The following is a 72,089-nucleotide window of genomic DNA, read 5'->3' on the forward strand; positions in this document are numbered from 1 at the left end:
GTTGTATGTATATTATGTAGAATAGTATATATATTATATTGTACGTATATATATGCATATATTTCCTATAGAATATAAACTAGTATCTATTTAAATTATACATGCGTATATGTTTTCTAAAGTAGTACTCCCTTTGTTTAAAAAAGAATAACCTACTTTAACTTGGCACAAGGATTAAGAAAATAAAGAAGACTTTTGAATCTTGTGGCCTTAAATTAAAGTTGTGTCAAATGTACGAAAATTCCCTTTAATCTTGTGGTCCTAAACATGCCATGTGGGAAGTTGAAATTAAAGTATAGCCAAAAAAAGAAAGGGGTCATTCTTTTTTAAACAGATTAAAAAGGAAAGAAAGTCATTCTTTTTTAAACGAAGGGAGTATATATTTAGTGCATATACGTTGTATGTATATTATGTAGAATAGTGTATATATATATATATTGTATTTTACGTATATATGTGCATATATTTCCTATAGAATCTAAACTAGTATCTATTTAAAGTATACACACGTATATGTTTTCTAAAGTACTCCCTCCGTTTCATAATAAGTGAATTGCTGGAGTATTTTTTATGTTTCAAAATAAGTGAATGGTTCACAATTCAAGGTAGATGTTGAAATTTTTTTCCAAATTTATCCTCCATTAAATGTGCATTGGGAGCGATGTATCATGTGTCTTTGCTTTTTGAAGAGGGTAAAAATGAAAAAACATGATAAATTTATGTCTTTGCTTTTTTTTTCTTAACATGTGTGCCAAAATCCAACAATTAACTTATTGTGAAACGGAAGGAGTAGTATATATTTAGTGTATATGTGTTGTATATATATTATGTAGAATAGTTTATAGATTGTATTGTACATATATATGTGCATATATTCTCTATAGAATCTAAACTAGTATCTATTTAAGGTATACACGTGTATATGTTTTCTAAAGTAGTATATATTTAATGTATATATGTTGTATGTATATTATTTAACGTTTTAAAAATGTATATAGTTGTGTATATATTGAAAAAAATATGAAAATATGATTGAAAATTCCTAAGTGGACCGGTTCTGATCCATTTGAACACATTTTACTATTTGGGCCCGAACCAAATCGGTCAGTTTACAATGACCTGGTATTGGAACTGGCCCAAAATTGATAAATTTTTACGGGCCGGTGCCGATTTTACTCGGACCGGCCCACTTAACAGGTTTATCCGGGGGCATCTCAGAACCATGATCTAGAGATGGGTTGATAGGTGACGAAGTATTAATATGAAACATATTGTAAAATGAGTATTATATCTCTTTTGGGGATAGTTATTTAGTAAATTTTTGTAAAGTATTGCAAATGTTCGATCATAGTTTAAACTTTTAAGTTATTACAAATATTAGATCACAATTTAAAATTGAATTGAGGGTCAAAAACATATTTAAACTATTTTTTTTTTAATTTCATATCTAAACTATTGAGAGTGTGATTTTCTACTTGAAAATGATCAAATAGTTAGTGAAAAACACCTCCATAAATATTTGATGGTATGAGTATTACACTCTCTTTTATTTTAAAATTGCGATGTGACACTTCATGTTGAAAAATAATTCCGCTATGACAAAGTTAAGTAAATTGATATTAGGTTAGAGTTATGATTAAAGATTGAAAATTAACACTGTATAAATTAATTTGTTCTCCATTGTGATATGCAACATCTTTTTCTCCACCTTCTCGGTTGTGGCATTTGTATCTCCGACCTAAAAGGTGGAGTTCAAGATCTTTAAAATAAATAAAATAATGTACTAGCTAATAAAACTATTATATATGTTAGATGGATGAATATTTTATGGTCAAACAGGACTAGAAGTATTTGTAGACAAACATTTGGTCTATTAAAGTCTAAGTATGTTTCGCTAAACATTAGATGATAAGTTAGGTGTAAACTCACACTTTTAATGATTCAGATATGAAACTAAATAAATTAAAAAAAAATTATGTGTTTTTTTTAGCCTTTAACTCTTTAAGATTTTATAGGTCATACACATATTAAATAAATAGCCAAATATTTTATCTATAAAGTTGATTATTATATACATAAATATTTGATCAGATTAACTTGTATGATGAGTAATTTTTCGAAAGCTATATTTGCAAGATGCTTAACAATAGAACTAGAATATTAGGACTCATCTTATTGTTGAACAAGTTATTCTGAAATTATTATTCTGTTCTCAATGTGTAATAAAAATAAAAATATAATTTTGAGATAACTAATCCTAAAATAAGTTATCTCACAATTTTATCTCATCCTAAAATTAATCATAAAATTAATTACCACTTATATCTCATCCATCACACCAAATAATGAGCCCTTAATGATATCCTAAAAAGGTAACGCTATTATCATTTCACTTGGAGGAGGAGCGTGACCACGGTGCTTAATCAGAACTTAACCTCCGTTTTTTGACCCTTTAAATCAAAATCGGAGCGTCAATTTTAGCCGTTTAAGATCCAACGGCCACGATGGAGCGGACAATCCAACGTTTGATTTCTTCATCTCCAACGGTCAAAAAATTCAAAATACAAAAAGGCTGAAAGAAATTTCCCTAATTCACAACCAACTTTCTCTTCACCTTTTTTCCATATTCATCAAGAAATCTTCAAGATTCATATTCTTTTCACTTCTTTTGCGAAAATTTTCGATACCCATTTGAGAAAAATGAGTGTTCTACAATACCCAGAAGGGATTAATCCAGCAGATGTACAGATATGGAATAATGCTGCCTTTGATAATGGTGATTCTGCGGATTTTTCTTCGTTGAAACGTTCTTGGTTATCGGATTCCTTTGAATCTGATTTATCTACTAAGGAGAATCAGACTCCTTCGTTCAATAATTCATCGGTTAATCTGTCATCGTCTTCGATACCCTTCAAGCCACTTCACCCCAATGGGGCTCTGGAGAATTCAAGAATCAAGACTAAGAAGGCGATTTCGAAGAGTGGGAAGGATAATGATTTACGCGATGAGAAGAAGATTGATGAGGAGATTGAAGAAATTGAAAGGGAGATTAGTAGATTGAATTCGAAATTAGAGGCATTGAGAATTGAAAAGGCAGAAAAAAGTTTCAAGATTGTTGAGAAGAAGGGGAGGGTTGTGGCAGCGAAGTTTATGGAGCCAAAAATGAGTGTTGTTAAGATTGCGGAGAGTTCATCAATGAGCGCGAAAACGAAGGTGCAGAGTAGAAGGGGTGTTAGTTTAGGACCATCTGAGATTTTCGTTGGAACGCGACGAGGGTTGAGTATGGGGCCATCAGAGATTTTTGCAGGGACAAAGGGAGGGAAATTGGGGAAACAAGAGATGATTACGCCTATTCAGCCAATACAAAATAGGCGAAAGTCTTGTTTTTGGAAGCTTCAAGAGATTGAAGAAGAAAGGGGGAAAAGTTCTTCAAGCCTTAGTCCGAAATCAAGAAAAGCTGCAGCAAAAACTATAGCTTCATCAAGGCAGGCAGTAACTACAATTGCATCAAAGAAGAATTTGAAGAAGGATGATGCATTTCTAAATTCAGTTCAACCAAAGAAACTATTCAAAGATGGCGAAAAGTCTGTTCCTGCTAGTAAGAAGCCTCAGAGGCCGGGGAGGGTTGTGGCTAGTCGGTACAATCAGAGTACAAATCAGTCATCAGTAGTGAGAAAGAGGTCTTTACCGGAGAATGACAAGGATGAGATTAAGAGAAATGAAAAGAAACGGTCTTTATCTGTAGGGAAAGCGCGTGTATCTCAAACAGAAAACAAGAATTTAGGTACTGAAAGCAGGGTGAAAAAGAGATGGGAAATTCCTAGTGAGATAGTAGTTCTTGCAAGTACAGAGAGCGAGAAATCTCCACTGAGCATTACTGTGAAGCCTGATTTGCTCCCTAGAATTAGGATTGCTCGGTGCACCGCTAATGAGACTCCGAGGGATTCTGGACCTGCCAAAAGAGTGATGGATTTGATAGGCAAGAAATCCTTTTTTAGCAATGATGAAGATAAGGAACCATCAGTCTGTCAAGTTCTCAGTTTTGCCGAGGACGATGTTGAAGAGGAATAATGTGAAATAACTCAAATAAGGGGGAGAGCTCACCCCTTTCAATTTTCAGTCCTGCCTTTTATTTTTTGTTCATTCTTATATGAGGCTTCACGATAACATGTTTGGTACAATATGAGGAAGCGTTCTTTGGGCTTCCTCATACTAGTATTCTAGCTTCTGTGATTACATGTTTGGTACAATATGAATAAGGTTCTATGTTGCAGTATATGGCCAAGTTACTGTTTTACTAGTAAGGAAAATGGTGGACTACTATTACTTCTTGTTATGTACTATATTAGGTTGTGTCAGCTGCATTTTATTGCTGAGAGTTTACAATGGAAGAAGCTTTCTTCTTTGCTTCACAATTGTCTTTTGATGATAATATGTGATCTCATGCTTGATGGGGGAATTAATGAAATTTGAGATTTCTATTACTATTGTGACAGATTTCTAAATTCATAGAGTATGCCTTATTTTCAGAATTCATATTCTACCTGGCGCATTCCCATTTTGTGGGATATCTTAAGAATGTGTAGTGAGGCTTTTAAATAACTGAGTATGAAATAGCTTCTTCTCCAAATGGAGGACATTCAGTGACTATGTTTCTAGTTAAATGATGCTGCACTCCTATTGTTGGAGAAATCTTTCTGTATTTATCGACCTTATGGTCCTAAAGTGTCACATGATTTATCGAAAGTTATGTAAGTTAAGAAAATGGCTCCAAAAGGAAGTTACATTTTCCACCTCTTAAGAAGCTGCTAACCTTTTTGTTCTACAAAGAGAGGCATCTTATAGTGACTTTTAGACCCTTGAAGTTCTTAGCTACTTTCTTTTTTTAGTCAGCTCCTACATCCTTGTACTAATGTCATTTAATTTACAAGGGACTGAAACATATTACTATATTGGTTGAAGTCAATGCAACGCTCATATCAGTGTTTCATGCTTTAGTTGTGTCTATCCTTCTCATGGAGACTTACCTACATTATTAGTGGAAACGACCTTTTTTATTATATCATGGAAAGTAACTCCTGTGGAACTTATTATAAAAAGCATGTTCAGTTCTTCATAGCTGAGCCGGGGGTCTATCGGAAACAACCTCTCTGCTCCACTGGAGGTACTGGTACGGACTGTGTACATTGGGTATATTGTTGTTGTTGTTGTTCAGTTCTTCATAGGAACTCACAAAACTTGGCTAGGAAATGGATTTGCTAAGCAGCATTTTCCTTGTATCAACACATACTTCCCTTACAGTAAGCATTTTCGTCATATTATGCAAATGCACTAATAATAAAGCTAAGGAAATAAGAGAAACCCCTTCTGTTGTTGCTTCATCCTCTGGCCATTTCAATGTCTACAGTGGCAGTTGGAACGAGCCGACTGCCGCTGCTAAGGTGATAGAGTTCAGGAGATAAGAGGCGTATTGCACTGTAGCTAGGCACATGCAAACATTCCTTGAAAGTAGCATGCTTATCATGTCTTTGGATTGCAATTGGGATAATCCTTCTATTTGCATCAGCAGAAGCTTGCTTTGACCTGGATTTTGGAGTAGGATGACGATTCTCATATGTTGTTCTCTTGCAAGGAACAATTTTCCACAGCTCTCTAACTTAAGGATGAAGCCATATAATTCAGTTTATTGCACTTCTTATCTGTCTAATTTCTGCCTCTTCATTTGCACTTGAAACTACTAAACTCAAGGTTACATCAAATGGACAGAATGCACTATTGGATTTTATAGAGATACGTTCAAAACTACTACTATCGATCTTCGTGGGTTCAAGCCTTGGAAACAGCCTCTGGCAGAATGGAAGGTAAGGCTGTGTATAATACACCCTTGAAGTGGGGCCCTTTTCCGGACCTTGCGAGTAGCGGGAGCTGAGTTTTAATTCTTTAATGCCTCTGTAGCTATTACACCTTGGTTTCTCCTTTACTACCCATTGATGTGGCAATGTCATGTTTGAAAGTTCTTGATTCTTCTTCCTTCTTTTGTCAACTCATGTAACTATAGGAATTCCATATTTCCATATGCTTATAGGCAAATGAGTCATCTTGGTCATTTGCTAAGATCCATGTTCAAGGAAGAGTTTTTGACCCTATATTTTGTCCATGGTGAAGCAATTCTATTAAATGCTTCTGGAGATTCATGAATTGTAAGACAGTAGGAATCCCATCTGCTATAGGTTGATAATTTTTTTGCAGTAACTAGATGTCACAAGGAACAAAGCATTTGTAATCCATGACTAAGCAAGAGCTTTTGATCCTACATTTTGTCCTTGAAATATCGACTTGAAGAAATGTAATTCAACACCCCTCCTATACGTGTAATCTTAACCGCATTTGATCCTATATTTTGTCCATGAAATATCTATTTGAAGATATGTAACTCAACACCCTCCTATACGTTATATAACTCGACGAACTCATACAACAACAACTACGTCTCAGGCCACAGTCTCCAACAAGTAATGGAACTCGACAAGATCTTATACCTAATGTTTTTCCTTTGAGATTTGCACATCTTGAATCCAAATTTAGCAGAGTTAGAAAGCACATGTAACCAAAGCTTTAGTTATCCAAGCATCTTGAATAGGAACTTATGATAGTGATAATAAACTTATCAAACGTTGATTTTGATTCATATGAAATAATTTGAGCATTCAACTCAAAACAAACAATAGGCGGTATAACTTAAAGAACTTTATGTAGGGATGGGCATGCTATGGTATATATCGAACACCAGATCGAAATTGAATTTTTTATACCGCGGTATAGATGTTATGGTATTTGGTAGGAATTTTAAATTATTTTGGTATTAGGTATTTATGCAATAAATACCGAAATACCGTATACCGCACCGAAGTTTTTTAATAACATATAAAACCCATATATATATATATATATATTATATTTAGGATTATTAAATATATTTATACATCATTCATTAGCCAACTGAACACACAAGTAGCTTTTATTCAGAAATAAATTTTTTGGGAAGCTTATTATTTAAGGTGTGGCGACAGACCCTTGAGTCTAAAGGGTTCAGGTTGAGTAGGACCAAGACAGAGTATTTGGAATGCAAGTTTCATGACTTGCGGGCAGGAGGACGACGTGGTAGTAAGGTTGGATTCCCAGGTGGTGTGCAAGAGGGGTAGTTTCAAGTATCTCGGGTTCATGATTCAGAGAAATGGTGAGATTGACGAGGATGTCTCCCACCGTATTGGGGCGGGATGGATGAAGTGGAAGCTCGCCTCAAGGGTGTTGTGTGATAGGAAGGTGCCATCCAAGTTTAAAGAAAAATTCTATAGGGTGGCAGTTCGTCCGGCCATGTTGCATGGAGTGGAGTGTTGGTCAGTCAAAACTCTCACATCCAAAAATTGAAGGTGACAGAAATGCGGATGTTGCGTTGGATGTGTGGGCTTACTAGGGGTGATAGAGTTCAGAATGAAACCATTCGGGAAAAAATTGGAGTGGCTTCGGTGGAGGACAAAATTCAGGAAGTTCGATTGAGATAGTTCGGGTACGTGATGAGGATGGGCACGGATGCCTCGGTTCGTAGGTGTAAGCGGCTAGCATTGGATGGATTCAGGCGGGGTAGGGGTAGGCCGAAGAAATACTAGAAAGAGGTGATTAGGCTGGACATAGAGCAGTTGCAACTCACTGAGGACATGACCCTAGATAGGAAGATCTGGAGGACGCGAATTAGGATAGAAGGTTAGTGATAGTTTGGGTCGTTGGGGTAGGGCAATACTGGGTGGGTGGACTTTTCTTGTTATGCCACATTGTTGCATGCCTTATTACGTATTTATTTACTATTCTTTGTTTATTATCCTTGTGGGTGGATTAGTTATGCCTTTTCATCTTTTCCTATGCTTTATTTCAGATTTAATTAGTATCTCGTGTCGTGAGCTGGGGGTTTATCGGAAACAGCCTCTCTGCCTCATCGGAGGTAGTGGTATGAACTGCGTACATCTTAGCCTCCCTAGACCCCACTATGTGGGAATACACTGGGTTTGTTGTTGTTGTTGTTATTATTATTATTTAAGAGTACTATGATTAAGTTTAGGTACTGTTGTTCAGAGTTTGCATCTCGGACTATTCAATCGTGATTGAAATATTATTTTTGTGTAATTTAATAACAAAGATAGTTGTTAGCCTAATATGATTGAGATGTTTTTAAAATTTAAAGTTATAATTTTTTATATGAATATATGTAATTAGAAATCAAATAAAGTATGGTTACCGAGTTACCATACCGTAAAATATCGAAATTGAATTTAAAAATATCGAACCATACTGAACTAATTTTGTATGGTAATAACCGAAGTTACCATACCAAAGTTTAAAATTTCTTACCGTACCGTATCATATCCACCCCTTAACTTTATGAACCTTTTGAATATCCTTGCATACTCCCCTTGCGAAAAATGAACACATTGAATTTGGCCCATTTATATATTATTTCTAATGTCAATTTGAAATATGAAATTTGAAGTTAAGAGTTTTGTTAGAGGAACATTTCGCATGAAATAATATTTATTTAAAAATAATTTTTCATCTTCTTTTCCAAATGTCCATGTTCAAACTTCAAACACCACTTCAAAGTTTAAATCAATTTTTCAACTTCAGCCAAATAAATAGAGAAAATGGTCTCCTACATATGTATACTTTACACATTTACTTCGTCTCAAATAATTTGGCATGCTGCTATTTTACCTTGTCCATAAAAATATTGATTATCTTACTAAAACTTTTATTTTACCCATGCTGATAATATTCTTTGAAAGTGTAAAACAAGTTTGTAAGTTTCAAGAAAATATCTTAAAGGATAAATTAGAATAATTACCTTTTTTATTTATGATTTTTTAAGGAGCGTGCAAAAATGAAAGTAATCAACTAAATAAACGAAGAGAGTACTAGTTAGGAGGATCTTTTTTTCAAAAGAAAAAATAACTATTTTATCCTCATTTATATCATAAGATTTAATCTTTATTTATTAAATATTTACTCTAATGAAATGTTTGTAATCTGCGAAAAAAATTATTACTATTATCAACGGTAAAATGAAAAAAGTAATTAATTTTATCTTCAGCATAATTTGATACGTAACTATTCTTAAAAATCAGGAATAGGTGGAGAAGATGATAAACCATATTTTTTGTTTATTTATAGTAAAACTTAATTTATTTATTGAAGTATTCATAAACCATAATTTTTATTTATTTACTTAATTTATTTATTGAACTATTCATAAAACATAATTTTTATTTATTTATAGTTATTTATTTGAACTATCAGATATAGTAGGCAATGAATGACACACGTCGTCCCCCATCTTTTGGGTTTTTGCATTAGCTCACCATGAAAATTAGGGATTCTCACCTCTTCCACCAATCCACCTTCCCTTCTACACAGACGACATAGAATTTACAATTTTGCCAGTCAATGCTTAAACCCTAATTTGGGTTCGCTAAAACCCTAAAATGGTGGCAGCATGTTTGAGTGGCAGAGCAAAGCTTACCACTTTGACTTTTCTGTGCTGTTCTTGTTTTAATCGATTTAACTACACTGTATCTGTTGGTTTACACTTACACTCTTCTGCTAAAGGATTTCGGACATTCAACACATTGCATTTCTGTGGAAATTTCTTCCTTCACGTGAGTATTATACTATTCTTTTGGGTTCAGTTTCTCTTTGTTTCAATTTATTTCTCTGGTTTTGATTTGGCACGGAGATTAAGAAAGTAAATAACACTGTTTTGAGTTTTGTGGTGTGAAACTAAAGATATGTTGAAGGTACTAAAATGCCAAAAAGGAAAGAGGCATTCTAGTTTAAATGGACTAAAAAGGAAAGCAGGACAAACAAATTGAAATGAAGGAAGTAACACTTTCGAATCTTATGGTTTTAAGTAGAATGTACCAAAATGTTTAAATCTCGTGGTTGTAAATATGCTTGGAAAGTTTGAGTTAAAGGGTTTTCATTAAAGAAAAGTAAGACAAATAAATTGAAATGGATGGAATAATAAGTGCGTATTTTTGTTGATTGTTGGTGGAATAAGCAAGGAAAGGAAAGGGAACTTACATGATATGCTAAGGTCTTTTTATCCTTTATGTTTTGGAGTGGTTGTGTAGGCTATTGTTTATTTTCATCGAATGAAGCTTGAGAAATTTAGTTTTCTTTTTCGTATTTATTTATAAAGAGCTGTTATATAAGAATTTCTTTATAAGTGTGCTAAGAGTTCTCATTATTAGTACAACAACAACAACAACAAACCCAGTGAATTCCCACCAAGTGGGGTCTGGGGAGGGTAAAATGTACGCAGTCCATACCGCTACTTCCGAAAAAGTAGAGAGGTGGTTTCCGATAGACCCTCGGCTCAAGATCAAGAATAGTTAACATGGTCATAGTAATACCTGAAGCAGAATGGATGGCATAACCGAGATAAGAAATGAGAAATAATACAAATAAAGCTAAGAGAGCCATGAAAATAAGAGCAATACGAAAGTAAAAAACAGTAAATAAGAAATAATAAAATGCCACCCCCTCGTAGTAGCATATACACTAACGTCTCCTACCAGTGAGCACAGTCGTAAACTTACTAAGCCGGCTACACCAGAGCTCCCTAACTACTAGCTATAACCCACACACATATTAACCTTCTACCTTAATCCGCGACCTCCACACCTTCCTATCTAGAGTCATGTCCTCAGAAAGCTGTAACAGCCCCATGTCTGCCTAATCACTTCTTTCCGGTATTTCTTCGGCCTACCTCTACTCCTCCTGAAACCATCCAAAGCTAGCCTCTCACACCTACGAACTGGGGCATCCGTGCCCCTCCTCATCACATGCCCAAACCATCTCAGCCTTCCTTACCGCATCTTGTCTTCCACTGAAGCCACTCCCACCTTCTCTCGGATAATCGTATTCCTAACTCTATTTCCTCTAGTAAGTCCACACATCCAACACAACATTCTCATTTCTGCTACCTTCAATTTTTGGATATTGGAGTTCTTGACTAACCAACACTCCGCATCATACAGCATGACCGGACGAACTGCCACTCTGTAGAACTTGTCTTTAAGCTTTAAGGGCACCTTCTTATCACACAGCACTACTGAGGCGAGCCTCCACTTCATCCAACCTGCTCCAATACGTTTAGAGACATCCTCATCAATCTTAGAGACATCCTCATCAATCTCACATTCCCCTGAATCATAGACCCAAGATACTTAAAATTATCCCTCTTACAAACATCCTGGGAATCCAACCTCACCACCACTCCTTCCTCCTGCTTCGAGTCACTTAATTTGCATTCCAAATACTCTGTCTTGGAGCTACTCAACCTAAACCCCTTAGATTCGAGGGTTTGCCTCCAAACCTCCAATTTTTTATTCACACCCCCCGCATCTCATTAATTAGCACTACATCATCTGCAAATAACATACACCAAGGCACCTCATCTTGAATACTCCGTGTCAACACGTCCATCACCAGCGTAAACAAAAACGGGTTGAGAGTCGATCCCTGGTGCAACCCTGTCTCTATCGAGAAATGATTAGAGTCTCCTCCCGCCGTCCTCACCTGAGTCTTCCCTCCCTCGTACATGTCCTTGATCACTCTGATGTACGCCATCGGGACCCCTCTCACCTCCAAGCATCTCTAAAGAACCTCTCTCGAGACTTTGTCACAAGCCTTCTCCAGGTCGATGAACACCATGTGTAAATCCCTCTTCCTTTCCTATACTTCTCCGCCAATCTTCTCACCAGGTGGATTGCCTCTGTCATCGAGTGACCAGACATAAATTCAAACTGATTCTCCGTAATGGACACGATCCTCCTCAATCTCCTCTCAACCACCCTCTCCCAAATCTTGATAGTGTGACTCCACAACTTAATGCCCCTATAGTTGTTGCAACTCTGAATGTCACCCTTGTTTTTATACAACGGAATCATCGTATTCTATCTCCAAGCCTCAGGCATTTTTGCAGACTTGAAAATGCTGTTAAACAAATTAGTCAACCAGCTCAAACCAGCTCCACCAGTAAACTTTCAAAAATCTACCGGAATTTCGTCAGGCCTGTCGCCCTACCGTTCCGCATCCTATGAATAGCCTCTTTGACCTCCTCAACCGTAAAACTTCTATAGTAACCGAAATCCCTATTATCCTCCGAGTGCTCCAGCTTCCCTAGCTCAATGCTTCTGTCCCCCTCATCGTTCAATAAACCATGAAAATACTCCTGCCATCTCTTCTTAATGTGAACATCCTCCACCAAAACCCTCCCATCCACCCCCTTAATGCACTTCACTAGATCGAGGTCACGACCCTTTCGCTTCCTAGCTTTAGCCAGCCTATACAATCTCTTTTCCCCGCCTTTCTCCTCTAACCCCGCATACATGCTCTCAAACGTTGCTGTCTTAACCGCTGTAACTGCTAACTTGGCCTCCTTCCTCGCTACTTTGTACACTTCCCTATTCACCTGCTTCTCCTCCTCATCCTTACTCTCAATAAACTTAACATACGCCCCCTTCTAACTCTCCACTTTCTTTTTAACTTCTTCATTCCACCACTAGTCCCCCTTATGCCGTCCTGCCCGACCCCTCGAAACACCCAACACTTCTGTTGCAGTCTCTGTGATGCAACTGGCAGGCCTATCCCACATAACATCCACGTCCCCCCGCACTCCCATACCCCCCTTCCCGCCACCTTCGCCCTTATCTCCAGCGCACTAACTGGCGTCAAACCTCCCCACTTAATCCTAGGTCGGCCCTCCCCGGCCCTTCTGTTCTTGCTCTTCTTGATTATCAAGTCCATCACCAGAAGCCTGTGCTGGGTCGAAAGATGCTCACTCGGGATGACTTTACAGTCCCTACAAAAGGCCCTATCCCCTTTCCTAAGCAGTAAAAAGTCAATCTGAGTCTTGGCTATCGTGCTTCGGAAGGTAATCAAGTGATCCTCTTTCTTCGGAAAACTCGAGTTCACAACCACCAACCCAAAAGCCCTTGCAAACTCCAATTCAGTCAAAAGAAATGAACTTTGATTCAAGCTGTCGAAGGTTCAACAATCCCGTTTCTTTGATCTTTAGAAGAGACCTGATCTATGAAAAAGTTATTTGGTAATGGTTGTAGTTTTTACGGTTTTCTCTTTTCCTTGTATCTTTTTTTTTTGGGGTGGGTGGGGGGGGATTGGATAGGGATAAGGATGTAAGGTCTTTGTACATGTTACCCTCTCCAAACCCCACTTGTGGGATTACACTAGGTATGTTGTTGGCATAGGGCTGGTGTGTGCTTGTGAATCGGGAGTTGGTTACAGTGATCGAGTTATAAGGCTTTAGCAATGAAGTTTCTTGTATGATCTAGTTCGCAGAACTAGATTCCGAAATATCTCTTGCAGAGTTTGAACTAGAAAGCTATGAACTGTAATTTGTGCTACGAAGGCCTGTTTGAGTATATGGGTTGGTGGTTAAGACTCTTTTCACAATTAACACAGAGAACGTACTGTTGAGATAGAGAAACTCTTTTTGCAACACTGAATTTTGAGGTGTTTTTCTTTTACTCTAGTCCTGTAAACAATGCATTGAGGGGTCATTTGGTTGGGAAACAAGTAATCCCGGGATGACTGATCCCGGGATTAGTTATCCACCCTCAGGAAGGGATAAAAATAACATTACAATCCTGGGATAACTAATTCCGGGATGAGTTATCCCGTGAATTTTATCCCAACCAAACATGGGATAAGTTTGGGATAAGTTCATCTTAAACTTCAGGGATTAGGTATCCCTTATTTTTCCTACCAAACGACCCTGAATGGATAAAATGTTCTGAACCCAATCTTGAGTCACTTGCTTTAGATTTTTCTGTTAGGGAAGTAGATTCTTTTCTTTAGTCGTTTAATGTTGTGATTTACTGCTAATTTCTAATACAGAATTGTATTAAATCCATCCCAGTTGGAGTCCTCCTCAATTGGCCAACTTTTTTCCCTGGTATTTTTGGCTGCTGCCAATCATTCTCAACCCAGGCATCCCACACAGAAATTGTGAATGAAGTGTTGGCAGAAGTTCTCTCGGTTATGGCCATTTCTCAAAGTTCAGGAGAGGAACTCTGTGCTACATATATTGATAAGTTTTGCAATGACAGAAATCTATCAGGAGCCATTAGGCTAGTACGGACTTTGCATGATAAAAATATCCCCCTTCACCCGAGTTCACAGAATCGCCTTCTGAAAACTGTGGGCGAGGAAAATGATATTGGCCTTCTATGTGAGATTTTCAAGGATCTGTTAGTATCTTACAAAATTCTGAATTCATCTACATATCTTATCTTTGCTCAAGCATTTATCAAGGAAAATGATGTTTCCTGCTTACTAAGATTTGTCAGGGAAATTCCGGAATTGATCTTTCCTAGTACGATGGTTATGAATAGGATCATCTTTGCCTTTGCTGAATGTGGACAGGTTGATAAGGCCTTGCTGATTTTTGATCAGATGAAGAATTTGAAATCCAAGCCTGATGTGATCACGTATAACACCATTTTGCGGATCTTAGGCAAGTGTGGTAGAATAGATGAAATGCTTAATGAGTTTGTGGCAATGAAAGAGGGTGGTCTAATTCCTGATATTGTTTCTTATAATACCTTAATTACTGGATTGCGAAAGGTTGGCAGGCTTCAGTCATGCTTAGTATTTTTCAGAGAGATGTGTGAGAGAGAAATTGAACCAGATTTGCGGACTTATAGTGCTTTGATCGACAGCTTTGGAAAATCTGGTAACATTGAGGAATCGCTTAGACTTTTTAATGAGATGAAGCACAGAGGTATCTGCCCATCGATTCATGTTTACAGGTCACTGATCAGTACTTTAAAGAAGATGGGGAAGTTGGAGTTGGCTATTGCCTTTTCAAATGAGATGAAGGAATCGATCTCAAATCATCGTGGGCCAAACTATAATCAACAGAAAAACAGATAGTTTAGCAGTTCAAAATTGATTATTGACACCGGTTCGAGTAATGTTTACAAAAAGCATCTGTTTGCTCCATGCTGTTGCTGCTGCTATCTTGAACAAGAAGGCACCTGTTGCGGTATGTATTTTCATAGAATATATGATCTCTTAGACATTAAATGGATAGTATATGTTTCTGTTATCATGTTTGGAATCTTGCTGTGCATATTGAAGATTAAAAAGATTTTCTTTTGGTTACAGGCCAGCAAAGTTGAAGAACCATAAGCAGCTATCCGGTCCAATCATACACTGACTTCCCACATTTGATGGTTGGAATGACTACACACAACTGAATTTTTCATTGTGTGGGTCCTTAATATGCTCTTATCCTGTATGAAAGGGGAGACGATATGCATTTAGTTAATGTTCAATGGTGTAAATATCAAATTAATGTAGATGTTGTAACCTCATTTATAGTTTGGTGCATCATGTAAGTGGTGCAAAAGGGCTTCTCTGCTGATTGAGCTCTTCTTCTTTCTTTTTTCTTTTTTTTTGCACAATAAACTGAGAGATATTACAATTGTATGGTGTGTTTACCTCCTTTTTCCCCCTTTGTTCTGTATCCCAATGATGTACTATATATTGTCATAGTTCACTGGAGGGCATAAATGATGGATTATTATTAGAGAGAACTTAATTGATATTATTGTTACTAAGAGAAAAAGAAAAAATGGTCTCTTATCTTTGATATTAAGTGCAAGATATTCCGTTTAGTATCACTTGAGTAGCCATGACAGCTTTACTAGTTACTTCAAGGCTAGCCTTACCCAAACACCGTGAATATAGGTAAAATTGCTTTGATATTGTGTTGTTTGTTGAATCCCTGCTTGCAGGAAAAACAAAAGGACGAGTTTACGAGTAGATTTCTAAAAGAATAAATGGTGAAATATTACTTTGAAGGAGAAGAAGTTGGTTAAGGAAAATACAATCCGAACAAAATTTCTCAACTACACTAGTAAGAAGTCGATTACAGTATGTAAAAAAGCAATAAATCCAGAGTTCAGTATTGTCTAGTCTGATGTTGTTTCAGATTCTGCTAGAATCCCTCCCAAACGCCGAACGCCTTATCCAATCAGATACCACCAGCACCCTTGTACGCCAGCTGACTAGCTTGCTGAAATATGAAACCGAACAGATTAACATGATGAAAATAATCACAACATTTGATTGCACTCAATTTTTACATCAAACCAATTAAAGCAAGAATGTGTCGTATATAAACTTTCACAAGTTAACCGTGCTTATGTATTCTCGTCCTGATTTGATGTAAACACAGGGTACGGTAAGTGTTTTTTGTAATTTGACTAGACTTACCTTGCATATACTGAATACCAGAGCCACTGAGTACTGTGACCTATTGAAACCCAGTCTCCAGGGAGTTGAGCTGCAGTCTGTTCCCCACCCAAAGGTGCAAATTGCCCCAAATGCCTATACCTGTAAGAGAGGAAAAAAGAACCAACATGAAACATAACATCAGTAAAGGTCAGAGTTAAACACTGTCAAATCTAAGCAAGAAAAGGGCCGCCTGGTGCACAAAAGCTCTTGCTATGCGTGGGGCTGGGTCCAGGGAAGGGCGCAAGGGTCTGTTGTATGCAGTGTTACCCTGCATTTCTACAAGAGGCTGTTTCCACGGCTTGAACCCGTGAGACCTCCAAGGCACATGGAGGTAACTTCACCATTTACTCCAAGGCTCCCCTCAAATCTAAGCAAGAGTTGATAGGGTTTCCTATTTCAAATGTGAATGTCCATTTTCTTCATAAACAAGAGGTTCATGATTCAGAGTAATCATCTCTGGTGATTTTTCATGCCTACCTAAATGGATGGAAGCGATGACGCCCTGTTCCTCTGAATCTTAGTGGACCTTCTGGAGTTGCTTCACATACAGTCACGCGATTGAAACAGTCAGCGAGGTAGCTACCTTGTTGAGCTGCAACCTAGTGTAGGAAATAATAGCATAAGATGAGGAACAAAAGCCATATAAACAAGAGAAAATAATCTATATATTCACCTGTGCAGTAGCAGGAAGATTTTTCATCTGGGAGTCTACTTCGGCAAGTAGTTTCTTGAACTTTTCGATGTTAATTTCAGCATGGTCTTCCGAGTTCATTAGTAAAGCATTAAAATTTTTCAACTGCTTTTTCTTCAGATAAAGATCCACTTGAGGGTACCTCTCACATATGTCTTGGATTACTTCTTTAAAATCATCCATTCTTAGAGTACCGGAATTGTTCTTGTCTGCCTTGCTAAATATGATTGCAATATCTTCCTGAAATATAAATTTCAATAGATAAATAGAATTTCAACCCCATCACAAAAGTGGAAAGGGAAAAAGTCTAACAAACTAACTAAACAAAAATCGTAAGTGTGTGAGCATGATATCTTTTAATTCTTGATTTCAAAGCTGTACCTAGTTTCTTAACCAGTACAAAGATAAGGAAGTTTCATTTACTTTCATTCAATTGTATCATCAACCTTTTTAGAAACCATCAAAACTAGAAAGAAGAAAGTATACTACACAAACAAACGAATCAAATACCAGAAAGTGTGAGCATGATATTGTCAATTCATGATCTTGGTTTTCAAAATTCGTACCAATAAGAGGGAGAGCAAGGGTGGAACAGGAACATATGGTTAGGTTTGCTTAGTATATTTAGGATTAGTAAATGAGAATTGTTGCATTTCTTTAGCTATTCAATCAGGGAATTGAAGAAGAAAAGATCATTATACAAGTTGAGACTTCTTCAGTTTCCAAGAAATACTGCTAAATTGTTGAAATTCAGTATAAGAAATCAAAATCAAAAGTTTGAGTAACTTTACCATGACACTGCGTTGGTTTATTGTGGCACAATCACCAAGAGCATAAACCTCATTGCACCCTTCAACTCGGAGCCATTCATCTGTTGCTAATACTCGCCTGTTTGTCTGCAAACCATCAACAGAAACAGATTGGCACAAAACATCTCAAGGACGTGAGTTGGTGCTGAAATAAGTACTAAATATTAACAAGAAATGCAGACTAACAAAATTGAACATACCTGACCGATTTGTTTCATAAAATCCATAACAACAGGGCGAGATCCAATGCCAGTGGCCCAGACACACATTCCATATGGTATGGTAACAGTTTGGCCAGTGCTTCTCTCTTTGGTTGATATTTCACGGTCACTTACTTTCACCACCATTGATCCAGTTTTCAGGACAATACCATCTCTCCCAAATTTTTCCTCAGCAAACGCCGTAATTCTTTGGTCAAACCTGAAAAAAGTGAAAGTTGAAGTGATTTAAACGGACAGCTTATTGCAGATCTTCACAGATAGGTGGGCAAGCAAACAAGTTACAAGCTATAATATCGTATGAGTTGCACCAATTGATCTAAAAACACACTTCAATCTTTCTGTCATAAACTATGTGCTTGGACTCTTCAAAAATGTTGTATATGTGCTTGGCCTCTTCAAAAATGTTGTCGCATCTATGTCCACATGTTTTAAAGAGTCCGAGCAACATAGGTTCATGTAGTATGTGGAGAATGTTGCTTACATGTTCAGTATATGATCCCCAGCCTCAAGGAGTGTTATCTTGACATATTGTTTAAGTGCAGGATACAACTTGGCGAGATCCTCTTTCACAAAATCATGAAGCTCTGCAGCAAACTCCACACCTGCTGGACCACCTCCAACAACCACAAAATGAAGAATTCTCTTCCTCTCATCTTCACTTATGCTTGGAAGGCTTGCCCTCTCGAAACAATCTAACACGGTCCTACGAATTCTCTGAGCATCTTCAACTTCCTGCATTGAAATATCGTTGCTTGCTCTTCAAAAAACACTATAGCAGGCGTGTCTGCATTTATAGAAGCTTTCATTTTCATGCTTATATTAATTATTGGCTTGGTTTATGCATGGCGAAAGGGGGTATTGGAATGGTCTTAGCTCCTGAATATTCAGAACATAAAAAGGAAACCGAAAAAATAAGATTGAGGCAGTTATGAATTCCATTCAGTTTCCCTTTCTTGATTGAACAACTCAAAATTTAGTTATTTCGACCGCATTAAATGATCTATCAAATTGGTCAATGGATCTAGTTTTAGCTGCGTCTCTATGGTACCAGTTGTTGCTTCATTGAATTTGCTTCACCAATAGGCTCACGCGACATAAGATTCACATGGACCTTCGGAGACTATACTTCAGTTCAGTAAATACAGTTGCTTAGAAAAAACTACCTTTAGAAAGTGAGCATTCTCCACAACACCAGGGGTGTTGAAAGTATTTGCTCTAGCTCCCATAGCAATCACCAGGTAGTCATAATCTACGGTAAATTCTTCTATACCACCACCCAAATGACTTGGTTGGGTTGTTTTACAGTGAACTTTCTTGTTTACTGTGTCAATCCTGTAACACTCAGCTTCCTTGAAATCAGCATCGAAGTTTTTCTGTTAAACAGAAATCATAAATACTTCTTAACACCAAAATCTCAAATAGGGTGCAGATGAAAAAACAACAAACTATTGATGTGTATACCTTTTTGATAATGTTACGAATTGGTTCTACGATGCTCCTTGCTTCGATTGTGCCACAGGTAACACTAGGTAACAGAGGAGTGAAGGCAAAATAGTTACGAGGAGACACGACCTGGACAGAATATGAGGGGTCTTTCAAATTCTTAAGAAAACTTGTTCCTGCCCAGCCTGTTCCAAGCACTACCACTTTCTTCTTCTTAAGATCATCTTGACCTGCATCAGCAAATGCAGTGTGACATACAGTAGCTAGCCCTCCACCACTGCAAAGTCCAAAATCAATCAATCAATCAATCAATAATAAATTAGCGTCTGCAACATGGACCATCTATATATTCCAGTCTATTCAGGTATTCATTAGTGGAAATTCCAGGAAATTTATATAATTGTGTTAGAAGGCACAAAGATTAAACAGAAATTGTAGCTGCGGTCTCCCCTTCAAAGGAGTGCTGAAATTGTGTAAGCAATTGCACGTAGAGGAGTCAAATTACTCAACTTTGTGTCTATATGAATGCAAGTTTTTATATAGAAACCCAAAATTAGAAGTTGCTGAGTCTTTACCAACACAAATTATTGACACTAAAAGTGGCACTAGAGAAAATTGGTGACAAGTATTAAAGTGCACATTCAATTTCAAGCTATCTTAGTACACCCACTGGTTTTCTCCAGTTTTTGTTCTGAATGGTCATGCTAAAATAACCATACACATTGAAAAATCAGATCAAATTCTGTAGTTTATTTTCCGAGGCGATTAAAACAAAACTAACAGATTCCGGTTGCAATAAAATCCAAAGTATAAATAAATAACTTAACTGATGAGTAATGACTAATGACTAGTAACATATATTAGCTTTTGAGCAAAAACCTTAACAGAACAGACCATAAAAAAGCAGCAAGATCCTACGTCCATAGGTCTAGAACAATTTTGACCTTCCAGTCTAAAAGACTAGGACCATACTAGACAAAAGGCACTTCGTTGAAAACTATACTGTGCAAAATAGAAATAAAAACAACGAGTGGTACATGGTCTTTTTGAGTTTATGTAAGCCATTGAATAGATCTACTTGACAAAAGTAAAGTTCTAGTAAAGTGACAAAAGGAGATTCAAAAAATTTCTTTAGGTCATATATTGATTTAGAACTTATCAGGTGTGACATTTTTTATCCCTATAAACTTTTGGATCCAACTTGTTACATTTTAAAAAAACGAACAAAACATAAGTAAAAACAATCAACAAGCAAGTGCTAAAAATGAGAAAGAAATCGTAGATGGTAACACTACAACAAGCATGTGGTGCATGTGTTATACTAAACAAAATTAACAAAGCATATAGTAGTTTACATCATCCTAGTACTAAAATAAAAAAAAAAAAAAAAACAATAATAATAACATACTAATCCTACACAGCAAGATCGACCGAGAAAGCAAAGTATACTTTGACCTTACAATACAATAGAAAACAATAGTGTAACAAAATGAACATACCTAACAGTGAAAAGAACAAGTAATTTAGGAAGATGAGGATAGTCATTGAAAGCCCTGGAGGCTCTCTGGAAAGAACTATACCCACGCATTATTTCGTCAATACTAACCCTAATGAATATTCACTCACTTTTTGCTTCCCTCACTTTATATACTGACGGGAAATTTGTCTAAAAAAAGGGTAACACTTTCCATATATGAACGTAGTTACAGGGCAGCCACTTTTATTGTTTGTTTGTTTGTTTTGTTTTTTCAAGGGACTAACTAGTGGAGTAACTGTCAAGTAATTGGCAATTTTAACGCATTTTGACTTGTCAATAGCTAAAAAGTAGGAAAACGTGTCATTATGGATCTCCATGTTATTCGGACTTTGCAAGTACATTCGTACCTGTGAATATATTTTTCCTTTTTCTTTTGACGACATTAGAAAAACAAGAGGAATTTCCTTTTTCATTTTACTTATATTTTGAAATTTTAGTCCCCACGCACACTGCTCAAAATAACTTTTAGTCCTAATGCATTTTTTAATAAAAGAATTACGTCCTTTTGACTATAATTCTTCATTTTTAGATTGGAAAATGGCCAAAAAAATTTCCAACCTTTATCCCAAATCTCAACTATATACCTATACTTTGCGGGGGTTTTATGACCCCTCTGAACTATTTTAATGTGAAATATTTACACCCTTAAAAGCTTATTCCCAGACATTATTTCAGACAATGAGCTGCACTCGCTGTTACGTCATGCCACGTCATTTTTTTTCTTTTTTTTACTCTAAAAAATTAATTATTTAACTTTATTATTTTCTTTTCTCTTCCCCATTTCCCATTTTGCTTCATTTTCTTCTTCAACCACATTTTATTTTTGTTGTTAATTTTTGAAATTTAATTTTGTATTAAATTATATATGGCATTGGAGGTTATGTTGGAAATTATATATAGCATTTTGTGTTAAAAACTTTGAGCATTGTGGAAATTATATACGTCGGAGTTGGAGTTCAAAGCTTTGAGCTCGCCATTAATAGCGGATCTTGAACAAGAAGAGAGGAAATTGGAGAAACGGAATATGACATTGTGGGTTAAAAGTTTTGAGCATTGTGAAAATTATATACGTCGGAGTTGGAGTTCAAAGTTTTGAGTTTGCCATTAATGGCGGATCTTGAGCAAAAAGAGAGAAAATTGGAGATGAAAAAATTATATATGACATTGTGGGTTAAAAGCTTTGAGCATTGTGAAAATTATATACGTCGAGTTGGAGTTCAAAGCTTTGAGCTCGCCATTAATGGCGGATCTTGAACAAAAAGAGAGAAAATTGGAGAAATGAAATATGGCATTGTGGGTTAAAAGCTTTGAGCATTGTGGAAATTATATACATCGGAGTAGGAGTTCAAAGCTTTGAGCTCGCCATTAATGGCGGATCTTGAGCAAAAAGAGAGAAAATTGGAGAAATGGAAAAATTATATATGGCATTGTGGGTTAAAAGTTTTGAGCATGAAAATTTTATACGTCAAGTTGGGTTCAAAGTTTTGAGCTCGCCATTAATGACGGATCTTGAACAAAAAGAGAGAAATTGGATAAATTGTTTATGAAGCTTCGGCCAGACTTCACATACGAAAATGAATAAGAATCTAAACTTTGTTAAATCTTCTTGTCTTCTTAGTTCAAGTGTTTCTTGTTTCCGGTAAATAACCTTTTTCAAATTATCAAAAAACACCATTAATAAGTCCTCGCCATTAATGAGTTCAAGAAAGATAAGAAAATGAAATTGGAGAACAGGAAGATGAGAAAACTCCATTAATGAGTTCTAGAATTTTATGTTTTGAGAAAGAGAAGAAAAAGACAAAAAAATGAATAAGACAAAGTAATAATTAAAATTATTTATATAAAAAATATTTAAAATAAAATTTTAATAAATAATTTTGTTCTCACTCTCTTTAAAGAGAGTGATAATACTCTCTTGTCATGTCAACTTTCGGAGTGTAAATATTTCACTTTAAAATAATTCAGAGGGGTCATAGGACCCTCGCAAAGTATGAATGTGTAATTGAAATTTGGGGGTAAAGGTTAGGGGGGCTTTTGACCATTTTCTCTTTTTAGATATAAAAGATTTTTTATTTTTACGAAAAAGACTATTTTCTTTCTTATTCAATTTGTAAATGTTCAATAGATCTCATTTTCTCCTAAAAACATCTTGATTCACACAAATTTTGGGGAGAAAGAGTTTTCCATTCCTTTACGGTTTTTTAAATTTGTATGATCTTTTTATAAGAAATTTTTATTTTTACACGAGATTCAAAATATCATATTCTTTGCGGAAGAGGTACAAATATACCCCCGAACTTTAATAAATGATACAAATATCCCTTTGTCATACTTTGGGTACAAATATATTCTTACCATTAATGAAAAGGTACAAATATACCGTCGTTCTTTAATAAATGGTACAAATATATCCTCCATCATACTTTGGTTACAAATATATCCTTGTCGTTAATGAAAAGGTAAAAATATACCCTTCTCATTAACGACGAGACACGTGTCAGCATCGTATTGTTTGGCCCTTTTTAATTTATTTTATCTGTAAATAATTTAATTCATCTTAAATTATAACCCATATACCCGATCCAAATAACCCGACCCGATCCGACCTATGATACAATGAGGATCTTGGTTTTGCCGAGGAATGTCCAAGCTTTGCAAGTTTTTCTCATGTTTCTGTTCTTAAAATGTTGTCTTCTTGTTCACTTTTTGAAGTAGGTGAATAATGGTGTAACAATGAATTTAAAGCAGGCAACAACAACCATGAATTAGAAACAATTTCTGATTCATCGACACTCATGAATCAGTAAAAACAAACAACAGTCGTTAATGAGGAACATTAAACAGCATCAAAATATTAATTTAACATCAGAACATTAAACAATATCACTATATTAAACAAATCTCTACTCGATTCTAGATGGTAAATGGATCGAAATATGAATCGAACCGACATGTTTGTTAGAATTTTTTGGGTTAGTGAGAGCGTGTGAGTGTGAGAGAGTGGAAGAAAGAAACACGCGTGAATAGAGACGCGTGATATGTCTCTTGAAGCTTCCCTATTACACGGATCTGATCAGGTTATTTGGATCGGGTATGAGTTATAATTTAGGATAGATTAAATTATTCACAGATAAAATAAATAAAAAAGGACAAATCAATACGATGCTGAGACGTGTCTTGTCATTAATGAGAAGAGTATATTTTTACCTTTTCATTAACGACAAGGGTATATTTGCACCCAAAGTATGATGGAGGGTATACTTTTACCATTTATTAAAGTTCGAGGGTATATTTGTATATTTCATTAATGGCAAGAATATATTTGTATCTAAAGTATGACGGAGAGTATATTTGTATCATTTATTAAAGTTTGAGAGTATATTTGTATCTTTTCATTAATGGCAAGGATATATTTGTACCCAAAATATGACGGAGGATATATTTATACCATTTATTAAAGTTCGAGTGTATATTTGTACGTTTTCCTTTTTCCTTAATTCAAATTGTAATAGAAGAAGAGATGCTATCAAATTTTGAAGGCATTGATAATTGTAACTTATTTCATTGTCCAGATCCGTCTATTGACTCCTAATAATGCCAATACCTCCTCGGTAAAATTTTACATGCACCCAGTATATATATCAAATTAATATTTTTTATCATGATTATATAATTAAATTAAGTAAAATACATGTTAATTAATCATGGTTAAGTAACATTAACTTTAAATTCAAATATATGGCATGCATGTATTGGCTTAGTGTATACACCGGGTGCGTGTAAGTTTTTTCCCTCCCTACTTTCCTTGTAATAACATTTCATTATAGCGTTCTTGTTTATTTTTCATGTTATATTTTACTTTTTTTTTTTATAATAAGAGTTCAAAACTTTCTACTTATAGTAGCGATATTCATTAAAACACTCTTTATAAAATAACCTCAAGATAACACATACTCAAATATTGTGTGATAATATTTTATAAAAAATATATTATTTATAAGAAATATAGTATAAAATATTTATGGTAATATTTAGCCTTGCCCTGTCCTGTTTATTTGGCCTGCCTAGCTCCATTGCCAGTTCTATCCTCCATAGAGGAAAGGTAAAATAAACTTTGCAAAGGGTTGAATTACAAATACAACAATAACTTGAGCTCCTTGTCATAACCAAAAAAAAAAAAAAAGGAAAAGAACATTTAAATAGTATGTGCAGGAAAAATTATCTAACAATTAGAAGTGAGTTTCACAATACATAAACTAGGCACATGGTTGAAAATTAAGCATGCTACATACGTATAGACTATTTCCAGAAAGATATCCATAACCTTGACAATGTAAATTTGTCCTGTTTCTAGTAAGACTATTATCTAATTAAATAGTTTCTTTCATCCCATTTTAACTGTCGTTTTTGCTTAAAAGGACCGTCGACTTTACCAAATTATGAACACTAAAGAAGAATTGAGAAATCTGTTATGAAAGTTCCAAGCCAAACTCGGATTGAGTTATTATACCCCTAAACGATGCCAAATGATAATTAATTTATGTCCTTCGATTAAAATAATTTCTTGCTGTTTAATTTAAAGAGACACATGACCAGGGGCGGACCTACTTTGTTTTTTAGTACTCCGACACCCATTAATTAGAAGTAGAATAGATATAATTACATAAAAAATATATGAAAATAGTCATAAAAGATATAAAAGCACCTACTAAAACAAAATATTGGTTGGGTACACTGATATTTAGGTTGATCTTAAGGTTCTCCACTAGAAGGGCGCCTTGGGTTTGAACCTCGTTGAGGCAATTTTTTTTTTTTTTTAATTTTTCAATTTTTTAAGCATCCACGATTCTTAAATTCTGAATCCGCGCCACCGGACATGACAACTGTGGTGCTAAAATTTTTCTTTTAAGACACATGGAAATGATTTGTGGTGCTAAATCATTTCCTGTTTGGAATTACAGGGAAAATGTTGGCCAGTTTTGGTAACAACAGGGTAATTTTGACCTCAACGGAGAGCAATAAGTAAACTATTCTACGACAAATTTGAACATTTTCCCCATTATTAATTACAAGTTTACGCAAAAAATTATTGCATTTCCTAACCAAAAATTCCTCTCTCCGTCTTATATTAATTGACCAACTTACTATATATACATGCCTCAAATTACTTGTATACTCACTAAAACAGCACTAATAAAAAATTTCCCATTTTACCCATATAATTAATATTCTTTCGAAGCCTAAACAAATTAATTTGAGAATATTTTATCTTGATAAACATCATCAATATGAATGAAGGATAAATTAGTAGAATTAATCAATCATCTTATTATGATTTTTAAGTACCATGTAAAATGGAACCAAGGGAATAGCAAAGGGAGTCTTCAAAATGAAAGCATCATATTCGACTTGAATCTCTTCCAAAAATGTATCTTCTTGTCCAATCCCATACAACTAGGATCCTTGTACGCCAACTAACTTGCTTGCTGAAAAATTGAAATGTAATTAGTATATGATTAGAATAGATCTTCTAATAAACATACATTTTTTTGAAATCAAATAAGTAAACATACATAATTTATGTGATATTCATGAATTAAATACACATTTAATCACCTTGCATACACAGAATACCAAAGCCACTGTGTGCTACGACCCATTGATACCCAGTCTCCTGGAAGCTCTGCTGCTGCTTTGCTCCCACCTAATGGTGCAAATTGCCCTAAATGCCGATACCTGCAGTACAGCATTCGAGTAATCGAGAGGAAATCAGGCTGTTTTTTTTTTTTTTTTTCCATATAAGTTCTATGCAAGCATAATTCCTTCATTTATGTGACATAGTTTGACTCGGCATGAAGTTTAAGTAAAAAGGTACTAATATATTTTGGAAACTTGTATATGGTCTTGGACATACTACCATAATGTTTTGTGTTGCTATAAGACTTCTGAAACTTATGGTCTTAAACGTGTCATATCATTCGTGTCGCTATAAGATCAAGTGCAAAGCTAGATGTTTCTGGATATTAAAATGTGTCATCCTTATTTTGAACGAAATAATATTGAAATGGTAAAACGGAGGGAGTATCAAATACGTATTCTTTACTTTTTAGAAGAACAAGAAAGCAAACAAGTTTATATCTTAGTACAACAAAAATTGAAAAAGGATTAAGAAACTAAGGGAAGAACCAGAAGTACATGTCGAGTTGAGATGACTGTGTGACACTTAGATATGGCTTAAACCATGTTTGGCTAAGGTGAAAAAGTGATTGGCCATAATTTTCACTAAGACCATTCAAAACATAAAGAAGCAAATGCATGAAGAAGCCAAAGAATTCCAATATTTACTATATTTACATAAAGACATAATATGAACCTCGTATTTATAGTGTAATTTTTCAATAACGGGGATTCAAATGAACCCCCTTGATGAAAAACCTATTTTTCAATATTACCAGTAGAATGTAATACAAATGCCAGTGAATGAAAAGTTTGATCACACATTCATGTGTGACAGAGGAAGTGTAGAAATAAATAACAGAGTCATATCTATAATGGAAAACTAGACTAGCAGTAAGCTTTTTCAGATGCAACAGTAAAATATGAAAAAAATTCACTTTAGAAGAGGAAGCCATACGTGAAGGGTAGAAATGCATGACGCCCGGCACTTCCAAAGACGCGAGGGCCTTCAGGGTTAGTATTGCATTTTTCCCAACGGTTAAAGCAGCTAGCAAGATATGAACCTTGTTGAGCAGCAACCTACCAATGTGAAAAAGAATTTTAAAGAAAAAAATGAAACTGATATAAAAAAAAAATGAAGTAAAACAAAAGGAATAATCCCTGCACACGTTCCTTTCGACTATGGGAATACACTAGGATATCATAAATGAGCACAATCACGGGGGCATATATACCTGAGCAGTAGCAGGTAGACTCTTCATTTGCGAATCTACATGAGAAAGGGCTGACTTAAATCCTTCAATATCTACCTCCTCTCTTTCATTTCCCTCTGAATCCTTGAATAACTCCGTTACTTCAAACAAATGTTTGCTCTTCAGATACAATTCCACTTGAGGATAACGGATGATTATGTCTTCCAGAACATCTTGGAATTCTTCAATAGTTAAGGTTCCAGAATGATCCGTATCCGCAGCTTCAAAAATGGTTAAAATATCTTCCTGAACCACATTACAATGCACAAAAATGCAAATTGAAGGTGAAAAATGTATAGGCAATCTAGCAGATGTTAAATGTTGCGCTGGCAGAAGAAAGTCAAGGACACAAGTATCCACATAAACAATAGTATGTTTATCCTCTCTTTTCTTTTTCTTTATGTCCCGTCTATGTTGCTACTGTAGGTAAGCTATCAAATATTTTAACTTGAGAAGCAGCAGTACTTGCCCAGCAGACGACTTCTAATATTGCAAGATAAAATTCATTGAGTATTCAGTTTATCTGATATATAAGCATCGGTAATTGAGGAACAATTCTTTGTGATGGTGCATGATGGCGGTGCACTTTCCTAACTAAGATTTGTTGGGACTGAACTACATTGGAATTTTGGGACTTTGTTATACTTATCATGAAAGTCGAAGAAAGAAGAAAAGCAGAGTTGGGGAATACATATCCTGTAGATTAACAATTCCTGAAATACTTCTTGTATAGCTACTTGGCCAAAGGCTCGCGTACCATAATTTTACGTTGATCAACAGTGGCACAATCCCCAATAGCATACACATCAGGACAACCCTTTACTCGCAACCATTCATCAGTTGCTAGAATCCATCTCTTTCCCTGCCAAAGAAAAAATCGCATGGTCATGATAACTGAATTACTTGCACTTTTACCAATGGGAAACTTCAAATCTTAGAATACAGCAGAAAGGAATGAACTTCCAGATGAGATAGATCCAAGACTTAGACTAAGTGGATTCAGAATGAAATTTTCCTTATTATATGTTCTTAATTTTGTTGACCATTTGCATGAATAGTTCAAGTCAAAAGCAATGAGTTCAATTGAACACACATATATAACGCACTTGAGGCTCTGCCACAACTCAGAACGGCTTTATTGGTGCTTAATAACATAATAGACAAACAAGGGGGTTATACTGCAAACATACCTGGCCAATTTGTTCCATGAAATCCCTCACAAATGGGCGAGTGCCAACTCCAGTAGACCAAACGACCATACCATGGGGTACAATGACATATTCTCCCGTAGATTTTACCTTCATGTTAACTGAGTGCTCAGAAACACTAACAACACGGCAACCTGTCAAAACCTCAATTCCATCTCTTTGAAACTTGGATTCAGCAAAACAGCTGATTCTTTCATCAAACCTGAACACAGTAAACACATTATGATCTCTAATAAGTCTTCCACTATTGGAATCTCATTTTTTTTAAGGTGACACTTAAGTTCATGACTTATTACGTGTTCAGGATATGATCTCCGGACTGGATGACCGTTATCTTCACTAGATCCTTAACTGAAGGGTATAACTGTACCAAATCTTCATGAATAAAGTCATGTAGCTCAGCTGCAAATTCCACTCCGGTTGGACCCCCTCCAACTATAACAAAATGGAGATCGGTCCTTCGCTCTTCTTCACTTAAGCCCGGGAGGACAGCTTTTTCAAAACAATCAATTACAGTTCTCCGTATCTTCTGAGCATCTTCAACTTCCTGTATGATACATGATTCACTCTTTTGAGAAATTAAAATTTTAGAAAAGCTGAAGTCACTCAATAAATAGCAATTGTGCAAATAGTTACTTTTGTTTGTTTTTTAATAGAAAAAGTCATTCTGTTTTTTCATCTCACACACAAAGACACTCACTACACTCAAGTAATAATTTCCGCCACTTAGCTGACATGGCAACATTTTCCGTTACCGAACTCACCAATCGAGCTTTAATAAATTGAAAAAAGCATCCATCTGACTAATGAATCCAAAACTATCTTCTTATTGAGGTCCCAAAATACACGTAGTTCCATATTGTGTTAGAGAAAATGTGCTATCATCCGCCGTCCGAACTAATCAGGAAGGGCATAGAGACAGAGATGTCTACCTTCAGAAAGTGACAATGTTCCATGACACCTGGAGTGTCAAAAGTGTTCACTTGAGCTCCTACTGCTACAACCAGATGGTCATACTCTAGTGAAAAATCATTCTCTCCAACCAAATTTTCCACAATAGAACGGCAAATGACTTTATGGTTTTCAGGATCAATCTTGAGACACTCTGCTTCCCAAAATTGAATTTCTCCATTTCTCTGTAAGAATAAACGAGAATTGAGAAAAATACATATGTATCAATCAAGAGCAACACAATTAGAAATTGCGTGAGAAAAAAACTGGCTGGTTCAAGTATATACTCGTATTAACACCAAACTACATTGATTTACCATATTAGGTGATATATTGATTTGCAACAACAACAACATGCCCAATGTAATCACACAAATGAGGTCTAGGGAGGGTGGTTTGTACCGTGTACGCAGACCTTACCCCTACCTTGTGAAGGTAGAGATGTTGTTTCTGATATATCCTCGGCTCAAGTAAAACATATCAAAGTAGGTTTGAAAAGGAAATACAGTAATGAATGTCCCAAATAGTAGAGAAGAGAATAGTATCAGCAAGTAATACGATAACCGAAACAAAAGAGACAACAGGTAATAATAAAATCAAAAAATAAGGTACAAAGAGATTAATAATATTACTACTAATACTTATAAGGGAGCTCGACTATCCTAGACAATTATTAACCATGATTAACTGATGAAACTATATGTTAAAGATACATGTCATGTATTTATATTTTTAGAGCAAAACAATTGATGTGATCCTGCTACCTCCATGTTCTTATTATGAACACCCGAAACAAGTTGCGATGAGAACTCGTCTTACCTTCTTTATTATGTTCCTGACTGGCTCTACAACACTTCGTGCCTCAACAGTTCCACAAGTGACACTAGGTAACAACGGAGTAAATGCAAAGTAGTTACGCGGAGAAACCACTTCGACATCATAGGAAGAAATATCCATATCCTTTAGGAAGCTTGTGCCAGCCCATCCTGTTCCAAGTACCACTATTTTCTTCTTCTTTGAATGTGATTGACTCCTTTCAACAACTTTTTGGCTGTTATCTACATTTTCTGCATATACCATGAGACCCCCGCTACTATAACAACCAAGCGAAAAAAATAAGTCACAAGTCCACGGTAAAATCAAATAAGAGAAAAGCTCAGACTCTTAAGAAATATTACATGCATTCTACGCCTCACAAAGATGCAATTTTGGTGAACAGACATTTACTGATTTCATCTTTTATCGAATCGACCCTGTTTGTTTGTACAAGAACATGTGGAGCTTAGTAAGTCTGGAAGCACGGGAGAACCTCATTTGCTAATACTATTATCAGTATTCAATATTGGGTCATTCATTCATAGCATTACTATACCTTAATTACCTATTCATCGCGAGTTGGCTATTTTTCAGTGATGGTTTAGCTTGCAATGTGTTGGAAGCCCTCGTCAAACTAGTATTTTACAGAGAACTGGCAAGGGATTCTAGTTATTGACTGATCAATAGTTGGAACAAAAGAGCCCAACCATAAGCCCAAAGGTGACATGTTCAGAGCATATGAAGAAGGGGGTAAAAGAGAATTGGTAGAATTCAGGCTTGTACTTGAGGAACTTGTTGAAAATATAATTAACGAATAAAAAGAGATAATAATCAAAAATACATCTGAAGTTTCACATTTTGCGAGTTTCATAACTGAATTATTAGGTGGTTGCGCAACTATTTATCGTAACACATCTCAAAGCTGAATAACTGAATTATTAGGTGGTTGCGCAACTATTTATCGTAACACATCTCAAAGCTGACTAGACCAAGTGCTTGAACACAATTGCCAAAATGCGTGACAACTTAATTTGCCCATAAAGTTTCATCCATATGACGGCTGACTCAATAATTTCAAGGCCTTTTTTGTTAAATAATTGGTGACAGTTCAAATAAGAAACATAAACACCTGATAGTTAGCTAGAAAACTCACAAAGAAAACATCTAATATCTTATTTTAATTTTTTTAATTTTCAAATTAATTTATTTAATTATCCCCATGGTGTCATTTGGCACCATTTTTAGACCAAAAGAGAATGTACACCATGCACCATCATGGCATCATATACTAGTCGAGGTGTGTTTTGAGAAATATTTTTATGATAGTTCAGGTAAGAAAATCCAATCACCATAGTTCAAATAGATAACTCACAAAAATATGATAGTTCAGGTGTGTTCTACAAAAAATTAAGGGATCAAACATAACATAACCTTATACAAGAGACAACCAAAAGCCTGGAATAAGAAGAGCGGACATGAAGAGCTTTTTTCAAATATGAGAAACCCCTCATCTTCTTCAATTCTTCTTCTCAAATTCAAGAATTGACACTTTTTTTTTTTTTTTTTTTTGTATTTTCTGTTACATAATGTGCTTAATTATTATTGTATTACTGTTACATGATCTGCTTAATGGCTCTATGGAATTGATTGAACATTAGAGAGAGTGTGAAGTGTTGAACGTGGCAGCTTCTAATCCGAGTTTACACCGGACTAACAGATCTTAAAAGCGTTAATTATGTTTAATGACACTTGTAACTGCACTTGTCCAAACAAGAAAAAAATTGATTTTTTTTAATCAAGAAAAGAAAAAAAAAATTTAAGGAAAAAACAGGGGATAAAATTTTTCAAGACAATTGTAATTGTGATTTAATTAGACAACATATTATTCCAAGGAAGGGAAACAATGAGAACGGGCAGATGCAGTACTCAAGTACAGGTCAATCAATTTGAACCCTGGACTTTTATACGGATTATAAATTTATGTATAAAATTTTATTAAATTTATAATACCGGTTTGAACGAATAATTTAAAATTTGATAGCTTCAAAGCTAAGAAACTTAAATATTGAACCATAAGAAAATTTAAATTCCATTTTTTTTAAATCTCTATTTACAATAATTTCTGTGTTTAGTTTCTATGTATACGCTATTCGGATTTCAGATTCATCGCCTATTTAATCAAACAAGTGCTGCTTCTAAAAGTAGTTGTCAACAATGTGTTATTCTTGATCACAATATGTGTTTTTCAAGTGAGGTGTGCATTTTGGCCATTTGATCGTTAGTTAAATGACTTTTCTATGACATAATAAAAAGTAAATCTTTTACATTACAAGTCTTTGGGAAATGACCATGAATTAAATTTTTCCTAAAGCTTTATATCGAATAAAATAGCTCTCTGATATTGGATAGTAATTATCTCTAAAAAAATCATTGTTAAGACAAAACATTACACTATTGAAATATAGTGACCTGTAGTCTATGTTACATTTATTATGATTGTAAAGCTAGTGACAACGTGCATAAAACTATAGTAGAAGAAGAATTTGTACTTCGAAAAATGGATAACTAGGGTAAATAGCAAGATATACGATTGAACTTTTAATACTGACATCCATAAAATAGAGAACTAAATTATCCATGTTTATTCATAATGAGTCAATACGTATATGATATAATAATAATAATCAAAATCAATCATACAATGTGCATTGTTATTGCGTGTCATTATTCTGCTTAGCAAACTATCAAACATGTACAAGTGCTCTGATTAGGTCCAGCATCAGCACATCTGCACCTTTGAGGCATCTGACTTGCTGGCCATTTGAATAGAGCGAGATAGCCACATCGAATTTTACTACATGTTCCTTCAGCTTTGAAATTTGTTGGACAAAATTGAATATCATCACCTGCCACTAAAACATGAAAAGTATATATATATACATGTTAATTAGGACAAAAATTTATAAATAATAAAAGTAAAAGAAGGCCAATATAACTCGTATTTAGTAAAATAAATAATTGGATGTCTTTTACCTAGCGAAGGGTTGAAAAAAGTATGAAATATTGCCAAAACGAGGAAAGAAAACACAATGTAACTCTTCATCTTTTTTAACTCTTCACTTTTTTGTGAAGTTTCAAACTATCAATTATATTGTTTATGCTACACATGTAGGGCTCTTTTATAGGGCTCGAAAAGAATGTTCAAAATTATTGCTTTCGTTTAAATAAGGCAAGATATTAAATAAGATTTTTACTCCATAATTAACAGATTTTACATTACCATATTTGAAAGATTATATCGCTGTTTAAAAAATAAACTGATCCACAAATTAGGGGATTGAGTTCTCCTTTCCTCTGCACAATCTTTTCAAATTTTACGTTTCAGAATACTTTACCCCATTTACAAAAGAATTTCCTTTTCGATTTTTTTGGGTTTAACTTTTTTCGTAATCGTTTTGACATTTAGACCTGTAAGCATACTGTATGCATTTAAAAGATTTTAGGGAAAATTACGTGGTAATATGGTTTTCAAGACTTAATTATATAAATAATAATACTTTTGCAATATTACAAAAATAAAAGTTTTTTTTAAAAATTGATTATATAAATAGTATTTTTGCAATATTACAAAAATAAAAGTTTTTATCTTAAATTAAGAGATTCTTTTCCATCCTTAAATATAAATACCATAAAGAGAATACTAAATCTTTCTCTCTCTTGTTCAAAATATCTTAACCAATATTTAATGAGATTAACTAAATCTGTGGATAGATTTTTTTACACGGTCAAGGAATCTTAATGCTTTTTATGGTCTTAATTTTCAACTAATTTTATCTTTTAATATTTTAGAAAAAAAATAGTACTCCTATAAGATAACTTGTACTCTTAAGTTTATTTTATGGAGTTTATTTTCAAGTATGAGATGACTTTAATAAAATTTAAAAGGATTCCCTTTCTTGTCTTCATCATCATTAGTTGTAGGTATCGTTTGTGTCGGAAAAAATGCTACAATATTGATATGGACATGAAATTAATGATAGTAAAAGAGTTGTCACAAACATTGTGTCGTGGTAAGCCACTGCCTGAAAAGCGATTTCGGCCCGATTCCGGTGCAAATCCTTCTAACCGGTCGCTCCCCAAGGTTCCACAACTACTTCCAAACACGTACACTCGTGGCTAGAAGTTTGAAAGTTGTCCAAACCAATTGCCCAAAATTGTCAAAGAATAGGAAGCCAAGATTACGGTAGAGAATTGATGAAGGGGAAAGAATATTTTATTTCCTATGTTTTCTTCTACTTTATTTCTCAAATGATGTTCCTTAAATAGGTAATCATTTACATTTCATCCATCAAAAGAGCGAAAGAAGACACACAGAGTTAATGTACGTAATGTAACATTACTCTTGAATTAATGACAGTCATAAAGGCTATTAACTTTCAAAACTTCTAAATGTTTCTTCATTCACAAAGTTACATTTAATCGTCATTTGAATGAATGTACATTTATGAAGTAATAACTCTCACATCCTACAAACTCTTATGATTTACGGATGTTCACATAAATTTATTAGAGTTATGAGAGTTTTTAATCTTTGCATTAATTAAGAAGGAATTATCCTTCAATCCCCCACTAATGCAAAGATAGAGAATAGAATAATTTTGGGCAAAAGGAAGGAACATGTACTTAAGTGTCAATATCTTTCGATTTGAATTGACACGTAGTGATATGAGGCAACAACAAATATCCAAAAAGTGAAGTACTCTTGAACTAGATGGACATAAGTTGAGACCCCCACAACACATACCATATCCTTGATTTTAAGCAACCTCCGCGATAATTTAAAGTGCTTTTATGTTCATGCACACAAACCTTGGGTCTCATGAGTGCTTTAGAAAGACGGCCCAAGTCTTTCATAAAAAGGTGACCAATCTTTTACACCCACATAGGTGATCCATCAAGTCTATCTCATAGACCACCTTAAGGCTATGGATCATTAAGAGCAAAAATAAGCTCAATTTCATAATACACTGCCTCACGCCATAGGGATAGGATATGTAGTGTTTATTGAAGGCCTATATGGCTTTGTTTGACCTCAAATGGGTATCCACCATATTACCTCAATCTATGGGATTTAGCCCTATCCCCCTCGATGATTCAAGGATCATTTTCCTCGTCAAACCCTTGGTCCTAGAAACCGTCAATTTTTTTTTCCGGATCTTATATATTCCAAGGAAATAACACCATATTTCAATAATTGTTTTACTGCACCATGTCTGATGCGAATATGTCTCTTTTTATCATTTTATACACTATTTTTAGCAATCCCAATTGCCGCATGTGAGTCACAATGTAAAGAGACTAGTGACATTTGTCTTCCCCATAAAGGTACATCTGTCAAAAGATTTCCCAACCACTCAGCTTCTTGCCCTGCCAACTCAAGAGCAATGAATTCAGATTCCATGGTAGAACGTGCTATACAAGTTTGCTTTGAAGACTTCCACGAAATAGCACCTGCACCCAAAGTAAATACATAGCCACTGATAGAGCTAACTTTATCATTGTCAGTCACCTAGTTTGCATCACAAAAACCTTCTAAAACGGCAGGAAATTTATTAAAATGCAAACACCAATTCATAGTACCTCTCAGATACCTTAACAAGCGGTAAAAAGCATTTCAATGTTCATTATTAGAATTTTGAGTATATCTACTCAATCTACTAACAACATAAGCTATATCAGGTCGAGTATAATTCATGAGAAACATTACACTCCCAATTATTTTAGTATATTCAGTTTGAGAAACACTAAAATCTTTATTCCTTTTAAAGTGTATGCTAGGATCATAAGGAGTCCTCACTGAAACTACATCCAAACAATTAAACCTTTTCAACATTTTTTTTCAATATAATGAGACTGACTCCAAGAGAAATCATTAACCGTTCTTTTGATTTTTATCCCTAAAATCACATCAGCTTCTCCAGGGTCTTTCATTTCAAATTTAGAAAATAAAAATTTCTTAGTCTCACTTACAACATTCACATTAGGGCCAAAGATTAACATGTCATCTACATATAAACATATAATCACACAATCTGATCCTATCATTTTAGAATAAACACAGGTATCAGATGAATTAATAACAAAGTCATTATCCATTAATGTAAAATTAAATTTTTCATACCACTACTTAAGTGTTTACTTAAGTCCATAAAAGAACTTTTTTAATTTGCATACTTTATCCTCTTGTCTTGGGACCACAAAACCCTCAGGTTGAGTCATATAGATCTATTCCTCTAAATCACCATTTAAAAATGCATTTTTGACATTCATTTGGTGTATCACTAAACTATGAATAACGACTAGAGCAATAAGAGTCCTAATAGTTGCTATTTTAGCCACAGGAGAATAAGTATCAAAATAATCAACACTTTTCTTTTGGTTAAAATCCCTAATCACAAGTCTAGCCTTATATTTATCAATTTAACCATCAGGCCTCAATTTCTCCTTAAATATCCACTTGTTACTTATGAGTTTACAACCTTTAGGAAAATCATACAAGTCCCACATGTGATTAGAGACTATAGAGTCTAATTCATTTTTAATAGCCTCTTTTCAAAATATTGCATCTATTGAATTCATTGCTTCATCATAAGTTTTTGAGTCTTCTTCTATTAAGTAGATAGACACTAATTCATCATTTAAAGTATCAATATCAAATCCCTCAGTTAAGAAGGTGGTGATAAAATCAGGACCAAAATTAGTCTCAATTCTACGTCTTTTACTCCATCTAAGTTCATTTTCATGCTCATTAGCATAACATCCAAAGCAGGCATAACATGAGAGTTAACAGGCATAGATGCAGAAGTATTATTTTGCACATCACTAGGAACATCATTTTTCAAAGGAAAAACATGCTCAAAAAATTCTGCAACTCTAAATTCACAAATAGAATAATCATTTAACAACATAAATTTATATGCAGTATCATTTTGAGCATAGCCAATAAAGACAATGTCAAAAGTCTTGGAGCCTACATTTATCAGTCTAAAATCAGATAGACCATCCTTATCCAAATATCCCCACACTTTAAAAAATTTCACGTTAGGGACAAACCTTTTCCATAACTCGTATGAGGTCTTGTCTAACCTTTTATCAGAGTCTCTATTAAGAATACAACATGCAAACAAGACAACTTTCCTCCCACACATAGTCAGAAAAATTCAAGCTTAAAAGCATAAAATTCATCATTTTATTTGTCAACTTCAAAAATAAGTTTAAATCCTACTTTATTTAGAAGTGCTCCAGAAACTAAGTTTCTATGGAGAGAGAAAATATATAGAACATTGTTCAATATTAATGTTTTACCAGAAGTTAATTTAAGATAAATTTTTTCTTTACCCATAACTCCACAAATAGTGGAGTTACCCATGTAGACACACTCGTCATCAATGGACTGGACAAAGTCATGGAGCAACTCTTTATTAGCGCAGAAATGCTTTGAAGCCCACTGTGTCCAACACCCAGTTTTAGCCATCAAGTTTGTCTCGATGACTACAACAACAATCAATTTATCACCCTTAAAAAGATGAACTTGAACATCATTTTGTCCTCCCTGTTTTGAGTTTTACAAACTATCCCATATTTCTTTAGTAGATTTATAAATAGTAAATAAATCAATCAAAGTATTAATCACATGACTCAATAAATGTCCTCTGCCATTTTTGCTATCTCTTTTAACCTTTATTTTAGCAAATTCATCAACAATCATAATAGTGTTAGAATTGGTAATAATGTTTGAACCATCAATAAACAAAACATAATCAACTTCTAATTGTTCTAAGAAAATAATAAGTTTTTGTGACCAATTTTTAAATTATTTTCGTCCAATGGCTCAACTTTTGACAAATCAAAAAAAGTTTTATTCAAAGAAATAGTCATTTATCAATATTGTATGTAACAAAATTGCTTTCAAATTGTTGGAAAAAATGCTACAATATTGATATGGACATGAAATTAATGATTCACAAACACTGTGTCGTGGCAAGCCACTGCCTTGAAAGCCATTTCGGCCCGACTCCGGTGCAAATTCATCTAGCCTGTCGCTCTCCAAAGTTCCACAGCTACTTCCAAACACGTGCACTCGCGGTTGGAAGTTTGAAGGTTGCCCAAACCAGTTGCCCAAAATTGTCAAAGAATAGGAAGCCAAGATTACGGTAGAGAATTGATGAAGGGGGGAGAGTATTTTATTTTCTATGTTTTCTTCTACTTTAGTTCTCAAATGATGTTCCTTAAATATGTAATAATTTACGTTTCATCCATCAAAAGAGCGAAAGAAGACATACAGAGTTAATGTACGTAATGTAACATTACTCTTGAATTAATGAGAGTCATAAAGGCTATTAACTTTCAAGACTTCTAAATATTTCTTCATTCACAAAGTTACATTTAATCGTCATTTGAATGAATGTACATTTATGAAGTAATAACTCTCACATCCTACAAACTCTTATGACTTACGGATGTTCACATAAATTTATTAGAGAGAGTTATGAGAGTTTTTAATCCTTGCATTAATTAAGAAGGAATTATCCTTCAGTTTATAGCTAGACCATTGAGCAAAATAGAGGAATACACTTTCAAGGAACGAATAATAAACCGTAATTCTAATGGTAACTTTTCAATCATCATCTCTTTCTTTGTTTCAGATTTTAGAGATGGAACAAATATGATTTAATTTACAAAATGAATTAATCAAGAAGAGTGTTTCCTATATTTCATAAGTTTATTAATAACCTGTTTGACATTGCTTTTTTGAAAAAGAAAAGTGTTTGGTAAACTTGCAAAAGTTCTTCTAAAAAAAAGCAGAATCAAATTTTCTGCTTCTGAAAAGAAGCAGAAAATTTCTGCTTAAAAAAAAAAACCAAAAGCATAAGTAGAAAATTAATATATCTTATAAGTTTGATTTTAAAATTTTATACTTCATATTTACATCATAATTCTTTTTTAAAAAATGAAATTGAAAATATCCTTGATGATGATGGTCGAAGAATATATAACTCTTTAATTTAATTATTATGATAATAAATGTCAGACGAATCAGGTTGCAAGATCAAATGATATTTTGGCAATACTTGTAAATATTTTTTTGAATATTTAATTTTAAATAAAATCATGAAAAGTGACATATTTTTTATCATGTGATGAATTTTTCATATGTAGTGATTTAATTTAGGAAATAATTTTTAAATTCATTCTTGTTTGATCTTTTTAGATAATATTTAAATTATTTAAGTAATATATCATTATTTAATATTTTTGAATGTATCTATCTATATAAATATTGATCAAAAATTTTATAGTAAGTACTTTTAATTAAATAAAAATAAAATTTTAATTAAAAATACTATAATAGATTTAAAATAATTTTATTCTATAAAATAATTTTAGTAGTAAAAGTCTATTGATACATGTCCTTTTTGGTCCTTTGTCTCTCAAAAACAGTTCTTGAAAAAGATTATCCAAACACAATTTGTTTATCAAAAGCACTTTTTAAATAAATTTACAAATACAAATTATTTTTTTTCAAAACAACTTTTCTGAAAAGCTATTTTATAAAAATATTTCTCAAATAAGCATTTTTCTCAATCTAAATGGGCTCTAAGTAATTAGGTATTTACATGATTCAAAAGTAATTTTAGATGATAATTATTTTCATTGCAATATCACCCATAAAGATAGTTTCATCTCAACAGATTCAAAATAAATTCTCTTAAAAATCAAATGAAATAATCTTTCACTTTAAAAAAATACTCACACAGTTCTTGCAATGCAGAGTTGATGTTTTGACATTGATAGAGAAATATATGAAACCGTAGATTTTGTTTGGAGATCTGCGAAGGAAGAGAGAGTTTTTTTTTTGGGTGGGGGTGGGGGTAAGGAAAATAAATGAAGAGAAAAATAATTTGATAATATCACCCATAAAAGCATTAAGATTTCTTGATCGTGTAAAAAATCTATCCACCGATGATGTATTCTAATTAATCTCAAGGTTTAGCTTCATAACACTCACCTCCCTTATTGCTTACAATAGTACACGTACCTTTCTTATTTTGATTTGCTTGTAACAATTTTTATAAACTAATTATTATTATAAAAGATCATGTTTGGACGACTAGTTTGCCCATAGAACACTCACGCCAAATAAACCATACCCAGAACCTAAAGGACAATCATTGTGTGGCACATATATTCACCCATGATCATTGTCAAAATAAGTAAAGAATGTTACAAGTAAATACCAACAACTTTGCATATATATATATCAACTGGTATGTATCGGAACTGTACTTCAATTATGATTTGTTATTTGAAATCCATGGCTTCAAAGGATTCTCCTTTGGGAATTTTTAAATGATTGAACAGACTTGGAGAAATTTTAAATGATACTCCCTCCATTTTAAAATAATTGAATCGTTGGGTATGGCACATCCCTTAAGAAAAATCTTTTAAAATATAAATTATAGGCTACTTTTCATTATTATCCTTTTAATTGTTCTTAAATCACCGTGTGAAATACTTAAGAACCTCATTAAATGAAAGAGTGAAATTGAAATAAATTTTCAACATGTCTCTTGAAAAATGAACAATTCATTTATTTTAAACATTAAAAAATAATTCAACAATTCATTTATTTTAAAATGGAGGGAGTATTGCCAAACAATTGTTCCATGGCTTGGTCAGTCACTACGGTGTTGGACCACTTTTTTTTAAAATGCTTTTTGAGATATAATTTGAAGGAATGACTATTTTATAATATCACCTATATTAGTTGATGTTTAGCGTAATATATTTTGAAAATAAAAAATTAAGTAAATAAACTTATTAGATTGTTTATTACAAGTTATAGTAAATTTTTTTAGTTTTTAAGTTATAGCAATTTTCATTTTAAAAAAAGTAGTTGAAAATGATTTTTTCGTTTTTATAAAAATACAAAAAAGTAATTACTGAAAAGGAAAATAAAAATTTAATACAATTAATATATAATATTTCTTACTTAAATATAGTTAACATTAATTATTGATATCAATCCACCCTAAATCCCTCTAACCATTTTTCTTTTCTCCTATTTTAATACCTCCATTAAGAGTTTTCATCTTCATACACTATCTTCTTTTCCTACATGATTTAGTTGTTCCAGTAAATCAAATACTTAATTTTCATTTCTTTTCTCCTGTTCTGCTCATTTGATGGTATTGATTTTAGCTGTCAATTGATGGCATGAGTGTTTAGTTTGAGAGTATTGCTTGTGTTCTGTAGTCGAATGATATTAATATTACCACACAATCTCATCAATCACCTAGTTACATAATTCAAGTAGTGTTGAATCCCATACACAACGAAGCCAATCATACTGGTGGCTCAGCCTTCTTTTACTATTTTTGGTTGAATCATTATTGCCTTTAGATGAATTCGTCATTGTTGCTATCGTGCTAACTTCTTGTTATGGTGTTTATCAGAGGTATTGTAGGCCAACTCGAGGAACACTACACAGATTGATGCAGTAGATGGATGTGTAGCTGGATATTTTTATCAATAAAAGATGAATGTCATCGTATATGGATGTGTAGTTGGATTTTTATATCAGTAAAAGATGGATAACGTTTAAAAACATATATCTCCATTATTTATTATGCATTTGTATATAAGGTTTTGAGTGCTAAGAAAAATGATAATTATTGAAATATCTGTTGTTTTGATATTGATATCATCATACTATTCCACAGAATAACTGAAAATTGAAGGGGACCTGCAATCTCGAACACCCCTTGTTCTAAAAGCACATGAATCCGAATTTCGAATATTATATTGAATGTGCGATTTTTTGATTCATTATTCTGGAGATCTCTTCTACTATTATTTTGAGGCAAGAAGTTTTCAATAAGGCCTTTTTGTAGCAATAACATATAAATTTTTAGATTGTGGCAAGGATCTTAAAATTATGGTGTCACAAAAAGGAATTATCTATGAAAAAATTAATTTGAGCTTCAATTTTTCCTATTAAGAGTCTAAGCGCGGAGGTCGTACTTTTGTATTAAATTGATATTAAAATTGGTATTGATGAAGTTTCACATATATCACATTTGTATTGAATAAGTTTTATGAATGTGACAATCTCTAAGAAAAATTATGTTTTATGTTACATAACCATTTTAGTGTATGTAATGGTTATTGCATGAAAAACTATCACCATAAATGTTGAAAATAAATTAATTGATAATTGTTTGATGTCAAATAATTTTTCGTTGTAATAAAAAAATAATCATTATTAACCATGATTGATATTGATGTTTGCGTTCTGGCAGAAGAAGATGAAGACCATTATATAAATACTATGTTAAATACAAAACTAAACTTTGCTCATACCAACAATCTTATAAAAACAAAGAATAATGAGCACCAATAAACATCAAAATACAATATCCATGTCAAATGTTACTAATTGTAGAATCGAAAAATGTATAATTTGATGTAGTTGATATCAAATTTAATACCATCTAATGCGATTTAGTTCATATCAATTTCATTCAGCGATGTAAAATACGAAACAAATGTTAAAGTAACATTACATAAATGCTGCTTAAATACAAAAATAAACGTTGTTCAATATAGTTTTGAAGTTAGGATCTTGAGCTATTGATACTAAATAGCGTTAAGTTATATAAATTGAAAGTATAAAAATATTTAATATAGTTTAGTTTGCAATTGTTTATGAAAATGTAAAAGTGATGATCAATTTGATGGTTTCATTTTGCAGAATTTTTAAAATCCATGATGAAAATATTTTTGACATACACAGAAATAGAAACATCATCAATACAAATTTCTAATGACATGCGCAGAAACAGAAATATCATCAATACAAATTTCTAATTACATACACTAGACGATGCGTAACTTTTTGAGAAAACAATAATAGAAATCCTAGACTCTTCAATTGCTTTCTCAAGTTTGGTTCAAATGACGTCGCCTTTTCTCAATTCCTCATCATTAGAAAGTATTAACTCTAGCTTGGCACAAACGGGTATAAAGATGACCAGTAAAGTTATTGCGCGTATCTTCACCTCTAAAACTCAAAAAAATATCGTAGCTTCATTGAGTTTGAGAAGAAGTAGATGATTCTCCTTCAACAAATTGAATATTCATGGAAGAAGTAGATGATTCTTCTCGAAGAAATGGAGTATTCATGGAAGAAGTAGACGATTCTCCTTCAACCAACTGAATATTCATGGAAGAAGTAGGTGATTCTCCTCAAAGTAATGGAGTATTCAAAGATAAATAATTTTGATGAATTGAATATATGAAAGAATGAAAGGATTGTTTTAGTGAATATATAGAGGTCAGTACTGAAGCAGGTAGATAAAAAATATATTTATCATATATGACTCCTTAAATTGTGAACAAACTTTAATACTTAATTATTAAAATTAAAAAAAATCATTGATGCCAATAATATAACTTGCCATACAACAACAACAACAAACCCAGTGTAATCTAAATGGTGTCTGGGGAGGGTAAGATGTACGCAGTTCATACCACTACCTTCGAAGAAGTAGAGAGGCTGTTCCCGATAGACCCCAACTCAAGATGAAGAATAGTAAACAAAGGGATGGATGGCATAATAGAGAAATTAGGAATAAGAAATAGTAAAATAAATATCAGAGAAGTACGAACTATGAAACATACGGGCGACACGAAATAAGAAAAGTACTAAGACATAAGACAAAAAACTCCTACCTAGTAGTAAGCTACACTAACATAACACGTCACCTATGAACACAGACCTAGGTTTACTAACCCGGCTACAAGGGAACTCACCTACCTGTATGCTGCACCCCACACATACACCTTAGCCATCTACCCTTATCCGCGACCTCCACATCTTCCTATCTAGGGTCATGTCCTCATTCAGCTGGAGCTGCTCCATGTCATGTCTAATCATCTCCCTCCAGTATTTCTTAGGCCTACCTCTACTCTTTTTGAAGCCATCCAAATCCAGCCTCTCACACCTCCGAACTGGGGCATCCACGCTCTTTCTCATCACATGCCCAAACCATGTCAGTCTTCCTTCCCGCATCTTGTCATCCACTGAAGCCACTCCCACCTTTTCCTGGATAATCTCATTCCTAACCCTGTCTCCTCTAGTAAGCCCACACATCCAACGCAACATTCTCATTTCTGCCACCTTTAATTTTTGGATGTGAGGGTGTTTGACTGGCTAACACTCCACTCCATACAACATGGCTGGACGTACTGCCACTCTATAGAATTTGCCTTTAAACTTAAGAGGCACGTTCTTATCACACAATACTACCGAGGCGAGCCTCTACTTCATCCAACCTGCTCCAATACGTTTAGATACATCCTCATCAACCTCACCATTTTCCTGAATCGTAGACCCAAGATACTTAAAACTGTCCCTCTTATAGACCTCCTAGGAGTCCAACCTCACCACCCCTTCGTCCTTCTGTCTCAATTCACTAAACTTGCATTCCAAATACTCAGTTTTGGATCTACTCAACCTAAACCTCTTAGACTCAAGGGTTTGCCTCCGAACCTTCAGTTTATCATTCGCACCCCCTCGCGACTCATCAATCAACACTACATCATCCGCAAATAACATACATCAAGGAAAATCGTCTTAAATGCTCTACGTCAACACGTCCATCACCAAAGTAAACAGGAACGGACTAAGAGTCGATCCCTGATGCAGCTCGATCTCGATCAAAAAATGCTCTGAGTCTCCTCCCACCATCCTCACCCGGGTCTTTCCTTTATCGTATATGTCCTTAGTAGCTCTGATGTACGCCACCGGTACCTCTCTAACCTCCAAGCATCTCCAAAGAACCTCCCCCAGGACTTTATCATATGCCTTTTTCAGGTCGATGAACATCATGTGTAAATCCCTCTTTCTTTCTCTATACTGCTTCACTAATATCCTCACCAGATGGATTGCCTCTGTCATCGAGCGACTAGGTATAAATCCAAACTGATTCTCCGAAATGGACACGACCCTCCTCAACCTCCGCTTGACCACTCTCTCCCAAATCTTCATAGTGTAACTAAACAATTTAATACCCCTATAGTTGTTGAAACTCTGAATATCACCCCTTACTTTTATATAACGGGATCATCTTACTCCATCTCCAGGCCTCAGGCATTCTCGCAGTCTTGAAAATGTCGTTAAACAAAATAGTCAGCCACCTCAAGCCGGCCTCTCCAGCAAACTTCCAAAAATCCATTGGAATCTCGTCAGGCACCGTCGCCCTACCTCTCCGCATCCTACGAATGATATGTCTGACTTCCTCCACCGTAAAATGCCTATAGTAACTGAAATCGCGTCTCTCCTCCGAGCGCTTCAGCTTTCCTAACTTAATGCCTCTGTCTCCCTCCTCGTTCAAAAGTCTATGAAAGTACTCCTGCCATGTCTTCTTAATGTGGACCTCCTCCACCAAAACATTCCATCCTCTCCATTAATGCATTTCACCCGATCAAGGTCGCGACAACAAGCCTAAACAACCTCTTATCTCCGCCTTTCTCCTCTAGCCTCTCATACAAGCTCTCAAACGCTACTGACTTAGTATCCGTAACTGCTAACTTAGCCTTCTTCCTAACTACTTTGTAAGCCTCCCTATTCACCTCTTTCTCCTCCTCATTTTTACTCTCGATCAACTACACATACGCCTCCTTCTTAATCTCTACTTTCTTCTTCACTTCTTCATTCCACCACCAGTTCCCCTTATGACGACCTGCCCGACCCCTCGAAACACCCAACACTTCTCTAGCACTCTCGGTGATGCCAGTGGCTGCCCTATCTCACATATAACTTGCCATAGTTATCCAAAACTTTAATTAAGAGTGATAAATGTTAAATGCTAAAAATAAGGAAATAACATAAATAATAAATATTAAAAAATTAATTTTTGAATATTTAATTAAAATAATTTTTTCTAAAAAGTTGCTATAACTTGTAATTATTGCTTTAATCTAGTAATTATTGGAAAGTTTTGCTATAACATGTAATAAACAATCTAATATTATTTAAGATAATTTTCACTTTTAAAAATGATTTGGAGAATAAACAATTAATGTTAAGGATAAAATAAAAAAAAATTATCTTTTTTTCATTTATCAAAAGTGACAAGTAAATGAAAATCTAATTAAAAAAATAGTGCAACTAAAAGTGAATGGAGTATGAGTTACATCATATTATTTCCACAGACTAGCTAATAGGAGTCACATGCAGGGGCGGACCCACGTGCTGTTTTTGGGTGCTCCGACACCCACTAAATTCGACATAGAATAAGTATAATTATATAAGAAACAGTGAAAAAATGGTATAATATATAAAAGAGCAGTCAGAAAACAAAAACATGGTTGGGTGCTTTGGCTTTAGATGTAACTTCTGTGTCTCTCATCCTGGGTTTGAATCCCTGCAGCTATGTTGCATTTTTTAATAAATTTTTAAGTTACATTAAAGCAACCACAACCTTTAAATCCTGTGTCCGCCATTGATCACATGCATCAACTAATTTCATGACACCTTTCATCAAGCTCGACGTAAATAGAAGCTCCTCCAAATTGGGATAGTTTCTAAGCATTCTTAAGGGAAATTATTTGATGCTTCTTTGCTGCAAAGCACAACAGTTTTCAGCTTCGATCAACAGTCCATTAACTGATCCAACTTCAGGGTTATTGTGCTACTGATAAAGAAATTGATGTGCCTGAATTTAGTAATTTGGTATGGGCATACTCTTCACTCTTCCATTTCATCGAAGAGACAGTAGTTATGTAGGGAAAATATTTATTTTAAAATTTTCTTTTATTGAGGTGTATTTAAAAAGTTAAATGTGTAAATGCATTTTGGTAGTCAAGTTAATTATTTAGGGAGGTGGCAAACTGAAAAACTTGACAGCATGCATGCATGTTTTTTGACACTTGTCATATAACCCACACTTATCATTACACTCTTATACTTGGCACTAGCTAAGAGTTTTCTAGAGCCTATATAAAGGCTTGATTTGACCGTATAGTAGAATAAAATGAAGATGTAACAGTAAGGGGTAATTCCGTTTGATTGGATCGGTTGATGAAAATAATCTCAAATATATGTTTTATACAATCATAGGAATAACATACTACTATACTATTGGATGCTCACATTTACATGATATGATATGATAGTGAACATTGTTTATTTACATTGATAGAGATAATAGTTATAAATTCTATAGTAAGAGATGCATTTTTGCTGCTGTGATCAATCTCTAGGCCATTCACGATCAAACACCTGTTAAATTAGATTTATACGTTAGTTTCTATAATTTTCTATGGCGATCTCATTACTACATAAATGATGTATAACTCAAGCTTGATAAATAACACAAAAAGCTACATTACGAATCCAAAAAGTAATTTCAAACTTCTACAAAGATCTAAAAAAGAAGTGTAATTTTATACACTGCATTTAGCACCCACCAAACTGAAAATGAATGTTCAATTAGTACTCCCTTTGTTTTATTTTATTTGATCCAGTGTCAAACTTGATAGAACCCTAAGGGGTCGTTTGATAGAGTGTATTGTAAAATATAATGCTTGCATTAGTTAATGCGTACTACTAGTACCTTGTTTGGTATGTTTTTTTTGTCTATGTATAACTAATACAATCATTATATTAGTTATACACTCTATTGTGTATTGAAGTGTGTATTAGTAAATACTCCATTTCCTATGTATTAACTTATTAAATGACCTTAATATCCCTCAATTTCCCTCTCAAAATATTTCATCATTCCTTTTTCCGCCATTTTAATTTGCAATAGTGAATCTTTTCAAAATATTTCACAATTTTTTTTCCCACCATTTTAAGTTACAACAATAAATAGTTGATTTAACTAACTAGATAACATATTTTTGCTTTGCTTCGAGAGTCTTTAAAAAGATTAAAAAAAAGAAGATAGAATTTCTTAATTTTACGTCTTGTATTTTATTTTTGTTTCGACTATGTTAATCCGTCGTCGTAACATTTATGCACAAAGACGAAGGTCTTGCAATTAATCCTAAATCTCTATATACTAGTTCAACAATACTAATTTTGTTTGAGATGACAAAAGAACTTTGTAGTAAAAAAGTGTACAAAATCAAAGAAGGGTATTTTGGTAAACAAATATTTCTTTTGTAGAAATTATGTAAGATGTATTATTTCTTATACATCAAATTAGGGGTGTCAAACGGGCCGGGCCAGGCCGGGCCAACCCGAAACCGGCCCTTCCATTTTAACCGGGTTGAGGGCCGGTTAGGGGCCGGTTTTGACGTTATCCAGGCCGGGCTGGGCCAGGCCAAACAGTAAAAAAATTAAAACCCACCCTAACCCGGCCCACTTAACCCAACCCGGTCAAACCCAGCAAAACCGGTTCAAACCTGATTAAAAACTGGTCAAACCCGTTTAAAAAATAAAAAAAAAATCCAATATACACTATATACACTCCAATATACAATATATATTTTTAAAAAAATATATAAACAATTACACATATATACGTACCATTCAATATATAATTATATATGACTATACGTACTACTTTAAATATATACTACTTTAGAAGATATATACACATATATATGCACCATTCAATATATATGTACAACTTTAAATAAAATATATAATACAATATACATATATATATACACAACAATATGTATATATATATAGTTACATACTAATTTATAAAACATATACACTTGTATACTTTAAAGATATACGTCTATAGAAGATATATACACATATATACGCACCATTCAATATATATGTACTACTTTAAAAAAAGTATATACTACAATATATATACTAATTTATAAAACATAAAGTAATGTATACGTTAAATATATACGTCTATAGAATATCTATTCACATATATACACTCTATTCTATGTATATGTAATACTTTAAATCAAATATACTATAATATATATACATTATAATATATATTTGTATAGTTATATACTAATTTATGAAACATATACACATGTATACGTTATCTATCACTCTATTCTATGTATATGTAATACTTTAAATGAGATATACTACAATATATATACATTAAAAATTCACAATATATATTTGTATAGTTATATACTAATTTATAAAATATATACACATGTATACGTTAAATATACACGTCTATAGAAGATCCACTCACATATATACACTCTATTCTATGTATATGTAATACTTTAAATGAAATATACTATAATATATATACATTACAATATATATTTGTATAGTTATATACTAATTTATAAAACATATACACATGTATACGTTAAATATACATGTCTATAGAAGATCTATTCACATATATACACTCTATTCTATGTATACGCACCATTCAATGTATATATACTACTACTTATAAAATATACTACATTATATATACATTACAATATATATAGATATATTTATATACTAATTTATAAAATATATACACATGTATACGTTAAATATACACTTCTATAGAAGATATATACACGTGTATACGCACCATTCAATGTATATATACTACTACTTATAAAATATACTGCATTATATATACATTACAATATATATAGATATAATTATATACTAATTTATAAAATATATAAACATGTATATGTTAAATATACACTTCTATAGAAGATATATGCACAAATATACAAAACATATGCTACTTAATATAATAAATTAATAATATTTGGTAGTAAATTAATAATATATTAGAAGTAAGTTTTTAATTTAAAGTAGAAAACTAGAAATTCAATTTAAAATTTTAAATCGTTAAATGAAAAAAAATAAAAACAAGGACTAAGGAGTGAATGAATTTGGGGAATTTTATTGATTGCAAAATGATCCAAAATTTATAATTTACATGAATGAAAAATCTATAAATTATGCATCATTTTTTCCAACTCATTCATGTTAATATTAATGGGAACTTGCATAGGATAGTCGAAGTCAATGGGAGCAAAAACATGCATTGGACTTGATTCTGCTGAGTTCTCCCGTGAAGTCATAATTTCTTCAAGTTTCAACTTGTTGCTCGGCTCCGGTTCCATTCCTTGGTTTCTTTTTTCCGCTCTAATCCATTCTCTGAGGCAAACTAGAACATTCATTGCATTGCTTCTCAATGAGTGTCGGTTGTCTCCAAGCTGCTGTCGTCCTTGACTAAAGGCGCTTTCTGATGCAACGGTTGACATTGGAACATTCAAGACATCTCTAGCTAATCTTGAAAGCACAGGATATTGTGTTTCATTACTCCTCCACCAATCCAACGTGTTGATCCATCGTCTGTGATCCTCTGGTGCCGTCCGAAGATAATATTTCAGCTCTTCTCGATAAGTTGATGTGTAAGTTCTCTCATCAACACTGTTCCAACAATTTAAATCATAAAACGAATCAGAAAAACCACTATGTGCCGGCCTTTTAGAAGATGATGGCTCCTCGGGGGATGAGGAGTGACAGTTGGAGTGATATTTGTAGGTACGGCTAAATCAAATAAATAAGCATAGTGATTATATAATTTTTCTATGTAATCCTTTGCATCAGCCGTAGCCGTCCACAAATCAGGTTGTACTTGTTCAGAATCATGGTTAGTATTTATTTCTAAGTTAGTATAAATAAGAGTACTAAAGTGACACATATGATTATATTTCATGCACGGATTTAGCATAGCACCAACCAAGTAAATAGGGGGAATCGAAAAAAAATATTTTTAAAATTTCGTAAACATGGCGCCAACAGCTTCTTTATAACCTTCTTTATTTTTATATGCTTTGAGCAAATCAAAAATATCGGCTATATATGCCAAAATATTACAAACAGTAGGATAATAAGCACCGGAAAATTCAACCGTAGCTACATAAAATTTTTTTAAAAACTTAACAAGATCATTAATTACAACCCAATTAGAATTATGTAGCATGCAATCAGCAGAATCAGCAAATGAACCGCAATGTTGGTTAAAAGCTAGTGTAATAGGAATTCTATATTTATAACAAGTTTTTAAAAATTCATACGTAGAATTCCATCTAGTATCAATTTCCTCAGGCATCAAAATCGGTGTAAGTCCATTTTCTTGACATTTAGCTTTAAATTCTCTAATTCTCGATCTACGATTATTTCCTTGAATAAAACCAACGGCAAGATGAATTTTTTCAATATAAAGCTCAAAAAAGTCAAGATCATCTTTTACAATTAAATTATATATATGACATGCACACTTAATATGAAAAATTTCAGGCAAGGGCGGAGATAGCGTAGATTTTATTTTTGTTATAGCAGTCTTGTTGTTAGAAGCATTATCAAAAGCAATACATAAAATTTTATTTTTGATACCATAATATCCGGCAATTTTAACAATAGAATCAACAATAAATTGTCCAGTATGTTTACGATCTTCATCATATAAAAAAGCAAGAATATGTTTTTGCATCACGAAATTACTATCCATCCAATGACAAGTAACGGTTAAATAATCATTTTTATTTACAGCACGACCAAAATCAGAAGTTAGGGACAATCTACATTGAATATTTTTTAACAATGTTGATAAATAAAAACAATATTGTGAATGGAGTCTAAAAATATCAGACCGACAAGTAGTTCTAGGAATACTATTAAACATAGGATTATAAATTGCTTGTATATAACGAATAAAGGCATCAGAAGAAGGAAAACTAAAAGGCAAACAACCCACAACTACCATTTTAGCTATTTCTTCCCTGTCCCTCAATTTATTATACTTCTTCGCTACGTGACCAGTTGCTGGGTCCATTCTAGTTTGCGTTGACCCACCAACATTCCCACCACCTTTTGCAATATTTAACTCTCTTTTGTGATCTTCAGCTATATGTCTCATTAACGTACCCGCACCCCTTGCTTGCCTCCACTTCTATGCTTATATATTTGTTGACAAATATTGCATTGCACCTCAATATCTGATATACGTTCAAAAAATTATCATGCAATACTAGTTCTTTTACGAGGTTTTGGGGCACTGGGAGGACGGGAAGGGAGATTAACTGATTCAGATCTAACGTTAGCATCTCCTACTGTGGGTGTCTCAGCAATATTTTCATTATCTTCGTCTAAATTAACCGCATCTACTTCATTTTCTTCTTCTATACCGTAATTTTCCTGAGCTTCTACACAATCCATATCGTGAGCACCTACACCTATTTCTTCCTCAAAAGGTGTACCAAGCGGTACCGGAGGCGAATGCACACGGGTATATCTACTACTTGAGCTACCTCTACCGCTAGTAATTCGCTTTTTACTACCACTACCGCTTCCGGGACAAAATTTTTTAACACCTTTAGTAGCGAGGTTTCTTAATTTATCCATAATATAAATTAAATTAAACTAAAAATATTCAAAATACACAAATATAATAAAATTAAATATTAAACAATTAATAAAATAAATAAAAATTAAACGTAAGAGATGGAACGACAATACCAAATTTTGGAAGTATCCGAAGATTGCGACTTTAGAAACTTCCGCTCGTACTTTGTAAACGAAAAATTAAAAAATTAAAGCGAACACTTTAAGAAATTAAATATATTGAATGTTTGAGAATTGAGAATTGAGATTTGAGAGAAAATGAGATTTGAGAGAGTGAAAAATTGTGTGAAAAATGATTTGAAGTTGTAGGGTATTTATAGATTTTTTTTGGGATTAAAAAATATTTTTTAAAGTTTTTTTTTTTTTTTTTAATAAATGGGCCCAAACTAGCCGTTTGGACCCAAAAGCGGCTATATAGCAATTGGGCCAACAGCTAGTTTGGCCCAAAATCCAAAATATCTTTTTATTTTTTAAAATTTTTCCGGGCTGGGCCGATTAACCGGCGGGCCTGAACTGGGCTTGGTCCGGGCCGGGTTAGCCAGGCCCATTTTAACAAAATAACCGGCTTGGGACCCTAAAGCCCTAGGGCTTACCGGGCCGAGTCAAACCTGGCCGGGTTAGGTACTAGGGCCGGGTCGGGACGGTTCGGGCCGGGTCGACCCGACCCACTTGACACCCCTACATCAAACCAGACAATGTATAAGAAATAATACATGCATAACTAATACAAGTAATACTAATGCAAGCATTACTAATACACTATATTTTGTATTGTTCTTATACACTCTACCAAATGACCTCTAAGTTTTTTCCTTCATTCTTCCAGCAGTAGACACGTTCGATTGCTTCTGTCGATATAGTCACAGATAGACAAAAAAGGAAAGCCAATTACTCAAGGGTCTATGTTTGATTCCATACTGCAGTTGCAGTTCAATTTCATAGATCAAGCTACCTTGTTTGCCTTCATACTGAAACAACCACTGTAACATGAAGCACCATCATCCTTTAGTTATATTTACCTCCGGAAAGAAAAAGCATTATCTTCGTTGATAATAACAGATGGAAGTTCAGCAAAATATATTAGAAAGAGTATTATGGCAAAATATAGTATAATCTCAATGCCAACAGTAAAGCCTAATCAAATATGACAGAGATGTTTGATGCAAGAACAAGAAGAAAAAATATTGGTAATGATATAGATCAGACACATGAAATTATAATAAAGCATTACAAAGTGTCCATCCATATGAGCAAACTGTAGAAGTATTGCAGAATCATAAAGTTATTAGGAGTTAAAAAGGACAGCTAAACACTCGTCTTCCCCATCCAAACAATTCTTCAGCTACTAACAATAATGTCAATCATTCCAAGAAAGAGTTGATGCAACACTTCCATCAACCCGAGAATGCACAGCAACTAATTAAAATTTTCAGGAAAATAGTTAAGACATATGCATTCCTAGGAAATCTCAGAACTTACTGGATCAGTATAGTCGAAGTCATCAGCAAAATCTAGGATGTAACTTCCTGTGGGAGAACTTTCGTCACTTAAAGAACATAAAATGCTGTGAATCTTGATAAATTTAACTTTTAAATGAGAAACTTACCATACTTATCACCAGCCTTGCTTTTAGAAATCAAATCCCGAAGATATTCGATCATGTTATTTGCTCCTTATTCACATTCCTGGTCAGAAAATTATGACAAAGTGTTGCAGTTAATCATCTGCCCCATCAAGCAATCCACAAATCACTTCAGAAGACGAACTAAAACTATCTGCAAAAAGGTGTTTAACAGACAGAAAGTGTTCATATAACAAAATGTGCTTGCCTCGTAGTCATATCTCGAAAAGAAGTTCCTTCCATAAGTGGCCCAGTGCTCCTTCACAACATCAGCAACCGAAACCAATTTCTCCCCTGATTTTTTATCCTTGTTCCGATATGCTAGTATTGAAAGCCAAGCTAAAACAGCCCTGTCAGTTACCAAGTTCAGAAGTTAAGACCACAAAGAGTTGATAGCTGTTATACTGAGCTAAGGTTTACAATGTACCAAAGAGGAGAATGAGAAGAGCAACAATTCATTTGGTGATACAGATTATAAGAAGAATAGCTCAAGGCCGAGTAAACTCTCATATCGCAAGGGGACACAGCAATATCCACCGGCATTATTTAAGATGAAATGGAAGAGTAACCAACAGCAGATTCACAGAATGAGGGTTCAAAGAAGGGGTACAATCAACAATACCATCATTATATTACTAACAATATAGGAGATAGATGTTCTCATACTTATTTGCCTTTGTGCCACAGCATCAAAATGGAGCAAGGAAATGAACATATCCGAAGAACTGTACCCGATTTGATAATGTAAACATACCATATACCATCTTTCTCATGGATATGGTCAGAACCAGTCCCAAAATTTTCTTCGCCGCAGATTGACAATTTTCAGCATCCATTACATAACCGAAGAATTTCCAACCAGTTGGCACCTGAGGGGCATAACTTCAGAAGTATAGTTGAAGAGTGCAACATCATCAAAAACTAAAGAAACAGTAAACAAGTTCTAACCTCAAAAAAGGGGAGATTTAGCTTTTGGGCAACGCGATCTAGAGAACCGCTAGTGGGCATTGATCGAGCCAAACCCTACAAAATATACAGGTCAAATTTGTGATGCGCAAGGACCAAAGCCAGAGGTGCATAAAAGGCTTGAGTGCTTCAGACCTTGGGTTAGGACTGGAAATATGGATTAGCATCTTGGACATTGGCAGCAATAATTGCAACAGAATCAGATGGAGTAACAAAAAAGCTTCTTCTACTGCATAAGTGCACAGGTGAAAATCAGACTTTGGTTTCCATAAGACTTTCTTATTATTTAAGATATGAAAAACAGAAACAAGTTAACGCAGCTCTCTTAACTTACAGCTAGGAAATAGATAATTAGCGCATAATAATTTAAGTAAGCTGACATGAAGCTCAAGACAATTCATCATTATGTTTCTTTCCATCCCTCAATATCCTCCACCTTGTTTCTACTTTCTTGTCAACATGTACAGCAATCAATCAAAATTAGGCCAGATTTGGATTCATGCCTGCTTTACCTTCATGCTGACTGGGTTTGAACTATAAACTCTTTCCCCTTTCTGATTACAAATGAGCTTCAACAAGAACAAATGGACTCTTCAATTCTACTTATCGTACTGACTTCCTTAAGGAGTTATTCCAAACTAAACACGTGACATACAAATCTTAGACTAGTTAGAATTCCTATTTCGGTTTTCTAGTGTGTGAATACATCTTTCTGCTTTGCATTTTTCTGCATAGAGAATCACAAGCCCCATAAGAGAGGCTCACTATTCAAACAAATCAAGATAAGATTTCACGAAAAAACAGAATTCATAACAATATAGCAAACTGAAATAGCAAGAGGACATGCATGGTGAAGAGCTATGGGAACTGCTGTAGAAGACAATGCATCCGATTGCTAAGTAAAGACCTTTACAAGGCATTATGTACTAACATTGCAACAAAGGATGCACATCATAAATTATGTGGCCAATACATTCCACCACCAATCACTGAAAAACTCAAATTAAAAATAAGCTAATCCATCTTCAACTAAATTTGTGCACATGCTTCAATATTTATGCTTAGGTAGAATTTGCGCGACACAACCATGCAATGAGCGAAGTGTAAACAATTACTTCACCTTTTACTAAAGCTTAGGTTATACCTGTGTGATTCGTGGGCTTTGAATTTGATGCACAACCAAATCAATATATTCTGGGTGGAATTTTCTTTTCCAGCAAGCAATCTGAGACCCTCAAATCAAAGGGAATATGTTGTGAGGCCTCAGGTAAGAGCACCATTTTTCAATACTCAATAGCTGAAGCGGATCCAGGATTTGACGTTTATGAGTTCCTATAGAACCTCAAACTAATATACAGTAATAACTTGTTCACAGTCGAATATTTATAGATGTTCAGTGAACTTCTAAATACGTATACAGGACCGGAGTGACTTCACTACCTGAAGAAAGAAAGCTGCTTCGGCAGGGTCCCATGAGATCTGCCTATGTTGAAGTTGATAACCCACAAGAAAATTCTCCATGATTTTGTTATTGGAATGAAATTCAAAGGTGTCTCAAATTAAATCCTAATCCCTTTGCTTGTCTATCAGAGAATGGATCACAAGAAATTCATGATATGCAGCTACCATGATAAATAACTCCTCCGTTTTTCGAAGTACATTAAGTGAGTAATGAACTATAGCAAAGGCTTTCAATGATTTGGTAAAAGTGGAAAGACACAAATTCCTCAGTTGTTGATGCTTTTAAAAATAACTCATCTCAATTTCAAGAAAACCATAATATAATACTGTGAATAATTCATAGTTTACTAGTTTAAATTTTGAATAATCAAGATCTTAATTATGTACCTGTGCGAGTACGCTTTAGGAGCTCACCACCTCTTGCAAGCTATTCTCTGCTGCAAATTTCAAGAAAATTCTCTTCGGCAATTAGCTCACTGCTAGAACTACCATTTCTACCACCACCATTGCCACTTCCCATTATTTTATCAACAGGAATTATTGCTGCTATGTTCCATGCTTCGTTTGATGTTCTAGCCTCTAATGTAAACCGCATCACAGAGAGCTACAAAATAATACCTCATAAATTAAAAGAATATGCATATACAACTCAAATCAAATCCATCGCCTACCAGACTTGATTACTATACTAACAACACAATATCATTAATTTTCCTATATCATTCCAAATTAGAGAAAATTTTTGACGTAATTAAGCAATTCAAAAGCATACCAGTAGCTGCAGCTGCAGTTAATGTCATAACATCCCTACCGATCGAACGCTCACCACAGAACTAACCACTACGACACTGCAGCATAAAGTTGTGCATTATGTGCCCTCATCTCCTGTCTAGCATATCCTTCGTTCCAGCTGCATACCGCAACTGCAAAATTTACGGTAACAAGCTTTTCTCAGTTTGCTTGCAATTATAATATCATAAAGTACAAAATAAACAAAGGCCTAAGGAAATTGAATAAACAGAGTATTTACAAACCTGAGCAAAAACTCAAAGTATTATTTTCAGATATATTTGAGATTTTGAGTATTTAAACTTGACTTGTGAAGCACCAATCTCAAAAGAAAGGATTTGGACCAATACTTGAGTACTATTTTTAACTAATATGAGAAGTAGATACGATTAAAAAATAGTAAATATATATTAGAGAAAACGACTACTAGTAATCAGTAACAAGGATAGTACCTTAAGAACGGGTTCTCCTTGGTTCGGATTCGTTGTTTGCTTGGCAGAAGCTGTCATTTGTGCACGAGCTGCTCTTCCTGCAGCAGATTTCTCATATTGTTCTTGCCTGTAGTTATAGGGAATGTTGCGAATTCACCAACTTAACAAGTTATACCAAGAGTAAGATACTCAATGCTTGTACTTTTAGGAGATTGTGGATATACAAATATCAAGTTCTTTTTACTATCCCACACGCACGCAACAACCAATATTTTTAAGAGTCTGAGCAACATAGGCTAGTGATCAGATAGACCGCACTAAACTAAAATACTATACAGATTTAGTGGTTAATTGTATTATATGGCTAAGGAGCTCTATGTATACGTGAAGGGGCTCAAATTTTCTTCCTCTCAGCCCTTACTGGTCTGGGGAACATGAGAAAGGAGGAAGAAGTGGCTCATCCATCATCTTCTATGCTTTTGAAACTATATATATTATATAGAGAGAAAGTTAGTTTCCTCTTTGTATGCATATTTATTTAAAGTGGAAGAGGAAAAAAAAAACACTTTTTTTCTCTCTCTCCTCAAAGAACCAAACAAACTCAATATTCTCTTACTTCACCCACCATTTTTTCACTTTTCTTTTGTTCTTCTTCCTCTATTTATTACTTAATTAGTTTCTTAAAATGGTAAAGTTCCTTTCCATTAATTACTCGGTGAAAATACAAGGGAAAAAGCATACTTATTTAAAAATACATCCCCTGTAACAGAAATTGAACGAAAATGATCAACTTTTAGTTAACCTTAGCATTCTCCTCCTAAAGCATAAAACAGAAATTGTAAACAAAATTAGACCTCTAAAATTCACAAGGAGTAAAAACCAGGTATAAAGTACTATCAACTGACTCGTAAGGAAGCATTGAAAACTGTCAAGCTATACAAGCCAATGAAGGTAACTGAATTACTATTTATTTATTAATTTTTTTTTTTACATTTTGAAAGGAATTATCTGCTATAGATTTGATGCAGGGAAGCATAGAAAACACGCTTGAAGGAACAAACTCCCCCTGTGTTTACATATGGCCACTTGTCATCCTTTGTCTTTCGTCTTTCCCAGGCTCAAGAGAATTACTTAACTTAGGGAATAGAATAGGAGAATCTATATATACAACTACGGTGTATATGATCTTAGAGTGGTAGAAAATAAAATTACGATGATAGAGTGGTAGAAAATAAAATTACGATGATACTAAAGAGTGAGTCCTAAAATTCTCCTTCACTTAATATTTATTTCATTCTCAATGAATATTCACCTTACCTTGTTTAGTCCATCTCCTCATTAATTCATTGTTAAAATAATTTGAATATAAGAAGTTTTGACAATAATTCTTGTTGTATAGATTTACGACATGTAATTAGAGAAATAGAAACCTTACTTTGTTTTCTATTTAAGAGGCGTATTGATGATCACTATGTCACATTTCGAAAGCATCTTATCAAGATCTTCCTCAAACTTTGCTCCGCTTTGACTTTCCAGCTACAGATCCATCTTAAGCCGGTCATGGTTAAGTAGATTACAGTAAAATGACTTCAATCGTTGGAGTAAAAGTCTGCCAATACGTCCTGCAAGGCAGAAAATTTCGAACAAGAATTAAGATTCGCATCAGTTCATCTTCCGCAACTGAGACAGTATTGCTTCCAGTGACCTCTGCTACTGTCAATCCAGCAGCAACAGCAGCTTTCAGATCAACATGATCTGATCCAATTCCAGCAGTCGGCAGAAGTTGTAAATTTTTTGCCTTGTTGATTCTATCAGCCGTGACATAGGCAGGATGAAAAGGGGTCGAAATCAACACGTGGAGATCAGGAATGTGTTTCTCAAGCTCTGCAGAGAGAAAGCCAGGGAAAACAAAAAGAAAAGCGATTATAGATGGATGCACAAAAAAAACTTCAGCTCAGGATAAATTTCTTCGTACAGAGCATAGTAAAGGATTCAACAGTAAGAAACTAAGATAAGGAGTGGTTAGTGTATCAGACTACGGCACCATTCTCATGATAAAAGATACTATCAAGCAAGGATTCATGCTAATACGTCTCATAAGCAATAGTCATGTCACGTTTTGGGACTGTCTCATTGTTACTCTTCCTCGTATGCTCATTGTCGGAGATACACTTTGAACAACCCCAATAACATCTAAAATTCATTGATTTAAAACATTACTCCATAGTTAAAGGTTATGATAAGGCATACATATATAATAGTGTGTGTATATATATATTTGTGTATATATATATATATATATATATAGAGAGAGAGAGAGAGAGAGAGAGAGATCTGGATATAGATATAGATATAGAAGTACAAATTAACACTGCATGTGAAATAAAATTTAAAAATCAGTCTGGACGAGGCAAAGTATGCCTAGAATGAGGGGAAAAACCTTACAATGAGAACAATTCAGTGCCAAATACATGTATACAGAACTACAATGGCAATAAAGGTATCCAACCAAATTAAACGGATTGAGTATCATTGCAAAGACATCACCATACCTATGATAGCACCTATTTTGCATGAACCGTGATGGTAATTCCATGGCATCCCATTCTATGCCTCTTATACCAGCAACCAAAACCTCATCCTGCTTAGTTACCATATGCTGAAGGGCGAGTCCAAATTCATGGTAGACATTTTCAACCTACAAAAGCAGAACATAATCAATGCCAAAAACACGCCTGATGGTAACTGTACTTCTGTAAAAGTAAAATGTTTGGTACTATACTACCATAAATTTTCATGAACTATAGATACAACCCTGCAGATGATTTGAAGCATCATGTATCTCAGAAACAAGCTAATCAAGGAATCAAGAGTGCATAAAATTTTACCATCAGTTGAGAACTTGAGCAAGAGGATTCGAAACAAGAAGCACAGTAACCTGGGGTTTTTATTTAAAAGAAGAAAGAGAAAACCCAGCCATGGGATGTTTCCCCACGGATAATAAAGAAAGAGAGGAATAGAAGATACTCCATGTATACAGGATTACCCAACATTGATATAGTCATTTACATTATCTTAAAAAGATTTCATAAACATAAAATTAGTTAAAATATCTGCTAAAACATTTCACATGTCCCTCACACCACCACTCGTACCCACCCAAAAGGAAAGTACCAAAACACCCACTGTGTTGCAAAGCCTAACAAGTAGGAGATTAACCAAAGCTGATGCCATACCATGCAGAACAATAACTTATTGAGTTATTAGCCCAATCATTTCAGAAAAAAACAAACAATGAATTGAAGGCATTTGGAGTCAAAACACATGCTTACCTCATGGAATGTCATTAGGCTGGGCTTATCCCCAACTGGTGGCATTTGATTACAAACAATGTGCACAACAGTCAATCTAGCATTGGCATCATCTCGTGATAATATACGGCTTCGGCCAACAACTCCACCCATCCATGCACCTCCAGATTTCTCAAATGGATGAGAGTATGGATCAAAATAAAAGTAGGCAATAGGAATTAGAGAGGAATCATTCACGAGGTAAAATCGTACATCATGGTTCCAAACCTAGAAATCACACACATTAGTGAACAATACTATTTGGCGCTGCATACAGGAGCAGGAACAAAGGTAAAAGAAGAGGCAAGTGAACTAAGTCTTACCGGAGCTAATCCATCAGCAGGCTCAAGATTGATACCAAACAGCATGTTTACAAGGTTAAAAAGACCATCCATAACTCTAGACAACGAAAAGTAGGGTTGTAGTTCTTCCTGAAAATAAGTGGCATGTGAACTCAGAGCTGTACACAAGCGTCCAAAGGAGGTTCTACAATATCTAACATTTACTGAATGCTGGAGGCAGTGGTCTATTAACAAAGAAGCGGTATATTTTAAAACTTTCCTTACCAACTGGTGAAACGAAAAAGAGAATGGGACTTGTGTTGATATTACTAAAGCATGTACTAAATACAATTGTTGCTAAGATGAACAATGCTACACATATGCAATGAAACACAACATATTGAAGCTAAATTATATATTCTACTTAGCAAGATATTAATGGTCTAAAACTATCAGGAAGGGTACATTCCTTGCCATTTTTTCACTTCAATTTGTTATAAAATTTGGTTTAAGAAAGGATAATCAGGAAGCATAAGGCTTCTATCATACTTGTCGACTATCAATAAATAGACATCACAAGAAAGGCATAAGAAAACATGTATAAAATAAATAAAAAATCACATCTCCACATCCACATGCACATCGTTTATTGTTTTCCATCAACACTATCAGGTATCTCATATTGGTTGACGAAAAGAGTTGTCTGCTTTTATATCCTGGGAAAGTTCTCGCCTCTTAAGCTAGCTTTTGGTTTAAGTTAGACCCAAGATCCATTTATTCGTGAACACAAAAAAGGAGGAAGAAATAGAGAGAGACGGCCCACCTCATTTATGAATGATACCATATATGTTCTCACAGGGTCATTTACAGAAAGGCTTAGGAGATATCCTTCTTTACCAACTAAATATTGTCACAGGGGAGCAACCTTGGATGGATACTGTTCAACACATCCCCAATAAACATTCTGATACTCTTCTAAAACTATAAGTATTGAATTTATTACACAAATCTGAGCATACCATCTTAAACAATTCTATAAATTTTCATTGGCATACAAACTACCATCAAAACATTGACGATGTTTTTAAGCCCTAATGGAGGAAAAGCTTTGCGTCTATGGCTAAGTAGATGCGGATGCCAATTCATTTACAAATAGGCCATTAACGTTCTGATGATACAAGTTTTGTGTCTATGGCTAAGATTTGACAATGGAGTATTCTAGAGTTGTGAAAGATAAGATTTTTATAACTGTGAAATTGTAAAACTACCCTTGGTCGTTCCTTCACTCACCTCTCTGGACTCGGATGCCAAATTTGACATCAAGGCCGAATAACGTGGTGACAAAATTATCACATCACATGGATGTAGTACACAAGTGTTAGCTTCTCACCATATATCTCCCAAGTTAAGAGCAGTGACAATGCATTGCTCATCTAGAACTTGGCCTAAATATCTGTTGAGGCGAAATTATGAGTTACACTTGATTTAGGAAAGGATTGTAGGCTACCCGATTGTACCTTTCACAATCTACCAAATGGTATTAATCCCTATCATTTCCTCATTTGAGCCTAAAACCTTTTCTTTGGACAATCGTATTTGAGCCTGTACTTTTTTGAGTGCTTACATGAACTATCCCTCTCTTGATCCTGTCTCCTTGAGCGCACTAAATACGTGCAAATTACGAATGAAGATTCAAGATCAAAGACGCAAAATGCAAAGAATATATTATCCCAGATGAACAAAAATGAAAAAATTACTTTAAAAGGAGCAAAACCTCCCATAAAAAAAAGGAAAAAAAAAATATAGTTTCTTGGAAAAAAAAGGGGAAACAAAATTAAAAAGAAATCGAAGTAAATACAAAACAAGGGGCAACGAAGAAAAACTAAAAGATCACGCGTCAAGAAGCAAAAAACGTCGAAAGCACAAATTCAATGTACCGCTCATTTAGGAATTAGTCATTTTCATCCCAACTATTATCCTACCCACCCTCTAGCCTACATTACAAGCCAATAACAAGTCCTACAAGATCCTATTCCAAGTGCTCTCACATTAGTGGATACTTACATCAAGGTCAAGCCTATGATATCACAATTACATGCATTGAATTTCTTTTGAGTGTGAGCGTATTTCTTTAGACGTCTTCGAATTCAAAAAAGAAAATTACTCAAATGTGCGTGAAACGGGACTTTCTTTCTGGAGAGGACACTTGAAACATGAGGATAGGTATAGTTCAAAATCTTTGTTTGAAGCAAGAGGAGCTACTCTTGTCGACACTTAGGTATGTCTAAGGTACCACTTGAAACTCTAGGTATTAACTTGAAGTCGATCTCGATTAACTGGAAAGGAGATGGGGGAATTCTTATACACACTACTAATTATTGGTACCAATTAAAGTCAAGACCCAACCGTACCTTTTTTATATTTCAGCACTTACATCAAATTTCTTCTTTCTTTTTCCAAGGCACCCACTACATGCATTTTTACTTTTTATTTAAGGTTCTAATTTTCAAATACAAACGTTTTGACTTTTCCTTTCAGACACATACCTTCAAATACCTGCATTTTATATTTTCTATAGCCCCACCAGTTAAATGTCTATTACATTTGTTCGGTTAATCGAAGGCTTTTTATATTTCAATAGCCCTACCAGTCGAGAGGGTTATTAGATTTCAATCACCTCACTAGTTGAAGGTCCCAGTCTTTGTAGACAATCAAAGACTTCATTCATTCATCAAGTCTTCATAGACCATTGGAGAGATCATATAGTCTTCGTAGACAATCGAATACATCATTCATTACATAGTTTCTATAGAAAATCGGAGATGTCATTTTATCATCAAGTCTCCATAGACAATCGAAGATAGCATGCATTAATTCCCGAAGACAACCAAAGGACTTTACCACAACCAACATCAGTCTTCATAAATAATCAAAGATATCATACAATTAACATAGTCTTCGCTGACAATCAAAGACGTCATTCATCACAGTCTTTGTAGACAGTAAAAAATGACAATCAACATCAGTCTCCATAGATAATTGGAGATATCATACATAGTCTTCATAGATAATCGGAGACGATAATTGACATTAATCTCCATAGACAATTAGAGATGTCATCCATCAGTCTTCGTAGACAATCGAACATGACAATTAACATCAGTCTTTATAAATAATTAGAGATATCATACATAGTCTTCGTAGACAATCAGCGAAGAAAATTAACATCAATCTCCATAGATAATTGGAGATGTCATCCACCAGTCTTGATAAACTATTGAAGACGACAATCAACATCAGTCTTCGTAGACAATCGGAAACGACAATCAACATCAATCTTCGTAGGCAATCGAAGATGACAATTTACACCAATCTCCATAGATAATTGGAGATATCATACATCATTCTTCGTTGATAATCGGAGAAGACAAATTAATATCAGTCTCTATAGATAATTGGAGATGTCATGCATCGGTCTCCATAGACAACTGAAGATATCATGAACAATCGTCGTAGACAATCGAAGACGACAATAAACATTAGTCTTCATTGACAATTGGAGATATCATGCATAGTCTTTGTAGACAATCAGAGACGACAATCAACATCAGTCTTCGTAGACAATCGAAGACATTATTCAGTTTTCGTAGATAATCGAAGACATCATTCATCAATATCAGTCTTTATAGACAATAGAAGATACCATTCATCAACATAGTCTTCATAGACAATCGAAGACAACATTCATCACATAGTCTCCATAGACAATCGGAGGCACATTTGTCATCAGTCTTTATAAATAATTAGAGATATCATGCATAGTCTTCATAAACAATCGGAGATGAGACAATCAAAGACAAAAATCAATATCAGTCTCCATAGACAATTGGAGATATCATCCATTAAATCTCCTTAAACAATCGGAGACGTCCTTTATTCTCAAGTCCCCGTAGTCAATCAGAGACATCTTTTATTCTTAAGTCCCCATAAACAGTTGGAGACGCCATTCATCTTCAAGTCCCCGTAGACAATCGGAGACGTCATATATCTTTTCAGTCGGAAATACAATCCAATAACAAGATTTTTTTGTTTTTTTTTTCCAGAAGACATTGTTAGTTATGAAAGGAAAATTTTGAGAACAACCTCAAAATTTATCCTACTTTCTTTTTCAAACTACATTGACCTGATTCTCATAACACTCGAGATATGTAGGGAGCTCTATGCAGAGTGCAATCGTCACAATTCCGTAATCATTCTTTCTCCCCAGCAAGTACACAATCTTGCATCCCCAGTATGTCATATCTCGATACTGGGAAAATTTTGAAAGTTGCATCGAAAACAAATGAACATTTTTGTTCTCAAATAGTTCTTCTCACAATAATCATTTCACACGGTCTTTTACCATTAACAACAAGACAATTTGCCTAATTTTTTGAACTACACCTGACTTGATCCTCATGCAACTCGAGGTATGTAGGCAACTCTAAACTAAGTTCGGTCAAATTTTTTATCAAAAATATTTTTTGCTGAGAAAAATTGGCTACATATCTATGTTTTCGTATGAAGATTTCTATATCATCTTCAAACAAAAAGAGGCAAACTGTTGACACCCAATTTTGGCTCTCCATACTTAAATTAATGCTTTCAAACTTTCTGATTGTTAAAGGACACAAAATATAATTTTTTATCCTTTTTTTTTTTTTTTATAATTTTAACAAATTATTGATAATCATCATTACTTTACAATTTTTTGTCATATTTTAACTTTGCATAATTTATTGATAATTATCCTTAATTTCATAAATTTTAGAATTTTTATCAGTTTATTATCATTTTAATATTTTTGCAGAGTCATCTGCATACATAAATAACATAACACTACAATTCTCTTTTTACATATTATAACTATAATTGTTTATAGCATAATATGTTTTTAAAGATAATTATATTATATTTGTAGTTTATATTTTTTTTTAATTATACATCAACATTCATATTTTGTACATTATTTAATACAATCTAGAATAATAATATCAGCTTATTTATTTTAATACCTAGAACAACAAATCAATCAAGTCAAGATCTCGTTACTTTTTAAAAATGTGAAACTTGAGGTGATGGATTGATATTTTTATCTTTTGAATAACTTATGACCAAAAAAAAGTGCTCAGGAGACAGGAGGGGGTTAACTTATTTTTCTGGTAATAACGGGTGCCACTTTTATTTATAAATTAATAAGAGGAGAGGTTATTTGCTTTAAAAAACATTTTTCATAAAAGATGATTTTTAATCTTTTCTCTCTCTCTCATCTCACGATCTTCTTCTTTCTCAAACCCTCACTGCCACTTGCCACCATCGGAGCTCCGGCGACCACCATGAAACCCAACCATGGCCTTTCTCTCCACCTTTTTTCCTGTTGCCCAACAACCCAAAACCACCGCCGGCCAGCCACAAACACCGCTAAAGCAACCATAAACTTGTAACACCCAGCATTTTGGGCTAGAACGAAAATCGTCATTTCTACGAGTAGATGTTCCAAAAGTCATAAGTCCTATGCAAATTTGGTATGTTAATCAATTATGTAGTGTGAGAACCTATTTGAGCATGAATTGAGATCATAGAGATCCTCTAACTCAAGGTCAAGTTGAAAGCTTTCCTATTGTTAGAGTTTTAGTGAGTGTCGAAACTTGAGTCGACTTCAATCTGCCATAACTCTTTGTATATTACAAACTGGGTGGCCTACTATATATCAAATGAAATCTCTTCAAATTATCTTTCCAACGATATTAATTTCACCTAAATTCGATACCAGAGAAAAAATTTATGCCCATTTTACTCCAGCATGTCAACCTGGAAAATTGAGTGACGACATTTCTGATAACCTATCACGTCTGTGACGGCTTATCACAAAATGTCATTATCCTTAGGCAGAATCCAGCCCCCAGTGATGACATTTCTGATAAGTTATCACAAGTATGATAACTTATCACGAATGTCGTCAGCCTTAGGCAAAAATCCATCAATTCTAGCCCCCCAGTGACGACATTTGTGATGACTTATCACAAGTCTGATGGCCTATCACAAATGTCCAGCCTTAGATTTTCAGCAACTGGGAAGCGGTTTAGTAAGGGTATTTTAGACTTTTTCCTTCACTTCCCACGACTTATAACCCTCAAGGAGCGTATTATCTTCCATTCTCTTTAGTTAAACATCTCAAAATTCTCTGTACACCTTCAACCATAAGGTTAGGGTTTCAACATAAAAACCCAATTATCTCGAGATTCAACCGTGAGAATTTGATAATTCTTGCATATTTGAATTTCCCGTTAAGAGGGCTATAAGGGACACCCAATAGTTCGTGAATAACCTTACAAATTTTTTAAAGTCATCCAAATACTCTAAGTTTAAGGTATGTGGGTTTTGAACAAGAACACCCTTTCGTTCTTGTGCCCAAAAGTTTTAGTTTTTCTTAAAGAATTTTGTATTTCCAAGATGAATTCATATTATTTTGCTATATTTCAAGTTTATGAGATTATGATATTGTTCAAGTCTTGAATTGCATGATTATCTTATTTAATTATGATATAAATTGAGAGTTCATGATATAAATTGCACATTCCTATATTGATTCCATATTTTCAAGTATTCCCAAGACTTGTTGTTATGAGTTGAACCTTATTGTTGAATTATGAGTTTTGAGAATGAGTTGTTGATGACTTTTAAAGAATTGCAAGAAGTATGTTCATATTTCCATTAGTATGAGATCTTTAAAGGTTTAATGATAAGTCTACCAAGATTTCAAGAAAGAAGTGAGTTTTGACCCTAAGTTAAGAAAGAAATCCACATTCTTGATTTTGAGATAAAGGGGATATGTTTTGGGTCCCATTGCATATTATTGAAATGTTTTAAGGTGTATTTTCTAAAGTTCTGTGCTAAGTAAGGGAGTAGTATTTAGCACTAAGTTGGAATTGATTCCGAGGTCTCATGCCCCAGAACTATGTGCCCCCGTAAGTTTCTGATATACCCCAAGTGGGTTAAGATAGTGATCACTAAAGTTAAGGTTCTATCCGATGGCAAGGATAGAAAATCTCTCCCCAACGTGGGTAAGACGTTGGACTCCATGTAGCTCACAGGTTTTATGTCGGTTAGAAGAAACTCCCAAAGTAGTCCCCCACTCTATCTAAGAAACAAGTATATGTATTTTGAAAGCTATGAGTCCATGATTTCTAAGGATCTCAAGTGTCAAAATCTTTAAATTTCTAAAGAAGTTCCTAGTTTTCATGAGATTAAAGTGTATGATCTGAAAGATGTTGTTTTAAGGCTTTATCTATCTTACAAGTTTGAGAATAAAGAAAGAATGCAGATTTAGAATGAAGTACAATGACTCACGTGATTTACATTACCTGTTTTCTTATTAATGATTTTGATGGTTTTAATTCAAGCTATGCGAGTCATCTATACTAGCATGCATATTTTCTATAAGGATTTATGATATTGATTATTTAATTGCATACACCCCCTTATACTCAGTACATTCCCAAAGTGCTGATCCACATATACGTCTATGTGCTACATTGTCTCATAATGTAAGTACAAGACTTAGTATGCACATTCAGGTTCAGTCAGCTCGCAGCTTCCAGTCAGCAGGTGATGAATCCTTTTGATTCAAGGGTTTGAGCAAGATAGACAGTTTGAGCAGTTCTTTATTTTCCTACTTCAGTCGTATTGAGTTGGGATAGTTGGGAGTCATGGCCCGGCTATCTAAAGTCAGTACTAGTAGAGGCTTTATAGACAATCATTAGAGTAAAGGTATTCAGTTTCAATTTTATTTTGGTAAAAACAGAGTTGTAATCTTGTAAAGTTCAGATTTGTATTGATCAAGTTCAGAAAAGTTTGATGTTCTCGCTGATTTTATACAGATTTAAGCATTTTATTAAGTTGCTTATGAGTTATGCCAGTAGAAAGGTTAGCTTGGGGTCACTTGTGACCCTAAGCACCGTGTGACGTCTCGAAACTCAATTTTGGGGCATTACAAAACTACAACCCAACAACCCACAAACTGACGTCGGAACACCAACACCTCCCCCCTCCCTTGTTTGTCACAAATCTGGTCGGAGAGTTCATTCTTCGATGAAGCTTCCTTTTTTGTGAAACTCCATCCTTGTTGTTACATACGGCACTATATTTACTGTATTTTATTCATATATTTATTTATTGTTGCTTATTCTTGCTGTTGTTGTTATTTTTGCTCCTTTTTTTATTATTTTTTTGCCACTGGTTGACTATTGTTTTGCATCAGGCATTGGTTTTGGATACTTTTGTCATTTACACATCATAACTTGGCTGATAAAGAACAAGATACTACACGATATGACCGATGAAGAAATTCTCCGTTGATTTTTGATCCTTTATAAATAAAAAGATGGATATTACGTATATAAATACGTAATAAAATAAATAAATCGGGCGATGATGAAATCTTTATAATATTTCAAAACTTTATCTGAGCCCACTTTTAATGAAATTCTATTTTTATATATACATATACACATACGTAGTTCTTAATTTATTTTGACAATTATTTGTTTGTCACTAACATTTTTACGATTAGTATTTTGTACAGGTTCTCGGAAATACATGTTGGAAATGACATTCAAGAAAAGAGTAGATTTTATATTTGTATCTTTTATATTTTTGCAATTGTACAAAAATATTAATCATAGTAAAATCTTTATTTTTGGGGCGTTGGGCGGGGTAGTCTTTATTTATGCAATCCATGTCATGCGTTTAGGCAAATTTAGTCCATTAATATTTATATAAAATTGATTTAGATTATTTAATCAAATAATTCACACTTTTTACATTAAAAAAATATTACATAGTCTTTTCTGTTATAACAATTTTTCTTTATTCTATCTCGTCTTTTCTTTAAAATCCCTCAGTCGTTATTGAAAAGAAAAAAAGTAAAGAGGACTGGAGTTGGACACTTCGCTAGAAACTACGACTAGCTAGTATGGCCTGAATGAAGATCCACAAAGTGCAGGATCAGAACTCTAAGGAAGCAGCTTGACGAGCATAGAGGATTGGTAAGATTTTCAGTTTCGAATGAAACTTAAACCAACAACTCCTGAAGTAAAAATAAGGAAAGCCAAGGCGTCAATTTCTAAAGTCTAACTTGTATCCCATGCCTTCTGTTTGTGGTTCTGATCTAGTCAATGGCAGTAGAAACAAAAAGGTTTGAAGTTGGGCAGATATCCCATGCCTTATCGTTTCCACCACCGTTGACCAGACCAGAACCACAAGCAGAAGGCCTGGGATGCAAGTTTAACTTTAGAAATAGCCAGCTTGGATTGATCCCTTATTTTTACTTTAGGAGTTGTTGGTTCAAGTTTTGTTATTGACTGACAATCTTACCACCCTCGGTGCTCGCAAAGCTACAACCTTAGAGTTCTGATCCTGCACTTTGTGGGTCATCACTCAGGCCACACTAGCTAGTCGCAGTTCCCTAGCAAAGTGCACTGCTCTAGACCACTTCACTATTTTTTTTCAAAATGGACTGATGAATTTTCATTTTTGGATACACTTTCACATTTGCAGCTCATTCGATTTTTTCATTTTTCATGTCAATTTCATCAGCTAGATTCACTAAACATTCCTTCCTGCCCTGTGTTTCTTCTTCAATAAGGTCTGAGTTGATATATGGTCTTCTCCACCTCCCCTTTCCCACACAGGTATTATCCCAAGCACCTTCTGTTGTATAATAATCTTCTCAAGCA

The 72,089-nt window shown here is 34.2% G+C and overlaps 4 protein-coding genes and 2 long non-coding RNA genes across 6 annotated transcripts; 2 read left to right on the forward strand and 4 right to left on the reverse strand.

Annotated features, from left to right (window-relative positions):
* Positions 1 to 2,581: 2,581 nt before the first annotated feature.
* Positions 2,582 to 4,484, forward strand: LOC107878315. Its single transcript, XM_016725250.2, has one exon. The coding sequence runs from the start codon at positions 2,701 to 2,703 to the stop codon at positions 4,069 to 4,071; it is 1,371 nt and encodes a 456-aa protein (XP_016580736.1). The 5' UTR covers positions 2,582 to 2,700; the 3' UTR covers positions 4,072 to 4,484.
* Positions 4,485 to 9,339: 4,855 nt separating this feature from the next.
* LOC107878317 (pentatricopeptide repeat-containing protein At1g11900) lies at positions 9,340 to 15,590 on the forward strand. Its single transcript, XM_016725252.2, has 3 exons — positions 9,340 to 9,704; positions 13,969 to 15,118; positions 15,241 to 15,590. The coding sequence occupies exons 1-2, from the start codon at positions 9,531 to 9,533 to the stop codon at positions 15,004 to 15,006; spliced, it is 1,212 nt and encodes a 403-aa protein (XP_016580738.2). The 5' UTR covers positions 9,340 to 9,530; the 3' UTR covers positions 15,007 to 15,118; positions 15,241 to 15,590.
* A 312-nt stretch (positions 15,591 to 15,902) lies between these two features.
* LOC107878316 (external alternative NAD(P)H-ubiquinone oxidoreductase B3, mitochondrial) lies at positions 15,903 to 21,264 on the reverse strand. The gene is made up of 10 exons (XM_016725251.2): positions 21,038 to 21,264; positions 19,557 to 19,815; positions 19,259 to 19,468; positions 18,577 to 18,827; positions 18,075 to 18,294; positions 17,857 to 17,961; positions 17,048 to 17,305; positions 16,852 to 16,973; positions 16,354 to 16,473; positions 15,903 to 16,153 (listed from the first exon to the last, which is right to left on the reverse strand). The coding sequence occupies exons 1-10, from the start codon at positions 21,124 to 21,126 to the stop codon at positions 16,066 to 16,068; spliced, it is 1,722 nt and encodes a 573-aa protein (XP_016580737.2). The 5' UTR covers positions 21,127 to 21,264; the 3' UTR covers positions 15,903 to 16,065.
* A 4,910-nt stretch (positions 21,265 to 26,174) lies between these two features.
* On the reverse strand, positions 26,175 to 32,680 carry LOC107877302 (external alternative NAD(P)H-ubiquinone oxidoreductase B1, mitochondrial-like). Its single transcript, XM_016723978.2, has 10 exons — positions 32,411 to 32,680; positions 30,983 to 31,256; positions 30,145 to 30,348; positions 29,509 to 29,759; positions 29,195 to 29,414; positions 28,762 to 28,866; positions 27,987 to 28,250; positions 27,710 to 27,831; positions 26,692 to 26,811; positions 26,175 to 26,561 (listed from the first exon to the last, which is right to left on the reverse strand). The coding sequence occupies exons 1-10, from the start codon at positions 32,488 to 32,490 to the stop codon at positions 26,474 to 26,476; spliced, it is 1,728 nt and encodes a 575-aa protein (XP_016579464.2). The 5' UTR covers positions 32,491 to 32,680; the 3' UTR covers positions 26,175 to 26,473.
* A 21,417-nt stretch (positions 32,681 to 54,097) lies between these two features.
* Positions 54,098 to 55,100, reverse strand: LOC124900087. The gene is made up of 3 exons (XR_007057734.1): positions 55,021 to 55,100; positions 54,894 to 54,940; positions 54,098 to 54,394 (listed from the first exon to the last, which is right to left on the reverse strand). It is a non-coding gene; the product is annotated as an uncharacterized LOC124900087 (long non-coding RNA).
* Positions 55,101 to 57,855: 2,755 nt separating this feature from the next.
* On the reverse strand, positions 57,856 to 61,677 carry LOC107877304. The gene is made up of 6 exons (XR_001676306.2): positions 61,571 to 61,677; positions 61,235 to 61,380; positions 60,118 to 60,566; positions 58,704 to 58,809; positions 58,235 to 58,385; positions 57,856 to 58,066 (listed from the first exon to the last, which is right to left on the reverse strand). It is a non-coding gene; the product is annotated as an uncharacterized LOC107877304 (long non-coding RNA).
* Between the last annotated feature and the right edge of the window lie 10,412 nt (positions 61,678 to 72,089).

This window comes from Capsicum annuum, chromosome 7 (genome assembly GCF_002878395.1).
Source record: "Capsicum annuum cultivar UCD-10X-F1 chromosome 7, UCD10Xv1.1, whole genome shotgun sequence".
NCBI lineage: Eukaryota > Viridiplantae > Streptophyta > Magnoliopsida > Solanales > Solanaceae > Capsicum > Capsicum annuum.

Coding starts and splice junctions, on each gene's coding strand:
- LOC107878315 (XM_016725250.2), top strand. CDS start 2,701: ATGAGTGTTCTACAATACCCAGAAGGGATTAATCCAGCAGATGTACAG.
- LOC107878317 (XM_016725252.2), top strand. CDS start 9,531: ATGGTGGCAGCATGTTTGAGTGGCAGAGCAAAGCTTACCACTTTGACT. Junction 9,705..13,968: donor GTGGAAATTTCTTCCTTCAC/GTGAGTATTATA, acceptor TTTCTAATACAG/AATTGTATTAAATCCATCCC.
- LOC107878316 (XM_016725251.2), bottom strand. CDS start 21,126: ATGCGTGGGTATAGTTCTTTCCAGAGAGCCTCCAGGGCTTTCAATGAC. Junction 18,828..19,258: donor AGAATGCTCACTTTCTAAAG/GTAGTTTTTTCT, acceptor ATTTCAATGCAG/GAAGTTGAAGATGCTCAGAG. Junction 17,962..18,074: donor TTATGAAACAAATCGGTCAG/GTATGTTCAATT, acceptor GATGGTTTGCAG/ACAAACAGGCGAGTATTAGC.
- LOC107877302 (XM_016723978.2), bottom strand. CDS start 32,490: ATGAGGGGTTTCTCATATTTGAAAAAAGCTCTTCATGTCCGCTCTTCT. Junction 29,760..30,144: donor AACATTGTCACTTTCTGAAG/GTAGACATCTCT, acceptor TGTATCATACAG/GAAGTTGAAGATGCTCAGAA. Junction 26,562..26,691: donor TGGTATTCTGTGTATGCAAG/GTGATTAAATGT, acceptor TCAATTTTTCAG/CAAGCAAGTTAGTTGGCGTA.